The 72,089-nt window shown below is 37.2% G+C and overlaps 1 protein-coding gene across 1 annotated transcript; it reads right to left on the reverse strand.

Moving 5' to 3' along the window:
* Nucleotides 1–22,647: 22,647 nt before the first annotated feature.
* On the reverse strand, nucleotides 22,648–45,559 carry Rgs18 (regulator of G-protein signaling 18). The gene is made up of 5 exons (NM_001047084.2): nucleotides 45,258–45,559; nucleotides 44,718–44,819; nucleotides 43,974–44,035; nucleotides 25,830–25,996; nucleotides 22,648–24,007 (listed from the first exon to the last, which is right to left on the reverse strand). Exons 1-5 carry the CDS (start codon nucleotides 45,374–45,376, stop codon nucleotides 23,750–23,752), a joined length of 708 nt encoding a protein of 235 aa, NP_001040549.2. The 5' UTR covers nucleotides 45,377–45,559; the 3' UTR covers nucleotides 22,648–23,749.
* Between the last annotated feature and the right edge of the window lie 26,530 nt (nucleotides 45,560–72,089).

Below are 72,089 nucleotides of genomic sequence, written 5' to 3' on the forward strand. Positions count from 1 at the left end.
AGACTGACAATGAACATTATCAGTAAAAATGCCTATTTAAAATTGTCTGCTTCTCTCAATGAAATTTATACTCACAAGAAATTCAAGGATTTTGTGTGGAAAAAATACAAGTAAATAGAGTATTAGGATATTACAGTTATTATTAGCATTTTTTCATCCAGTATTTTTTAACAAACTTCTGTATTTCAAAGAGGTCAGTTGTTTAAATCCATTTAACCCTCTATGGCTCTTTGCCTCTCTATTCATGTCCTTCTAATGGGAGATGGAACCAAGTGGATGAAAAGAAAGATTAAATGACTAGGAAATTATGTACAAAGTTTAGAGAGCATGGGAATATATTTTTCCATGAATGGATTTTGCTTTTCAATGCATATTAAACTTAAAATAACTTGAATATACATTATACAGTGTCTAGAAGTTCAAGTCTTAGTGACATGCATACTGCTTATTAAATCTTCCTCAAATTACATCCTTTTAGATGTTTCTAGAAAAGACAATGCATTTCTGGATTAGATTCAATATACAGCACCAACCAGCACCAACAGCAGCTTTAAACTGACATTTCACTATTTGGCTTTGAGGCAAAGGCAGATGGCTGTGTATTCATGCGATGTGAAGAACTTACATGTTATCAATGTTCTTCATAAAAAAAAATCACTGTAAGGTAACATTGAGCTTTGGAAAAGATATTTTTATTCTATTTATTCTAGGGATTATTTTTCCACTCCTAACTGAAAGTCAATTCAAAGGTGTTTTGTTTTTTAACAATTGTGTGTGTGTGTGTGTGTGTGTGTGTGTGTGTGTGTGTGTGCGTGTGTGTGATTGGCATATAAATACACAACATATACATACATATAAAATATATAAATACACAACATATAAATACATATAAATACACAAACTACAGTGATCTTGTGGAAGTCAGAGAACAACTTGTGGACTGATTTCCTTCAACAAATCAAACTCAGATCATCATACTTTATAGCGAGTGTCTTTATGTACTGGACCATCTCCCCAAACTCAACCCAAGGATTTCATTTTTTAAATTTATCAGGTATAGCAAGAGTGAGTTGGAAGCAAGGGATTTATTATAGTAATTGTTCTTTTAAATGTCTGTAGGAAAGGAGAGTAATGTAATCATAGAGTGGTTAGGATAAAATGTATTCCAATCAGATATGTGTTTCTCCAAGTTTCGAATCTGACTGTTTAACACAGGACCTAATACCAAGTTACAGCTTAATGCATTATATCATTTCAATTTAGGAAAATTCAAATCAACTATGAGCATAACACGTTAAAATGACAGTTAACATAATATTTATAATATATCCCATTTTATCTAGTTTAATCACTAATCATTGCCTAAATAGTTTAAAAGATCATCTGATAAAGTACAGAAAATTGAATCTGTTTTTAATAAATAAGAAAGTAGGACAATGTATTTGGGAAAGGGTTATTCTGTAAGTTTACCTCTTTCATGATTCCTAAAATGCTTTTTAATTTTTTTTCACAGAAAGTATGTGAAAAATAAAACAAATCTTCCAAAAATGTTATTTCCAAAATAATTTTCTCTTTGGAAATAAATGACCTTGCATTAGTAATTAAGAATTCTATTGCTTCCTTTTCCAGCCTCAAAGTATAGAGTCATATCAATGGTCCCTTTGAATTTTACATAAGTCTAAAGTAACTTGATATACTTAAATAATTGTGGGTATAACATATTTCCAAAAAAAAAACTGTTGAGTATGATATGTCAGGTCATGGTCTCAATGTTTCTTTAACATAGTAAATAATGTGTGTGTGTGTGTGTGTGTGTATGTGTGTGTGTGTGTCTGTATGTGTGTGTGTGTGTTTAATAAAGGCTTAGTGCTTTAATAAATGTCAGGTGATGACTATACAAACATAAAAAGAAGAACATTAAGAGATTGTTTAGAGATTGTTTAGAGATTATGATGATTTGTATATGCTTGTTCCAAGCAGTAGGTTTGTGGAAGTAGGTGATTAAGAAGAGACCAGCATCGCTTCTGGAAAGTATTTTCTGAGATCCGAAAGAAGCTGTTTTCCAGAGATAGTCAAGGTTGTACCTTGTTCTGCAGCTGTACTTGGTAATGTGCAGGTGGTACTGGTTTTGAAGTCAGGAAGGGGTCATGAAAAGCAGCTGAGGCTCAGTACTGTGAGAGGCCATGGCAGGCCATTGGTGGAGGTACAGCTTCGATTGCAGTTGAAGGCCCGGGACTAAAGGGGCCATGCAAAGGAGTTGAGGTTTGGCACCATATAGGGTGCTTATGAGAGGCTATTGGTGAAGCTTGGTTGCAGTGAGAAACCCCAGCATGCCAGTACCATGAGGTGACAACCAGGAACAGCACCCATAGTGCAGTTGAGTTGATTAGAGTCCAGAGTACTAAAGAGGGCAGAGCTGAAGTGACTCAAGCCCTTGGGACGAAACCCAGAAGATCCTATGAGGATCTCATACATTGGAACAAGAAGCTGTGAGGGTGAAGTTGACTTGGAGACCCCAAGATGTAAAAGATGCTAGAGCCATGGAATACCTGTTGAGGGAAGCTAACAAAGAGTAAAACCATCCCAGGAGAAACACGTTTGTTACAGTCAGAAAAGATGAAAATGAAGTTGAGGATCTGAAGAATGCTTTGACATCAGACATAGAGATGCAGAGGTGGGAGATTGCCCAGCTGGTTTCTTGTCTCACTTTGGGTATCAAAGTTAAGTGATTGGATGAATCACAGAAGAGATCTTTACCTCTAGACTTTAATATTGTTTAGATTGCTAGAGACTATAGGGACTTTTGAAGTTGGATTAAATATACTTTGCATTATGCTGTGTTTAGGCTTGCCCCCCCCCCCCCCATAGACTCATGGGTTGAAGAAGCCTATGAGGGCCAGGGAGTGGAATGTGATGGTTTGCATATGCTTGACCCAGGGAGTGGCACTATTAGGAGGTGTAGGTTTGTTAGAATAGGCGTGCCACTGTGGACATGGGCTATAATTCCTTCATCCTAGCCTGGGTCCCAGTATTCTGTTAGCAGCCTTCCGATGAGATCAGCTGCTCCTGCACCATGTCCGGCTGGATTCTGACATGTTCCCTCCTTGATGAAACCTTTGAACCTGTAAGCCAGCCCCAATTGAATGTTGTCCTTATAAAAGTTCCCTTGCCTATGGTGTCTGTTCACAGCAGTAAAATCCTAAGTGAGAGATTTAAAGGAATTTATTGGGTTTTTGAAACACTGTTGTAAAATAAATTACTACAAACTTAGCAGTGAGTGTGGATTTTTGGCCAAGTGTGGGTATGTATACATTTCTGATTATGGTTTTACCATGAAGAAATCAAGAAAAACAAAAATCTTGTAACATAACTATATGAAGTAATATCCAAGTTTTCTTCTAGTGATCATTAGTAAACCTAGTGATTAACTTCAAAGTAAGCAAGGGCTGTCCATATATTATAGCCACACTTTAAAGTATACGGCCTGGAGATGACAACGTATTGTTGAATATAATTGAGAGTTCTCAGACATTCTTGCAGGGTATAACACACACACACACACAAACACACACACACACACACACACACACACACACACACACACACACACACACACACACACGGCAATGTAGGCAAAACATATCATAGCTGGTTTTCCAAGTCAGCAAAATAAGTCATAAGACATATGTCTGTCTTATGTCTGTGTTTTTATCACAGTTAATCAGTGGTAATATTAGCTCAGTATATGCTGAATGCTCAACATAATTCAATCTTGCTTATGATTTTTAAGAAGAGAAGTGCTATAGAAAAATATCACTCTTGGAACAACTCTAAGTCAGTATCCACATGAAATCACATTGCTAGAGAACAAATTGAAAGTAAGTTTTGTGTAGCAGCTGTTGTGGTCCCCATTTTCTCAAGTGTTTTGACAAAAACAAACACACAAAAACACTTAACAAAGAGAAGCAAATGCTACAATGATAATGAAAAATTATATCTGAATATTAAAGGTAGTGATTTCCATTGTATTCAAGGAAAGACATAGGAGCAGTCCAGCACGTATCAAGTGCATACAAATTTACTTCTAGCTGTAGGAAAGGAAATTAAATGCTCCCTGTCCTTTATGCACATGCCCTCTCATCTTGATTTTAGTTATTCTAACAGAAAGCTGGAACATTTCTTTCCTATTCCCTATGGACTGTTTGTAAGGTAGCAGCATACTCTTTCTTTTGTCTGACCCTATCACCTTGTCCTCTGCCTTCAAGCATTGACTGCTTTCTCAACACTGTATTTTTTTTTCATCTAGGCACATATTACAAAGTCAAAAAATATCTAGGAGTCACATTCTGTCGCTGTGCTGCTGTAGGGTAGAGGTGCTGTGAAGAGAGGCAACTGCAGTGGGGACAGAGGTGTGGGGAATTTAATACTTGAAAGATAGATGTTGTAGAAAGAAACCTGAAAGCTGGATACACCTTGAAAAGTAGGATTTTTGTTCCTTAACAAAAATGTTAACAGAGAAACAGGATCAAGTTCCTGAATTGAAATGAGGCAAAACCAATAATAACATTAGAAAAACATCTTTTGCATGTTCAATAAAGTATAAGAAAACAAGACTTTTTATTAAGAAATAGAGAGTTCTTAGTTATTGTTATTTGAAAGGAACATTATGGGAATAAGTTGAACAACCCCAGCAGAGATTGCAATTCTATAACACTTTTATTATAATAATTTGATTTTAAGAAGCAACCCATCAGCAGATTGCTACACTCTTGTGAATAAACTGCTGTTTCTATCCTGCATTAATAAGTAAATATTTGACATTTGAATACAGCCAATAAAGAAATATCTTGGTCACCATGGCTGAAAACACTAGTATAAATTTGGTGAGATCCTAAGAGATAATCATATGCACACAAAGTTGATTTAGAAATACTTGGTAAGTAGAGCTAAACAAGAAATATTTTATTTGTTAAATTTGCCTTTGATAAGTGTTTTCTAAAACCAATAAATGTGTGACTGAGGCACTAAAAGGATAGCTAATTATTTGTTTGTCACTAATTTACCGAACTCACTGTTCATGGAAAATCTCTCAGGAGGAGAGTATATTAGTTGATATCATCAAAGAAAAAGTTTGTTGTAATTGTTGAGCCATTGTGTACAATAATTGCTTTTTCAGCCCGGAGGCTAGGATTCAAAGCTTGAATTATGAATATTTTATATTATATTATTTTTATATTCGATAAGCATACTTTATGCAAATTAACTTTCTTAAAACCTCCCGCTGACCTTTACTTCATTGAAGGAAATTAAATTGTAAAATAACTCTGCTTTGGGAAATCATTTTGTAAAAATGTCTCCTCTTCTACATTGTTGAGTATGAGAAGAAGCTTGTAAGATCTCTAGCTATCAATTTTATTATTTATTGAAAAATAGATAACTAATTTACGAGGAGTTAATAGTAAACTACTTTTACTTAGGAAAAAATGAAATACTAGAATTCAAAGTATCACAGTACTGTAAAAGTTTGTGCTGTACTGAGGAAAGGGCTTCACAGCTTCAATGCTGGTTTACTTGCCATGTACTGTCCTCAGAGATAGTGAATCAGTGTGTAAGATTAGCAAGGCACATTAAGACAAATGTATTTTGAAATTTGAAAATCTGAAATACACTTTGTACTTTGAGATACTCACAGATTAAAAATTTAAATTCCTGGTTTATCAGAGAATTTTGAGAAGCACTTAAAGAAATGTTCAAATTCCTTAGTCATCAGAGAAATGCAAATCCAAACAACCCTGAGATTCTACCTTATACCAATCAGAATAGCTAAGAACAAAAACTAAGGTGACAACACATGTTGGTGAGGATGTGGAGAAAGCAAAACACTCCTTCAATGCTTGTGGGATTCCAGACTGATAAAACTACTTTGGAAATCAATCTAGAGGTTCGTCAGAAAATTGGAACTAGACCTACCTACCTGAAGACCCAGAAATACCACTTTTGGGCATATACCCAAAAGCTGTCCCACAATGACACAGGGACACATGTTCCACTATGTTCATAGCAGCTTTATTTGTGATAGCCAGGAGCCGGAAACAACCCAGATTCCCAGAACACCAGAATGGATACAGAAAAATGTGGTTCATTTACACAATGGAATGCAACTTAGCAATTAAGAACGAGGACATCATGAGTTTTTCAGGCAAATGAATGGAACTAGAAAAAATCATCCTGAGTGAGGTAACTCAGACCCAAAGGGAAATGTATGGTATCTACTTACTTATAAGAGGATATTAGCCAAAGAAGTACAGAAAACCCAGGATACAATCTACAGGACTCAAGAAAGTTAACAAGCCAAAGGGCCCAAGTGAGGATGCCTCAATCCCACTTACGAGGGAGAAGAAAGCAATCATAGGAGTCGGGGAGGCAGGAAAGGATGTGGGTGGGAAAGGGGACAGGGAGGGGAGGAGGGGAATGTGATCATGTATGGGGGCAGGAAGGGGGACAGGAGAGAAGCCCTGGGGGCAGGCAGAAAGAATGGAAACAGGCAGACCCCATGAGAGAGAGACCAAACCGCCTGGTCAGGTGGGCACTCCTGAGGCTGCAGAGCAGTAGAGACCACCAACACTGCTCACCCCTGCCCATATCCCTGGCCCAAGAAGAAACTGTATAAGGCCTCTGGGCTCCCGTGGGGGAGGGCCCAGGAGCGGCAGGACGCCTGCCTGAGACACCGCCTGAACCTGAAGGAAACAGACCAGATAAACAGTTCTCTGCACCCAAATCCCGTGGGAGGGAGAGCTAAACATTCAGAGAGGCAGACAAGCCTGGGAAACCAGAAGAGATTGCTCTCTGCACACACATCTCGGACGCCAGAGGAAAAAGCCAAAGACCATCTGGAACCCTGGTGAACTGAAGCTCCCGGAAGGGGCGGCACAGGTCTTCCTGGTTGCTGCCCCTGCAGAGAGCCCGTGGGCAGCACCCCACGAGCGAACTTGAGCCTTGGGACCACAGGTAAGACCAAATTTTCTGCTGCAAGAAAGCTGCCTGGTGAACTCAAGACACAGGCCCACAGGAAGACCTGTAGAGAGGAAAAACTACATGCCCGAAAGCAGAACACTCTGTCCCCATAACTGACTGAAAGAGAGGAAAACAGGTCTACAGCACACCTGACACACAGGCTTATAGGACAGTCTAGCCACTGTCAGAAATAGCAGAACAAAGTAACACTAGAGATAATCTGATGGCGAGAGGCAAGCGCAGGAACCCAAGCAACAGAAACCAAGACTACATGGCACCATCGGAGCCCAATTCTCCCATCAAAACAAACATGGAATATCCAAACACACCAGAAAACCAAGATCTAGTTTCAAAATCATTTTTGATCATGATGCTGGAGGACTTCAAGAAAGACATGAAGAACTCCCTTAGAGAACAAGTAGAAGCCTACACAGAGGAATCGCAAAAATGCCTGAAAGAATTCCAGGAAAACATAAATAAACAAGTAGAAGCCCATAGAGAGGAGACACAAAAATCCCTGAAAGAATTCCAGGAAAACATAAATAAACAAGTAGAAGCCCATAGAGAGGAGACACAAAAATCCCTGAAAGAATTCCAGGAAAACACAATCAAACAGTTGAAGGAATTAAAAATGGAAATAGAAGCAATCAAGAAAGAACACATGGAAACAACCCTGGATATAGAAAACCAAAAGAAGCTGTAGATACGAGCTTCACCAACAGAATACAAGAGATGGAAGAGAGAATCTCAGGAGCAGAAAATTCCATAGAAATCATTGACTCAACTGTCAAAGATAATGTAAAGCGGAAAAAGCTACTGGTCCAAAACATACAGGAAATCCAGGACTCAATGAGAAGATCAAACCTAAGGATAATAGGTATAGAAGAGAGTGAAGACTCCCAGCTCAAAGGACCAGTAAAAATCTTCAACAAAATCATAGAAGAAAACTTCCCTAACCTAAAAAAAGAGATACCCATAGGCATAAAAGAAGCCTACAGAACTCGAAATAGATTGGACCAGAAAAGAAACACCTCCCGTCACATAATTGTCAAAACACCAAACGCACAAAATAAAGAAAGAATATTAAAAGCAGTAAGGGAAAAAGGTCAAGTAACATATAAAGGCAGACCTATCAGAATCACACCAGACTTCTCGCCAGAAACTATGAAGGCCAGAAGATCCTTGACTGATGTCATACAGACCCTAAGAGAACACAAATGCCAGCCCAGGTTACTGTATCCAGCAAAACTCTCAATTAACATTGATGGAGAAACCAAGATATTCCATGACAAAACCAAATTTACATATATCTTTCTACAAATCCAGCACTACAAAGGATAATAAATGGTAAAGCCCAACATAAGGAGGCAAGCTATACCCTAGAAGAAGCAAGAAACTAATCGTCTTGGCAACAAAACAAAGAGAATGAAAGCACACAAACATAACCTCACATCCAAATATGAATATAACGGGAAGCAATAATCACTATTCCTTAATATCTCTCAATATCAATGGCCTCAACTCCCCAATAAAAAGACATAGATTAACAAACTGGATACGCAACGAGGACCCTGCATTCTGCTGCCTACAGGAAACACACCTCAGAGACAATGACAGACACTACCTCAGAGTGAAAGGCTGGAAAACAACTTTCCAAGCAAATGGTCAGAAGAAGCAAGCTGGAGTAGCCATTCTAATATCAAATAAAATCAATTTCCAACTAAAAGTCATCAAAAAATAAGGAAGGACACTTCATATTCATCAAAGGAAAAATCCACCAAGATGAACTCTCAATCCTAAATATCTATGCCCCAAATACAAGGGCACCTACATATGTAAAAGAAACCTTACTAAAGCTCAAAACACACATTGGACCTCACACAATAATAGTGGGAGATTTCAACACCCCACTCTCATCAATGGACAGATCATGGAAACAGAAATTAAACAGTGATGTCGACAGACTAAGAGAAGTCATGAGCCAAATGGACTTAACGGATATTTATAGAAAATTCTATCCTAAAGCAAAAGGATATACCTCCTTCTCAGCTCCTTATGGTACTTTCTCCAAAATTGACCATATAATTGGTCAAAAAACGGGCCTCAACAGGTACAGAAAGATAGAAATAATCCCATGCGTGCTATCGGACCACCACGGCCTAAAACTGGTCTTCAATAACAATAAGGGAAGAATGCCCACATATACGTGGAAATTGAAAAATGATCTACTCAATGATAACCTGGTCAAGGAAGAAATAAAGAAAGAAATTAAAAACTTTTTAGAATTTAATGAAAATGAAGGTACAACATACCCAAACTTATGGGACACAATGAAAGCTGTGCTAAGAGGAAAACTCATAGCGCTGAGTGCCTGCAGAAAGAAACAGGAAAGAGCATATGTCAGCAGCTTGACAGCACACCTAAAAGCTCTAGAACAAAAAGAAGCAAATACACCCAGGAGGAGTAGAAGGCAGGAAATAACCAAACTCAGAGCTGAAATCAACCAAGTAGAAACAAAAAGGACCATAGAAAGAATCAACAGAACCAAAAGTTGGTTCTTTGAGAAAATCAACAAGATAGATAAACCCTTAGCCAGACTAACGAGAGGACACAGAGTGCGTCCAAATTAACAAAATCAGACATGAAAAGGGAGACATAACTACAGATTTAGAGGAAATTCAAAAAATCATCAGATCTTACTATAAAAGCCTATATTCAACAAAACTTGAAAATCTTCAGGAAATGGACAATTTCCTAGACAGATACCAGGTATCGAAGTTAAATCAGGAACTGATAAACTAGTTAAACAACCCCATAACTCCTAAGGAAATAGAAGCAGTCATTAAAGGTCTCCCAACCAAAAAGAGCCCAGGTCCAGACAGGTTTAGTGCAGAATTCTATCAAACCTTCATAGAAGACCTCATACCAATATTATCCAAACTATTCCACAAAATTGAAACAGATGGATCACTACCGAATTCCTTCTACGAAGCCACAATTACTCTTATACCTAAACCACACAAAGACACAACAAAGAAAGAGAACTTCAGACCAATTTCCCTTATGAATATCGACGCAAAACTACTCAATAAAATTCTGGCAAACCGAATTCAAGAGCACATCAAAACAATCATCCACCATGATCAAGTAGGCTTCATCCCAGGCATGCAGGGATGGTTTAATATACGGAAAACCATCAACGTGATCCATTATATAAACAAACTGAAAGAACAGAACCACATGATCATTTCATTAGATGCTGAGAAAGCATTTGACAAAATTCAACACCCCTTCATGATAAAAGTCCTGGAAAGAATAGGAATCAAGGCCCATACCTAAACATAGTAAAAGCCATATACAGCAAACCAGTTGCTAACATTAAACTAAATGGAGAGAAACTTGAAGCAATCCCACTAAAATCAGGGACTAGATAAGGCTGCCCACTGTCTCCCTACTTATTCAATATAGTTCTTGAAGTTCTAGCCAGAGCAATCAGACAACAAAAGGAGATCAAGGGGATACAGATCAGAAAAGAAGAGGTCAAAATATCACTATTTGCAGATGACATGATAGTATATTTAAGTGATCCCAAAAGTTCCACCAGAGAACTACTAAAGCTGATAAACAACTTCAGCAAAGTGGCTGGGTATAAAATTAACTCAAATAAATCAGTTGCCTTCCTCTATACAAAAGAGAAACAAGTCGAGAAAGAAATTAGGGAAACGACACCCTTCATAATAGACCCAAATAATATAAAGTACCTCGGTGTGACTTTAACCAAGCAAGTAAAAGATCTGTACAATAAGAACTTCAAGACACTGAGGAAAGAAATTGAAGAAGACCTCAGAAGATGGAAAGATCTCCCATGCTCATGGATTGGCAGGATTAATATAGTAAAAATGGCCATTTTACCAAAAGCAATCTACAGATTCAATGCAATCCCCATCAAAATACCAATCCAATTCTTTAAAGAGTTAGACAGAACAATTTGCAAATTCATCTGGAATAACAAAAAACCCAGGATAGCTAAAGCTATCCTCAACAATAAAAGGACTTCAGGGGGAATCACTATCCCTGAACTCAAGCAGTATTACAGAGCAATAGTGATAAAAACTGCATGGTATTGTTACAGAGACAGACAGATAGACCAATGGAATAGAATTGAAGACCCAGAAATGAACCCACACACCTATGGTCACTTGATTTTTGACAAAGGAGCCAAAACAATCCAATGAAAAAAAGATAGCATTTTCAGCAAATGGTGCTGGTTCAACTGGAGGGCAACATGTAGAAGAATGCAGATCGATCCATGCTTATCACCCTGTACAAAGCTTAAGTCCAAGTGGATCAAGGACCTCCACATCAAACCAGACACACTGAAACTAATAGAAGAAAAACTAGGGAAGCATCTGGAACACATGGGCACTGGAAAAAATTTCCTGAACAAAACACCAATGGCTTATGCTCTAAGACCAAAAATCGACAAATGGGATCTCATAAAACTGCAAAGCTTCTGTAAGGCAAAGGACACTGTGGTTAGGACAAAACGGCAACCAACAGATTGGGAAAAGATCTTTACCAATCCTACAACAGATAGAGGCCTTATATCCAAAATATACAAAGAACTCAAGAAGTTAGACCGCAGGGAAACAAATAACCCTATTAAAAAATGGGGTTCAGAAATAAACAAAGAATTCACAGCTGAGGAATGCCGAATGGCTGAGAAACACCTAAAGAAATGTTCAACATCTTTAGTCATAAGGGAAATGCAAATCAAAACAACCCTGAGATTTCACCTCACACCAGTGAGAATGGCTAAGTTCAAAAACTCAGGTGACAGCAGATGCTGGCGAGGATGTGGAGAAAGAGGAACACTCCTCCATTGTTGGTGGGATTGCAGACTGGTACAACCATTCTGGAAATCAGTCTGGAGGTTCCTCAGAAAATTGGACATTGAACTGCCTGAAGATCCAGCTATACCTCTCTTGGGCATATACCCAAAAGATGCCTCAACATATAAAAGAGACACGTGCTCCACTATGTTCATCGCAGCCTTATTTATAATAGCCAGAAACTGGAAAGAACCCAGATGCCCTTCAACAGAGGAATGGATACAGAAAATGTGGTACATCTACACAATGGAATATTACTCAGCTATCAAAAACAACGAGTTTATGAAATTCGTAGGCAAATGGTTGGAACTGGAAAATATCATCCTGAGTGAGCTAACCCAATCACAGAAAGACATACATGGTATGCACTCATTGATAAGTGGCTATTAGCCCAAATGCTTGAATTACCCTAAATCCCTAGAACAAACGAAACTCAAGACGGATGATCAAAAGATGAATGCTTCACTCCTTCTTTAAATGAGGAAAAAGAATACCCTTGGCAGGGAAGGGAGAGGCAAAGATTAAAACAGAGACTGAAGGAACACCCATTCAGAGCCTGCCCCACATGTGGCCCATACATATAGAGCCACCCAATTAGAGAAGATGGATGAAGCAAAGAAGTGCAGACCGACAGGAGCCGGATGTAGATCGCTCCTGAGAGACACAGCCAGAATACAGCAAATACAGAGGCGAATGCCAGCAGCAAACCACTGAACTGAGAATACGTCCCCCGTTGAAGGAATCAGAGAAAGAACTGGAAGAGCTTGAAGGGGCTCGAGACCCCAAAAGTACAACAATGTCAAGCAACCAGAGCTTCCAGGGACTAAGCCACTACCTAAATACTATACATGGACTGACCCTGGACTCTGACCCCATAGGTAGCAATGAATATCCTAGTAAGAGCACCAGTGGAAGGGGAAGCCCTGGGTCCTGCTAAGACTGAACCCCCAGTGAACTAGTCTATGGGGGGAGGGCGGCAATGGGGGGAGGGTTGGGAGGGGAACACCCATAAGGAAGGGGAGGGGGAGGGGGATGTTTGCCCGGAAACCGGGAAAGGGAATAACACTTGAAATGTATATAAGAAATACTCAAGTTAATAAAAAAAAAAAGAAATGTACTGCTTGTCAAACTCAGCTTTCTAGAAATAAAGATAATTTCTTTTCTCAGAGCAGTGTCATGTTTTGAATAGTAAATTTCAAATCACGAAAACCATTCTTTTTTACTATAGTATACTCAACAATCTAACTTATTTGAAGAAAGAAAGAAAGAGAGAGAGATAGAGAGAGAGAGAGAGAGAGAGAGAGAGAGAGAGAGAGAGAGAGAGAGATAGAGAGAGATATTTAGACGCTGTTTCCATGACTGTGTTTGGGATTTCTTTGTTCTTCCTCATAATTGCATTTAGCACTTTGTAATTAAACATTTCTTTTATAGTGTGTGTGCAGTTTGCCTTAAATACATGATCACATTTAAGGATCATGTATTTTATTCATAATTCAAGATTTCTAGTTCATAGTGAGAGCATAAGTTTGTATTTTATAAACTGAAAAAATACATTTCAGACAGTATCTCATTTTAAAATAGTATTGTTTGTAATTCACAGAATTCACTAATAAAATTTAATCCCTAATATTTAATCAATTATTTAATTGTTGAAACTGTAAAGTTTATTTTTTATTACTTTTATTTTTTTACAGTCCAGTTGTTACCCCACCACACCTCTGGGTTTGCTCTCCCACAGCTCCTCATCCCACTCCTCCTCCATCAGTCTCCAAAGGATGTCCCTACTCCCCTTACCACCCCTACCATGCCAGGCCTTCCTACTCCCTCGGGGCTCAAGTCTTTCCAGGGTTAGGCATATCTTCTCCCACTAAGGCTAGACCAAGCAGTTCTCTGCTGTGTATGTGTCCAGGGCTTCAGACCAGCGAATGTATCCTGCCGGGTTGGTGGCTCAGAGTCTGAGAGATCTCAGGGGTCCAGGTTAGTTGAGACTGTTGGTCTTCCTATAGGGTCATCCTCCTCCTCAGCTTCTTTCAGCCTTTTCCTAATTCAACCACAGGGGTCCCTGACTTCAGTCCATTGATTGTGTGTAAGTATCTGCATCTGTCTCAGTCAGCTACTTGTTGTCAGAGGACAGCCATACTAGGCTCCTGTCTGTAAGCACACCTTAACATCAAAAATAATGTCAAGTCTTGGAGCCTCACCTTGAGATGGATCTCAAGTTGGGCCTGTCAGTGGACTGCTTTTCCCTCAGTCTCTTCTCCATTTTTGCCACCAAGGTTCTTTTAGACAGGAACAATTCTGGGTCAGAATTTTTGACTGTGGGATGGCAACCCCATCCTTCTACTTGATGTCCTGTCTTTCTACTGGAGATGAACACTACAAATTCCCTCACTCCACTGTTAGCATTTCACCTAAGGTCTCTCCCTTGGTACTGACACTCTCTCACCTCTCAGGTCTCTGGTACTTTCTACAGAGTTCTCCAACCTCCAACCCCCAGATTGCATATTTCCAATCATTCTGTGTTCACCTTTCCCCCTCTCCCCCTCCCACGCAGGTCCCTCCCTCCCTGTCTTCCTGTGATTGCTTTCTTCTCTCTACCAAATTAGATTTGGAGCATCCTCAGTTGGGCCTTTCTGCTTGTTAACCTTCTTGAGTACTATGGATTGTATCATAGGTATTCTGTACTTTTTAGCTAATATCGACTTATTAATGAGTATATATCATGCATGTTCTTTTGGGTCTGAGTTACCTCACTCAGGATGATGTTTTCTAGTTCCATCCATTGCCTGCAAAACTCATGTCCTCATGTTCTTAATAGCTGAATAATATCCCATTATGAAAATGAATCACATTTTCTGTATCCATTCTTCTGGCGTGGGACATCTGGGTTGTTTCCAGCTTCTGGCTATCACAGATGAGGCCACTATGAACATAGTGGAGCATGTGCTCCTGTGGTATGGTGTTCTATTTTTAATAGAGACAAAGGAACTATGTTTGTGTTATGATCATTCGTTTCTGAGTTGGAGATAACAAATATTCTTTCAAAAATGAGTATTGTTCAGACATGTTCTACTGTAAGTGACTGTACAGTTAGTCTGGCTTTCTCTTTCATTCTTCCCCACTTAATATGTGATATTAGAGATTGTAAAATTCTTAATTTTTATTACAAATATTATTTTGACTATATGTTTTTTCATTTATAATATATGCAATATTGAGATTAAGGAATTTATCTCTACATGCCCTGGTTGTTGTGTTCAAGATGATTTAGATATGTCAATTACAGGCTAAATTATTTTTGAAATACTGTGTATGCTGTAGTAATTATTATGTTCTGTCTTTTGAGCCGTATGTTTTTATTCCACAGTGTATGAAAGGGTTATTTCTTAGTTTTTTTCCATTTCTTATTGGAAATTTTATTTATCTACATTTCAAATAGTATACCCCTTCCCAGTTTCCCCTCTGGAAACCCTGTATCCTATCCACCCACCCCTGCCTCCATGAGGGTGCTCTCCCACCCACCCATCCAATACCCTGGCATTACCCTACACTGGGGCATCAAGTCTTCACAGGACCAAGTGCCTCTCCTACCATTGATGCCAGACAAGGTCATCTTCTACTACATATGTAGCTAGAGCCATGGGTCCCTCTGTGTGTACTCTTTGGTGGGTGGTTTAGTCCCTGTGAGCTCTGGGGTATCTGGTTGGTGGATATTTTTGTTCTTCCTATGGGGTTGCAAACCCCCTCAGCTACCTCAATTCTTTCTCTAACTCCTCCACTGAGGACCCTTTTCTCAGTTCAGTGGTTGGCTTCTAGCATTGACCTCTGTATTTGTCAGGCTCTTGCAGAGCCTCTCAGGAGACAGCTATATCAGGATCCTGTCAGCATGCACATCTTTGCATCCCCAATAGTGACTGGGTTTGATGGTAAATTTCTTTTTCTTTATTTTATTTTAGTTAGTTAATGTGAATGTGTGTTTTTCCTGCACACATATCTGTGCACGCTATGCATGCTTGGTCCCCTTAGAGGACAGAAGAGGACATCAGAGCCCCTGTGATTGGAAATATAGATAGCTTGGAGTCACCATGTGTATGACAGGGAGTGACCAGGCCTTCTGGAAGAGCATCTAGGGCTTTTAACTGCTGAGTGTTGTTTTTTCCAGCTCCCAGTTACTTCTAAGTTTTTAAGGACTTTAGTGTTCTGTATAAAACAGTAAATACATGTAGATTAAACAGTTTGGTTCCTCTGTTAGATACTGACATTTCTTGAAATCGACATAATCAATAATATTAGGAATATGGGAAATTAATATAATTAATCATTTCACATATTTTTAAAGCTTGGCAAATGTTTTTGCAGTCATTAATTACTATTCATTAGAATGTGTGGCATTTCCCATTTCGATCTCAATTTTCTAATAAAATCTTCAGGAAAGTATATGCATTAATATGTCAATCTAAATGTTTTCCTAATGGATTCTGTTCCAGTGTGACATCAGGAAAAATAATACTACTCTGTGGATGAAAGAATAATTATAATTTCTATTTTGCTCCAAAAATTTAAGCTATGTGGGTGTATGACAACTTGAAACTTTTCTCACTAGTGAATTCTTGTTAAATATCTACCAGAAGAATATGAAAGTAACAGAAAATGGAAAAAGACAAAACAAAATCTAGAGTGATCATCAAAAAGATTCTTAGGAAAAAATGCACTCATTGATTTCTCTGTGTTCATGTTTCCATCTATTTGCTTATTCATTTGTTTTGAAAAACTTTTTTTAACTGCATGTGTCCCTATATAAATGTTTATTGTTAAAGTCAATGAATATAACTTTAAGGAATCTTACTTTTTTAATAAATTTACTTCATAATTTTATTATTATGTATCTTGGTGTTTTGAATAACTATTGTTTATCATCATATTTTAACCTTCTGATTTTGACCTTTATATCCAAATAATACTTCTTCAGTTTGTCAATGTAAACTTCTTTAAATGCATTCCAAATTATAGACATTCCTAGTCGAAGGGATTGTGTGATAGTTATGTGATATGATGAGCGATTCCATGACCTCAGCAAAGGTCTCCACACAATGATTTTGTTTAAATTCTTTTCTATGTGAGTTACTCTCTATTTGCAGTCCAAGCTAACCACAAATTTAGTCTTGTGCTTCTGTAGACGCTCAGGTCAGTACTTACAGAAGGTACTAGGACAAATTGTGAAGTAGGAGAGAGAAATGGGATTCGGTGCTTTACTTTATTGTGGGGAGTTGCTTTTTCTAAGTTTTAGACAAAAGTAAAGCAATATACTTGCAAATGTTCAGCATGTATTATCAAAATAATAGTCATAGATGTCTGTTCCTGTAAGAGCAGCAGTAGGCAACCTGTCCTGTATGATGGGTGGTGTTGTTTTATTCACCTTTGCAGTTTTGCTAGTCCATACTTACTGAAACAGAGATGAATTCTGACAAATACTGTGTAAGTTTGCCTGATTCCTTGTACCTAAATAAAAATAAATTAGAAAAAAGTGTTTCTTTTATAAAATTTTTCCTTTTATAAACTATTTGATTCAAATTTTTAAATATATTCTCATTTAATTCAAATATCAATATTTACTTTTCTATACAGTGTAAATGTTTTTGATGTTAGGAAGAGCTATTTCTATATTTTATTGAAGAATAACCCATTATCCGTAAAGAATCATTGTTCATGGGTGATTAAGACATTAGGAAATAATGGCCCAAATTTCTTCTACATATCAAAGTCTATTATTTTCCTCTGCCTGGTGCTTTACAATATTTTAAATGTTAACCATAGTGAGAATACTTAAAAAGTTTTGTTTTAGTATTACACAGGAGAATAATGCATTTTTCTATATTAAAATAGTTTGCTTACTGTTGTACCTTTCAAAGAAATGACCCAGCCAGAGTATAATTTAAATGCTGCATTTAGAAATCCTTATTCTTTGCAGAAACACTGTCTGTTTTCTATGCCAAGCTTCTTTTATTTTATTTAACTATACAGTAATTGACTCCTTATATCCACAATTATTAGGCTCAGTATAACTTTTGTTTGTGGGCTTCAAGAATTGAAATTAAACAGAATTTTATACATGTGCAAACATAAAGAAATTATTCATTTCACTTGTCATGAACTTTAGGCTATATTTTCTGTGGTTTCCTCTATTCCAAATATTCCTAAATTAATCTTTCTTTCATTTGCTCATTCGATCTTCTCAATTTTCCTATTTCCCTCAGGGCCCCAGCAGGGAATTCTTCACTCTAATTCAGCAGGAAGTATGGGGTGGATGGTTCTGGTTATTTTATGAATTATAGGTATGTTGTCATTTTAAGGGATACTTTACAAATGTGGCTTTGGACAGGGAGGGAACTAGACAGCTTAAACTCAGGGATTTCTACCTTTCCTTTCCTCTTCTCTATCCTTCCTTTTTAGGGAAAGGGAAAGGTGATGGAAGAGAAAGGAGGATGCAGTAATATCGAAGTTAGAGATATAGACAAATAGGGATAGGTGATCAAATTTACTCTTAAACAAAACATTACATAGCTATATATTCTCTTAAATTAATACAGAATTTATTTGATACAACTTTAAGGTTTTCATTGGTATGAATAGCTTATTGGTATAAATTGGGATTAGTATTCTTACTCTCATATAGATATTATGCCTATACAACACACAAAAGACTTAAGCCCAGTCCTTCTATAACTACCGTTATAAACTGTTTTTAGATGATTAAACAATATGAGTTAAGAGCCAGACAACAAACAGATGGTTCTGAGTTAATTTAAAGGGTGTTTTTTGATATATTTCAATTAAAAACGGCTGAGAGTAGTCAAGGCTTAACAGTTCAGAAATGCCTTGTGTATATAGTCTTCCAAAGTGTCAGAGGTCCACAGAATATGGCATTTATGGTCATTTGTTTATTAAAGATCATTTGCCTAGAGACATACCTGCTCCCGACAGCACCCCTTTCTTGACTCCAAGAAGAAATTGAGCATCAATAGAGCTGTTACAGTTGTGGCGAGACAGCCACTAGGCAAGAATTGCTTAGACTGATCTACAGGCAAAGTACTGTCCAGAAAAAGGACATACTGGGGAATAGTCAACTGATACTCTCTGACAATACAGGGTAATAATCAGTCCTTCAAAATTCTGCATTAAAAAGGTCTGTCAGGTGATTCTGGGCCAGAAAGCTAAAAACTGATGCTCCAACATTTTGAAGAATGAGGGACTGTCCGTGTGATCAGCTGTCTATAAATGGGCTAAGTTGTGGAAGCTATGCTTTAATGATTTTCATATTTTCAGGTAATATTAGTCACTCTTGGAATTTTGACAGGGTTGAAGACTGGTTGTGGTCTCAGAGCCAATCCAAGCTGTTTAGCATTGAGAAAGTTGATATAGATTTGACAGAATGCTTTTCAAATGGCATACAATCTAAAACCTGGATGTAAGTCAGGTGTAGAATTGTGTTTTAAGTTAGGATAGAGAGCAGGGTGCTTTGTTTAATAGACAAGATTGATGGACTGGTGTTAAGTGTATCTTGTACTTTATAAATTGCACAATAGTAATAGTTGTACTCAACTTATATCTGAGAGAAAAGAGAATTGTAATTGGACAAAAAAGAGAGGAAATATGGATTGCCCTGGTGCTGTTTTTATTTCGATGCTAATTCTGTTTCCCCAGGAGGGGCTGCCTGGGAGAAGGAATGGATCATGTACTCTGGTGACTTCAGGTGAATCTTCTCCCCATTTTAATTTAAAATAAAGACAAAAGCCAGTGATTTGGCAGTGGAAGAGAGGTGGAGCTATAAAGTTTTGGGGAGAGAAGGAGAGGGAGCCAGAGAAGAATGAGGCAAAGAAGGACAGAGAGGAAGACTGAGGAGAAGGAGGTGGAAGGAAAATGGAGCAGAACTGAAGAAACTGCAAGTTATAAGGAATCTCATAGCTGGGGAATATAGTAGTGTAGTGGTGGATCTGCCCAATCTAAGCATGCAGCCTGTATTCATATTGAGTTGTGTCTTTTTTTATGGGCTTTTTGGGATGGAGATATACTGCAACATGACATTGCTAATAATTGGTTCAAAGAACTTGATTTAATGAAACAATTTTTAAGATTTGTTTTTTTTAATTTATTTTATTTCTATTGAAAGTAAAGCTTAGTATATAGTATTTTCTAACCATAATTTTCTCTTCCTCACCTCCTCCCAGAACATCCTCACTTTCCCACCCATTCTATTCTCAGCCTTCTTTTTCTCTTTTTAGGAAATATAAAGCAAACAACCAAAACCAAACCAAACCAAATTTAAACAACAACAGAAAACAAAACAAAACAAAAAAACAAAAACAAAGAGAAAGCATATTCTCTCTGTCTCTGACTATGACTTTGTCTCTCTCTGTCTCTGTCTCTCTGTCTCTGTTTGTCTCTGTCTGTCTCTGTCCCTCTGTCTCTCTCTCTGTGTCTCTCTCTGTCTCTGTCTCTCTCTGTCTCTCTCTGTCTCTCTCTCTCTATCTCTCTCTGTCTCTCTGTCTCTCTCTCTCTCTCTCACACACACACACACACACACACACACACACATATACACACACACCATAAAACTACATTATCAGAATCTGTAATATACAAGCTAAGGACCAGAAGAAGATTAAATAACTCTTGAAACAATGCAAGTTTAATGAAATTATTAAAAATCTAAAAAAAACTACTGAGTTTTTTTGTACCAGTTAGTTTGATATAGATTGTTTGTCCTGTAAGCCTCCATTGGAGAAAACTATTTTTTCCTTTGCAAGGGGCTATCAGTTAGAGATATCGTCTTGATTTGAGATGGGAGCTCTAGGCCACTTCTTTCCCTCTGGTCTGGAACCCTGTCTGACTTGAACCTATGCAGGCTCTAGACATGCTGCCACAGTCTCTATGAGACTGTGTGTCATTGTTTCCTTAAAGTCCCAAAGCAGAAATAACGAGAAGTCCCAAGCCCTTGCCTATAAAATTTCAGAAGTTTTGTACATGTTGCTTGAGTTTCTAGGGAATCAGAAAGTCATTTAGACACTGCAGACTGGAACTTCTGTGGTCTGTCCCATGTCAGTTTTTGCTCATTGCCATTAACTCATCCAGAGCTCAATGCTGGCTATAATGTTTTCTTCCATTTGTCTAAGCATTGCTTTATTTATTTTTCTGTATTGTATCCATTGAGATTGCAAAGCCTTTGAAACCCAGACATACTGGATTTCAACACAGGTCATGAAATGTTTTATAATTTAACTTAAAATGCTATTGTTTGAATATGAAGTGTTCTTCACACAGTCATGACTGCTTAGTCCCCAGCTGCTGATGCTTTTTGGGGAGAGGAGTTATTGTGGAAAAAAAGGGCCACTAGAGGCATGGCTTTAAGATCAATTGGTCTCCTTTCTTGCTCTCTGACTCCAGTCCAACATTTTGGTCATAGACTCTGTCCCATGCTCCAATCACCATGGAGGTTAAATGGTTTTGCCTCATAACAGGCTTGAGGTCCATGGAGTAAAGGACTATGGACTGAAGCCATGAGCCAAACAAAATATTTCCTATAGTTACATTGTGTCTGTTGGGTATTTTGCACAGTGAACTTAATATTTAACACAAACATTGTCTTATTTTTTTTAAATGTAGCACATTTTTATAGTTGCTTTTCATGTCAATTTGCCACAGGTTAGCATTACCTAAGTAGGGAGCCTTACAGAAGACTTTTCCTCTTAACAAGGAGGACTACCCCATTGTGAGGAGCACCATTTTGTTTGACTCTAGAGTTTTAAGAAGTGTTTTGTAGAAAGTTTTTCCTGTTGCTTTTTGGTCACTCCACTCTTGCCAGCAAGTTGCTTTGTTGTTACTTCTATAGCTAATTTCTTCATTGACAGTAGAAACAGTGTTTCTAAACTTTCATCCTACAAAAGGGACCAGCACTTTTCCAGAAACTTTTCAGGCCCAGGAGCAAGAATGAGTATACTGAGGCGTCCTGCCTTGTACTTTGAATAATCACCAGTCTGTGGCCCCCTAATAGTAACAGCTGTTCAAGAACTACTCTAGATGCTGCAACTCCCAGCCTAGAGGTCAGATTACTAGATGCTCAGGAGCTAAACTGACGCTGTGATTGTCACTTGGTAAATTCTGATTGTGTGTGTGTGTGTGTGTGTGTGTGTGTTAAATAATACTAGTAAAATCAGACCAAAAATTCCATAAGCAGATTAGAAAGCATGTATCATCTTAATTCAGTATATAAAACAATTGTATTCTATGGAAAATACATGTTCCAATAAGAAATATAAATAAACCTGAGAAAAATTCCGTTTTGCAATTGGTTCCCATATTTTAAAAAGCATAAATTATTAACTGCAATACCAATGACAGAATAGATAAATAAGATGTTATATCTCAATGTCATTCTAAGATAAGAATCGGAGCTATTAGGTAGCAATGCATATCCTAGTAAGAGCACCAGTGGAAGGGGAAGCCCTGGGTCCTGCTAAGACTGAACCCCCAATGAACTAGACTGGTGGGGGGAGGGCGGCAATGGGGGGAGGGTTGGGAGGGGAACACCCATAAGGAAGGGGAGGGGGGAGGGGGATGTTTGCCCGGATACCGGGAAAGGGAATAACACTTGAAATGTATATAAGAAATACTCAAGTTAATAAAAAAAATATAAAAAAAAAGAATCGGAGCTATTGAGAGATACCTTATGAAATAAACTTAATTGTTAAGTTTTAACACTTTATTATGATAGATGTTAAATTTGTTATACACTTCTATGAAGACAAGAGCATTTATTAATTTGAAAGCATTTCATCTTTAATACAAACATTTATAGACTGCATAACACATTGCAATTAAACATTTTTGTAAAATAGAGTTTATTTATTAGTATAACCTTACTGTATAATATAGTATTAGGCAAGAATTGAAAGAACGTAATGAGAGAACAGGGTTGGATGATGTCAATGTTGTCAAATTTGTGGATTTTACTTTTCACTATCTCTCTGTTTGGACTTCTACACCAACTTTAAAATTCCAAATGTGAGACATAAATGCTTGTGTGGAAGTATGCCATCGTCATCATCATTCAAGCACTGATTGGTGTTATTTTAATGTGGCTCAGTCACTTATTGAGATAGAAGGTGGCCCACTCTGCAGATATTGGAGATCATTAGCATGAGCATGCGGGTGTGAACAGGAGTGTTGCTCTCTCTAATGGGGAATTGTTCCTCAGGGTACATCTGACTGCAGAGTGAAGTCTCAGATACATACCTGGGTTAAGACAGTCCCATTTAATATGTAGAGAGAAATACATCTTTATAACACATCTTTTGGCTTGCTTAAAAATGGAAGTGACCAACAGCTAATCTGGAGTCAGAATGAGTATGCAACAATAAATATCCATCCTTCCCTGTTATAAAAGAGATGGGTCGTCTCTGTATGCCCCAATCCTTCATGATGTCAAATATCATCTGTATTTATATACTTATCTAAATACATTGTTTTTGCTTAGAAATATAATCCAAACTAGACGTGACATTACTGCAGAGTTTTCATTTTACTTTAACAATTTACAAAGCTTCTTCTTACTGACATCTATTGTAGAAATAAAGATTTTTATTATGAATAATATAGAAGATATGATTTTCATCAAATATATGGGAAAATAGACGATGAATTATTTTAGTATAATATAAAGGTTCTTACATTTAAAATACTTCTGCCTGGTGTATTTTAAAAGTGAAATCATTTCGTACTATACACATGCTATATTTTTAGAAGCAGATGTACACATGTATTATCAAAAGAAAAAAAATGACTTTTACTCATAACCAAATGGCAACATCTGATTTTACGTCTTGGAACTCATTGTAGGTAAAGGATCGCGATCGCCTCCTAAGATTTGTTGGTCTCTGAGGTCTTCCCTCTATCAAATGTAAGTAGATCTCGGATTTCAGAAAGCGTTTATAACTGTCGTGTTCCATGAGCTGACACACTCTGCTTTGTGCTGCATCAAAACTGTGGAGAGTGGGCTGGGCGATGCTCTTAGTAATTACTTCTTTAGTATGAAAATCAAGGTTAACCTGCATAAACCAGAAAAAGGAATAATTATAGGATATTTACTACAACACCTTTGAGAACTATCTCAGACTCTTTAAATGTTGGAAGGGGGAAAGTGTGGACTGCTTGGTATTTCCTCCTAGCGCTCAGTGATCCAACATTGTATCTAGGCTGGTATTTCCCTGACTCCTCTCTCTCTTTGTTAGTAGTGTACTTATTCTAACTCAGTACCACTGAATAATGCATCTCATATGATCATTAATCAACTCACTCATTTTCACAGTGGGAAACTAACATCTCAGAACTTAAAGTGTTTAAGTTATAGAGAATGAGATGCTTGGGGCGTCATCGTGACATCAATAAGAGCTTTCTGTTCAGGCTCCTGATTTCTTCATCATGTTATTTTTTTCTACAATCAAAACTGTGCCAACATATGATTCTGTCTTAAACACAACAATACCTATAATTTTGTTCTCATGCCCCAACTGATGTATCTGGTACTAATATTATATTTTTGGGTATATATCCTGTTTTCTACATCTGAGTGGCCATGTAATCTGTTATAGTTTTACATAACTAAACTAAACTTTCTTAGAGCACCATAGCCACATAGAGAACATTGCATTACAGACTATATAGTAGCTTCCGCTTTAAAGATTTCATAGAAAGTCACACAATCGAGGTTTAGTTGCCGCCCTGTGGGTCTATTGGATCGTGATGGAATCTTTGAACATAGTGCAAAGAGCATAGGTTACTGAATTGCTACACTGAGTGGATTCTGGGATTCTGATCTCTCTCCCTCTGTTTCCATATCCTTTCTTTCCATGTTTTCCTATCTCTACTACCAGGCATAAAAAAAGAGCAAGTTCTTCTGCCATGCCTCTCTGCCTTTACAAATACGTTTGCTACAGTACCCCAAGCAACAGGACCCAATGTCCTCTAATAGGTGAGAAAAAACATTTTCTTTTTGTTTTTCAAATTGAATACGCTTAGTTACTGAAGGAAAGCTAGTACAATAGTATTAATTTGTAGTTAACTAGTGAGATAGCATCTTTTCTACCCTAGAAATGGAATTTATTGGGTACAGAACAGAAATATCAAACCATTTAATATTTTATGACAGTCTAGCAATAGCTAAACTCCTAGTCCATTTACCAAGTGTACCACGAGATCAACCCGTTTAGTTTGTAATCAAAGGAAAGAACAATTGAAGCATTGTCAAATTAGAGTAACATCTTTTATCTATTTATTTTCTCCTTTTAGCCTATCCCAGACTGATGAAATAATTTCTTTGGACAAACAAAACCCTTACATGGCTGTATACGATAATCTTATTTTAAAATCGTATTTGCTATTTTGGGGACATAGTGTGAGGATCAGAGAAGAACTTTGGGGAGATGGTTCCTTTTCCAACATGTTAAGACTAGGCATCGAACTTAAGTTCTTAGGTTTGGAGATAAGCACTTTTAACCAACTAAGCCATGCAGCTGGCTCACTTTAACCTTATAAAGCATGGCAGGATTTTTGCTTTATGCTTGTTTGTTTTAACAGTTTCAGGGATATTTAGATTCTAATAAGTAGTTGTTTCTGCTAATACAGTTAATACAGATTAGAGAAAGAATCAAAATGCTGCAGCACTGATCACTCTTCATCTGTCTCTGATAGCGACTATATACTTTAATCCATAATCATACTCCGTTAATAGTAGGACCCTGCAATTAAACAGTTTTGCTTTAAATGTGAAGTCTTGAGCTCCCCGATGGAATGAATGAAGAGTCCACTTTGGTCAAAGCAGACCCTATGAAGGTGTCAAGGTGTTCTATGTATTTCCATTTGTCACAGTACCTCTTTAGGGGCATCATTTTTAATGAATTTCTCATATATTGATTTTGCTTTTAGGATGAGTTGTTGAGGTTCCGTGCATTTCTTGAAGTCTTCACAGGCAACCCAAAATTCAATGTTTTCTTCACTGAATTCAGTTTTAAGAAATCTGGTAAATGCATCTACTCCATCTACCAAAAATAGATAATATTAAGTTAGTATGAAACAATCACGCTGGGAAGATGCCATACTTGATATTAAAGCATATAAAAATAGTAACGCCGAAGCTAAAATCTTCTAATTCAACAAGGCTCCACACATTTACACAGTAAATGTGGGCACTTTATATAAAGTAACTTTTTCAGCGAAGAAAGGAGGATATAATTTCTATAAAATAAGGCTATATCACACTTAGATCTAAATCTTTAACACTAAATGTAAAAAGGGCCATACTGCCTACTTTAATTTACATCTCTTCTATTCATGTCTCTCTAAGAGCACGAGGAATTTTAGTATAGACTTGTGAAACATTTCTTTTGTATTCCATTTTGCCCATTACCAAAATCATGTCTCTTGTACTAGAAACCCTCAAATTCTCTTTCCATCGTCTCTACAATTCATAGTTCTACATGGCCTTCTTTTCCTATCTATCCACCAAAGAAACACTTCCAGTTCTAACTATGGACAGCCCTAAATGGTAGGATCTAAATGGGATGTCATCATCAAATCTGTCTACCCAGGGAGTAAGAGAACCTAGTTGCGGGGAATTAAAAAGGGTCCAAGAGCAAAAGGGGATGGAGGACACCAAAAAAGTAAGACCCTCTAAACCAACGGAATTGTTGCGCATAGTATCTGACAGAGGCAGCATACAATGAACCTATATGGTTTTTATTTAGATCGGGTCTAGAGCTAAATGGAGAAGTAGGTACACGTCCCCATTCTTAACCCAGAAGATACCCCCAATGAATAACTATTTGCAAATGGATATTTAATTTCTCCAAGGAAGTCTCTCTGGGAAAACAAGCCACTATTTGTTCTTCGTTTGCGTTTTTTCCCCCTTTTTTTCATGAGAGAGAGAGAGAGAGAGAGAGAGAGAGAGAGAGAGAGAGAGAGAGTGTGTTATTTTTATTTTGTTTGTTTCATTTTTCTGAGACAGTTTCTCTGTGTAGCCCTGGATGTCCTAAAACTTGGTCTATACAGGAGGCTGGCATTGATAGGCATGTACTCCCACCACCACCACATTGCTAAAGTAATCCACTTTTAAGGATAGGCTACATGCCCAGCAGAAGACAAACAACAAAAACAGACTCAATGGTGTCCATGGAAGTCCCTTGTTTCATGATAATATCACAGATTTTTTTCTTTTTAAGTTGTATTTTTTATTTTAATTTTTTCTTTTTACCTTCTAGGTCTTTTTGTATAAGTTTTATTTCTTTTATCTTTATTTCTTTTCTTGTTACCTTCTAGGTATTTTGTATATGTATTATGGCTTCTTGTTTTATGGATTTTATGAGTGTGTATATGACTAAGTCTCTGCCTCTGATATTTCTTGGGTCTTTTCTTGAGCCATTTTACTTCTATTTGTTTGTTTTTATCCAACATCTATGTGTTTGCTTTATTTTTATTTTATTTCATTATTAACCTTTAGAAGCCTATTTTTTTGTTTTTGTTTTTGTTTTTTTATAAAAGACAGAAAAGCTGTGAAAGGGGCAGGACTGAGAGAAATAGAGGGAGGAGAAACAATAACATTTGAGAACAAAAAATACTTTCAGTTTAAGAGAAAATTGATATGTACTTTTCTATGATAAAAGAAGAGAAAACTATCACAGAATTAAAATGAATAGTACAGTTAGCTCCACATCATCATTTATGATTTCTGTATCTTTCTGTCTCTTTTCTGTCCTACCTTATTACCCAATATAACATTTTCATGGTCACCTTTTTAGTAAGTAGGATATCTGAATCAGGTGGAGTTAAGAGGATCACATGGTTGAATACTTAGATTTTAAAACTTATATAAGCCATCTGTAGATGTTATGGGTGCTTAGCTTGGGGTATGTTTTGAACTCCTAACTATTAGTGTAAGGGTAGTTCTAACATTTTTGCCTTGTTTGGGGGCCTTTTTTATTCTACCAGGTTGCCTCATTCAGCCTTGGTCTAAGGGTTTGTATTCTGTATTAAGTTGATATCTCTGGGAAGCCAGGGGGCAATGAAGACAATTCTAAAAGGAAGCTTATAGCTCTAAGTATGTAGATTTAAAAATATGAATGCGATATTATATAAACAACCAGATGCTAAATTTTCAGGCATCAAAACAAAAAGCAAACAAGCAAAAAACAAGAACAAACTAATTACAAAAGTAATGCATAACGAAAAATAATAAATGTTGCAGCAAAATTATTTCATTTGAATTAAAGCTAATAAAAATCAATAAAACCAAGAGTTGGCTTTTTTTTTAAAGATAAGTAAAATTGAAAATTCTTACTCAAATTACTAAAAGACAGAGAAAATGATCCACAGGAAAATAATACCAGAGATGCTAAGAAAACATGGGGAATCATGCAAACATATTAAAAACACATTTCAATAAATTGTAAAATCTAAAGAAATGGATAAACTTCTAAAGGCATGTTTCATAGCAAAATTTTAAAAAAATGTGAATTATTTAAACACATCATTGGCCATCAATGAGATAGAAGTAGCTATTACTTCCAAACTAAAGAAAGCCTAGACAAGGTAGGTTCAACCCAAAATTCTTTAGGTAACTAACACCAATATCACTCAAACTATTCTATAAAATACAGGAGGAAGGAGTACTTCCAAATTCCTTTTATGAATCAAATACTACTTAGATATAAAGAAACCATATAAAGAAAGAGGCATATGAACCAAGAAAAAGTCAGATTGATGGGAACCCACATAAAGACAGATCCATTTGAAAACCAAGAAAACATGGAGCATAGATATAAAAAATGAGCTTAATGAACATAGATGTGAAAATTGTTAAGAAAGTAAGTGAAAACTAAGTTTAAGGACTAAGCCAAGCATTCACACACCATGATTGTTTTCTTCATCCAATGAGGCAGCTGATAAAGACTTTTATCAAAATCATAGATGATATATTTGCCCTAACCAAATCCCTCCGATATGACTAAGGTAAACATAATAAAAAACATTTCACAGAATCAATTTCATTCACAGTAGCCTGAGCACATGTTGGAATAAACCCAACAAAGAAAATAAAAGACCTATGCAATCAAAACTTCAATATTCCAAGCAAATAAATTGAAGAAGAAGGAGATATTTATGGATTGATATGATTTATATTGTGAAAACAGCCACAATTCTCAGAGCAATCTATAACTCAATGCAATTTCCATCAAAATCCCAGTACAATTCTTCAGAGGATTTAAAATAAAAACAATCTTAAAATTAATATGGGAACCACAAAATGACCCTGGATAAGCAAAAGAACCCTGAACAATGAAAGAATGGATGGATGCATCACCAGGCATGATTTAAATTATACCAGTAGGCTATACTAATATGAAAAGCATTGACCAATTGAATAGGATGGAGGACAGGTGCAAATAAGTGAGTCAATAATTACCTGAATTCTGAAAAAAAATTATAAAATTGTGTACAGAAGAAAAGAGAGCACCTTTATCAAATGGTGCTGAGAAATTGGATATCTTCATATAAGAAGAATGAAAGTTAAACCCTTTCTAAAGATGACAAAATATCAATTAAAGTCGTCAAATCTCTCACTGTTAGACATGGAAATTCCAGAGGAAAGAGTAGGGTGTATACTTTAGGATTTAGGCTCAGGTAAGAATTTTGTGATGAGATTTAAGTCACCAGGGAAATAGGACCAGTAGAATTGGAGAGAACATGGCATGAAAACTGTTGGCTGAATTAAGAGTTGGGAAATCTTGCCATCCATACATCTGACAAGGGTTTGTTGTAAGCATACACAGAGAACACACACACACACACACACACACACACACACACACACACACACAAACCTAAGCAAGGAGACAAACATCTGAGTTAATAGTGAGCTATTCACCAACACTGACCATGAGAAAAATACAAAATAAAACTGGGTCTAGATTGTGTATTACCCCAGTCAAAATGCCTATGATTTATAAGTCATAAGATAGCAAATATTGGCAAGGATATAATGAAAAGGAATATTTATTTGCTGTTGGTGAGAATACAAATTGCATTGCTACTATGGAAATCAGTTTTGGCCAAAACCCTGAATGCATTTATCATATGACACAGCTTTATATTCCTCATCACATATCCAAATGACTTTTCCAATTATAAAAACAAATGTTCATCCCTGTTTATAGTTTCCCTATCTGCAATAGTTAGTACATGGAAACCGTATATCTATAAGCATAATTACAAAGAGATAAAAATATGATATCAGTTCAAAATGGAATTATTTAGCTATAACAAAAAACTCAAATTATGAACATTTCAATAAATGAATGGAATCTGAAAACACTTCACTGAGTGAGGTAACCAAGACCTAGAAAGACAAACACTTCATATTCACAATCTTATGTAGATCTTAGTGTCAACTAGTGCCCATCGGTAGTAAAGGAAAGAACAACATTAAGGGCATAGAAATGGTAGTAAATACAGAGGAAATGAAGGGGAAAAACAAATGTAGGTCTCTGTGGGCAGGAGAGAGAGAGAGAGAGAGAGAGAGAGAGAGAGAGAGAGAGAGTCATGCACACTAAGGAGAGAGAATGTATTCCTCTCTCCCTCCCTCCTTCCCTCCCTCCCTCCCTCCCTCTCTCCTTCCCTCTCTCCCTCCTTTCCTCCCTCCCTCTTACTCAGAGAAGACAGTCATAAATAGCACTACCCAATTGTGAACATTGTGAAATGGAGCAATGACTGACATGGCAAGGTATGCCATGGATTCAAGAGTGGCATGCATACCATGGAGGTAAACACTTCGATAACATTGGATGTAAAGCACACAGTACAGAAAAATATGCATGGTATTCTTTTCAAGAATGGATGGCAGCAGAGCTCACAGTCTCCAAGAATTACTTCTGTTATTTTCCTAAATGCACATAAGATCAGACTACTCTGTTCTTAACTTTATGTTCCTAAATAGGCACAACCATTAGACATCATCAGAGAAATTTCCTTTTGCAGTGGATGTCAGTTAATGTAGAAACTAACACTGGTCAAAATGCAGATAATTAGTGTATTGGGTAGTTCTCAGACACAAAGATCCTATGTAAGCTGCTCAGATCAAAGTGTCTGTATGCATATATGAAGTTTTCCCAAAATTAACATAGATATTGCACTAAAACTAAAGACAATTTCAGTTACAGATAATATTTTTTTTTTTCGGAGCTGGGGACCGAACCCAGGGCCTTGTGCTTGCTAGGCAAGCGCTCTACCACTGAGCTAAATCCCCAACCCCATGATAATATTTTTAATAAAATATTAGACCTATTACATTTTATAAGATACTGAAAAGGCTGGATATATGGTGCAGAAGAGTATGCACTGTTCTTGAAATGTACCTGGGTGTGATTTCTAGTACTCATATTACATGGCTTACCATAACCTATAACTAGTGGTCTGATGCCTCCAGTCTCCTCAGATACCTTTACACACATACACATACACACACACACACACACACACACACACACACACACACACACACACATACAGAGGCAGAGCTGGAGGAGGAAGAAAGACTTTTTAAATTTACTTATTTACATTTTGAAATTAAAATAAACTACTTTATGTCTCCTTTTTCTTCCTTTCAAACTCTTATATGTATATTCCATTTATCTCTCTAGGTTTTATGGACTCTTTTACTTCAGCTGTTGACATATATGCCTCAATATACAAATACAACCTAACCTGTTCAATCAGTATAATGCTACTTGTATGTCTTTGATTTTAGCACTGACCACTGGTATTATTGAGCCATGAAGAGAATCTTCCTTGGAAAAACTATTTCTTGTACTCTCAATAGTTCTTAATTGCCTATAGTTCTTTCTCGAAGGTTGGGACTCCATAAGATAGTATCCTTTTATGTTTATATCTTTATTAGTGTTCATGTTTGAATGTGAAATTAAGAAATAGTTTCTCGAGACATCTTGAGACCTCAGGACAGCTTGCCACCTCTGCACACCTCGACCCATATCCCTGGTCCAAGGGGAAACTGCACAGTGCCTCTGGACACAGGGATATAGGAACAGCCGCTAGTACCTATGGTTCTGGTCTGTGCCCAGGACCGAACTGAACCAGCCAAACAGCTCCCTGCACCCAAATCCTGTGGGGGAGAGAGCTGGACCCTCAGAAGTGTGAATACTCCTGAGAAGTCAGAGAAACACACAAACCGAATCCAAGAACACATCAAAATGATCATCCATGATGATCAAGTAGGCTTCATCCCAGGGATGCAGAGATGGTTTAATATATGAAAATCCATCAATGTAATCCACTATATAAACAAACTCCAAAATAAGAACCACATGATCAAGAAAGCATTTGAAAAAATTCAACACCCCTTCATGATATAAGTCCTGGAAAGATCAGGAATTCAAGGCCCATACCTAAACATAGTAAAAGCAATATACAGGAAACTAGTAGCTAACATCAAACTAAATGGAGAGAAACTTGAAGCAATTCCACTAAAATCAGGGAATAGACAAGGCTGCCCACTCCCTCCCTACTCATTCAATATAGTACTCAAATTCTTAGCCAGAGCAATCAGACAGTGAAAGGAGATCAAAGGAATACAAATTGGAATGGAAGAAATCAAAATATCACTATTTGCAGGTATATATTTAAGTGATCTTAACCTGATAAACAACTTCAGCAAAGTGTTGGGATATAAAATTAACTCAAAGAAATCAGTAGCTTTCCTCTACTCAAAGGATAAGAAGGCTGAGAAATAAATTAAGGAAATGACACCATTCACAATAGTCCCAAATAATATAAAATATCTTGGTGTGACTGTAACCAAGCAAGTGAGAGATCTCTATGACAAAAACTTCAAGTCTCTGAAGAAAGAAATCGAGGAAGATCTCAGAAGATGGAAAGATCTTCCATGCTCATGAATTGGCAGGATTAATATAGTAAAGATGGCCATTTTGCCAAAGGCAATCTATAGATTCAGTGCAATACCCATCAAAATTCCTACTCAATTCTTTATAGATATAGAAAGAGCAATTTGCAAATTCATTTGGAATAACAAAAAACCTCAGATAGCCAAAGCTATACTCAACAATAAAAGAACTTCTGGGGGAATCACCATCCCTGACTTCAAGCAGTATTACAGAACAATAGTGATAAAAACTGCATGGTATTGGTACAAGGAGAGGCAGATAGATCAGTGCAACAGAATTGAAGACCCAGAAATGAACCCACACACCTATGGTCACTTGATTTTTGACAAAGTAGCTAAAACCATCCAATGGAAGAAAGATAGCATTTTTAGCAAATGGTGTTGGTTCAACTGGAGGTCAGCATGTAGAAGAATGCAGATCGATCCATTCTTATCACCCTGTACAAAGCTTAAGTCCAAGTGGATCAAGGACCTCCACATCAAACCAGATACACTCAAACTAATAGAAGAAAAAGTGGAGAATAGTCTCGAACACATGGGCACTGGGGAGAATTTCCTGAACAAAACACCAATGGCTCATGCTCTAAAATCAAGAATCGACAAATTCTTCAAGGACCTCATAAAACTGCAAAGTTTCTGTAAGGCGAAGGACACTGTGGTTAGGACAAAACAGCAACCAACAGGTTGGGAAAAGATCTTTACCAGTTCTACATCTGATAGAGGGCTAATATCCAAAATATATAAAGAACTGAAGAAGTTAGACTCCAGGGAGCCAAATAACCCTACTAAAAATGGGGTACAGAGCTAAACAAACATTCTTACCTGAGGATTGTCGAATGGCCAAAAAGCACATAAAGAAATGTTGAACATCCTTAGTCATCAGGGAAATGCAAATCAAAACAACCCTGAGTTTTCACCTCACACCAGTCAGAATGACTAAAATAAAAACTCAGGTGAAAGCAAATGCTGGCAAGGATGTGGAGAAAGAGGAACACTCCTCCACCGTTGATGGGATTGCAAACTGGTACAACCACTCTGGAAATCAGTCTGGAGGTTCCTCAGAAAATTGGACATTCCACTACCTGAGGACCCAGCTATACCTCTCTTGGGCATATACCCAAAATATGCTCTAACATAAAACAAAGACACATGCTCCACTATATTCATAGCAGCCTTATTCATAATAGCCAGAAGCTGGAAAGAACCCAGATGCCCTTCAAAAAATATGGTACATCTACACAATGGAGTACTACTCAGCTATCAGAAACAATGACTTCATGAAATTCATAGGCAAATGGAATGATCTAGATAATAGCATCCTGAATGAGGTTAGTCAGTCACAGAAAAACACACTTGGTATGCAGTCATTGATAAATTGATATTAGCCAAAAAGCTCAAATTACCCAAGATTCAATCCACAGATTACAGGAAGCTCAAGAAGAAGGATAACCAAAATGTGGATGTTCCCACTCCTTAAAAGGGAATAAATATCCATAGGAGGGGATATGGAAGCCAAGTTTAGAGCAGCTACTCAAGGAATGGCCATTCAGAGCCTGACCCACATGTGGCCCATATATATATACAGCCACCAAAACTAGATAAGATTGATGAAGCTAAAAAATGCATGCTGAAAGGGACCAGATATAGATCTCTCCTGACAGACACATCCAGAGCATGTCCAATACAGAGGTCAATGCTAGCGGCAAACCACTGAACTGAGAACAGGACCCCCTTGGGGGTAATTAGAGGAAGTATTGAAAGAGTTGAAGGAGCTTGCAAACCATGAGAACAACAATGCCAACCAACCAGAGCTTCCAGGGACTAAACCGCCACTGAAAGAGTATACATGGACTGACCCAGGGCTCCAAATGCATATGTAGCAGAGAATAGGCTTTTTGGGGCCCCAGGGAATGGGGAAACCCTTGGTCCTGCCAAGGTTGGACCCCCCAGTACATGGGAATATCTGGGGGTCAATAATGGGGATATATAAAGGGAATAGCCTAATGGGGTAGAGGGAGGGGAGGAAATGGGGGTTTATGGACAGGAAACCATGAAGGGGAATAACGTTTGAAATTGTAAAGAAACATGTCTAACAAAAAATTAAAATAAATGAATAAATATAAAAAAGAAATAGTTTCTCTAAAACACATGAGATTGATAAAACCAAAGCTAAACAGAATATAAAAGGCAAAAGATAATTGTTTGGAATTACAAAATAGTCAAGTAAACCCCCAAATTATGCTTTATGTACTGTCATTTATCAGTCCATCACACAGAATTTGTCTGTATTCGTATGGAATATTATGACATTAGATTAGAGTGTTATCAATCTTTCTAATATATAGGAAGCATCCAGTCATAAAATGTCCTGGGAAACATCCACATCATTAAATATTAGAGCAATGATAACACAATGGAGGAGGAGTTAGAGGGAGGACTGAAGGAGCTGAAGGGTTTTGCAACCCCGTAAGTATGACAATATCAACCAAGCAGACCTCCCAGAGCTCTCAGGGACTAAACTATCATACGAAGAGTACACAGTGATAGACCTATGGCTCCAGCCACACATGTAGCAGAGGATGCCCTTGGTGGACATTAATGGGAGGAGAGGCCCTTGGTCCTGTGAAGGCTAGATGCCCCGGTCTAGGGCAATGTCAGCGTGGGGAAGTGGGAGGGTGGGAATGGGTGGGTGAGGGAGTACCCTCATGGAACCAGGGGGAAAGGTATGGTATAGCGGGTTTCTGGGAAAGGGAATACCAATTAAAATGTAAATTTAAAAACATCCAATAAAAGAAAAGAAAAAATGTAGCCTAAGTTCCTTCCACTGTGCTTTCCACGGAGATTTCACTGGGCAGGCGAGGTTCTGCTTTTTTTGTAGCAAAGAGACCCTAAATACCACATCTTGGTAATTGCATATTAATAAAGAAAGAAATAAAAGGGTAGGCTAAAATACCTTGTGATAACACTTGAGACTTCAACCAACTTGTACATGAATACAGAAGGCATATATATGTGTTCCTTACAGGTTTTGAGACTTTTCAGCTTAAACACAACTCCCATTACAGGCCGAGAAGTCAGGGTTTTCTGGATGGATCCCTAAGCTAACCACAGAGAAGCAGCCAACAGGGTCCAATGAGTGGCACTTAGTTGCTCCCTTTCCTTTGCTAGATCAGTCAATATATTGTTTTACACCTTCATTTCTCACCCTGAGCAATGTTCTGTTGGCAAAAAAAAAATAAATGGACTCAGTTTTAGACAAATTTTTATGAATGGTGAATTATGTCTAAGTATAGGAAAATATACAAGTTTCCATAGCAAAATTGATGGATATCTGGCCGTAATATTTTTAAGCCCTAGTCGCTGTCAAAATGAAGTAACAGAACCAGCCATCAAACAGCCCTGCTTTTCCTGCAGTTGGCTGCAATGTTGGACCCACTGCCATGAGTGTTCTTCATGCAGTCTCGCTTTCATTCTTTTCTTCTCTGAATGTTAGGTTTCCTGTTACTACTATGATGCAAAAAAGATTTCTTCCTTTAATAAGTAGAAAGAAAAATGCAACCTTTTCTCAATACACCCAATGCTAGAGAATAGCAAGGTGATAACTTTAAAAATAGTTTAAATAGACTTTGGTCAGCAACAGAGGGAAAAATTCTTCTTTTTGTATTTGTATGACAAAAACCACAGCCTTCTGGCCTAGTCTCTGGCTGCACTTTGCATGGTCTTTATCTTCTGTTGTAAACTTGAAAGAAAATAAGATGGCAAAATGTTATAACTTCTTAGTTAAAACTGAATTCAAGATGTACGGCATATCTCTGCCTACAAAAGGGAAAACACTATGAAATTTATGGCCCAAGAATTAAAAAGCTAGAATGAGCTGTGGGCCTTTACCCCCAACCTCTGCTCAGAATTAAAAGAAAACCAGTGAAGCAGCAAACCAACAAATGAATGAAGAAAACATCTTTATAGCCTGGTAACTAATGTTTGGTACAACGGAAAGTAGTTGATTTTACGCCATATTTCCTTCCATTTTTCTTAGACATGATTCTTAGAGTAGTGGTCATATATATTTGTCTCTAATGAGTATTGCCAGATCATTCAGGGTCTTTTGTATTTTTCTCACAAAATTCTTATTTTCTATTGAAACTTTTCAAATATGTATTAGAAAATAATTAGAGTCAAGCCCAAATAGATTTTTTGAGAACATTTCCAGATAATTTTTATTTATAAAACCTATAGAAAAGTCATAAGGAATTGTACTCTCTATAGTGATTAAAAAGTGGGCTTATTCTGTTTATTTCACATTTCTTATCTGTTTCTTTATGTACTAAACAAGTGTTTATTTCTTGTCCTTCCTTATTCTTCTCATAATTTAAATACAAGTGGAAGCAAAGTTGGTAAAAATCAAGAACCTATTATATTGAACTAATAAAATTTTCTATTGTAGTCTTATGTAATTTGGAAATAAGGGAAAGAAACCCAAATGTTTGTCAGTCTGTTTTTCAAGTAGTTATTCTAACTTCAGTAAATGGGTAATGTTTTTTCCAATCACTTTTTCATTTGTCATGTAGAAACATAGAGTGCATACTTAAAGCACGGACAATATTAGTTAATCAGTAACTGTCTTCATTTCACAACAGAGCCATTACCTTTCATATTAGTAGTTCTAATTGCAACGACAATTTTTAAATTATAGCTAAAGGGAAGCATTCTTAGGTAATATATCCAAAATTGTTATTCAATGAAAAAATCTTGGATCTGTCTTGAGAGTCACATAGTATGAACTTGAGGTCTGTGCTAGACACTCAAATTCAGTAATATTATTTATAACAGAAGTTCTAAGGACTTGATTGCAAAGAATCACTAAGGACTTGAAGCACTGTTACTCCTTTTGCTGTTATATATATTCTGTAAAAATCATACAAGATTAAACCCTATATATTTATAAAGTGGGTGTTAGACACTTGACTTCCTCTTTTTAAAAAAAGAGAGCATGGGAGACTGAGCTCAGGCTTATTTTATATATTATTAAATGACTTTCATCAGTAGTGACCATAAAGACAAAGATTAATAGTTGATAAATAGATCAGCTGACAGAATAGACATATGTCTACCAAGGAATTAAAAAAAGATAACCCAAGAGTTACTTTGTTCTGTTTTGAGTAGCGTGAGGAGTCAGCTTGCACTATCTTTAAGCAGAAGTTTTCTAGAAAAAAGGTAACCATTTTCACATACAGTCATTCCCAAGAGCACAAAGAAAGAAGTTCTGTTCTGTTAGCTGCTGCTCTTCTCTGTTACAATGCACAGAACTCTATCCCAGTGATTAGTCCCGAGCTGGTAGAAATACTCAAAATTGATAGAGAATATCAAAGAAAGTGCTGCCTGGTGTGCTATGAGAGCTCATGACGTGGTCATTCAAGTGAATGACTTTGGGTGGCATAATATACGAGTGACAAATAAATCGTAACCCAGGAGAAGAAGTGAAGAAAGCGAGGGAAGCACCGATTCGTTTGAAATTTAAGATGCATTTAAAAACTGTATGCAGGCAAAGTTGGGAACCTTGAGCATCTTGTTCCTCTTACTCTGGATGGCTCTGTTAGGTTAGACCACAAGGGGACCACTTCTCGCTGAGAGGCAGAAGGGTCTCAGGGAGCCCGCCACAAGTGGAAGTGGTGAGGATAGCAAGAGGGAACCTGAAACCAGAATTCACACTGGAAGACGCAGGCTCCATGTGTCATACAAACATGAAATGCTTATAATTCTGTTTCTAAATTCAACATCAAATGTTACATCTGTTGTAACATTTTTCAGATGCCAAGAAACCATATAAAACAAGTCAAGGAACCCAGAAGCAGGAAACTTAGGCGTACTATAAAATCCTAAGGATCAGAACGAATCCTTTCTCCTCCAACATGTGAGTTAATAGGTCTGAGCTGCAGTAGAATGAACAATTTTCTTTACAATAACGATTTAAGAGTGTCCCGCATTTTAAATTGAAGCTGAATTTTTAAAAATTCTATCATTTAGATAGATTATGAAACTACTGATTAATGGTCATCTTGAGTAGAAAGTTAACTTTCTGGAACGCTAGAGCCCCCTATACTACAAAAAAAAAATGGTAGAAGTAGAATGTCAAAGAATGATGTGAAAAACTATAAGAAGTAATACTTATTTCTTTCCCTTAAAGTGGAGCATCAGTTTCCTTGCTGCTGCTACTACTCAAAGTCTGAAACTAACATTTTATACATTTTCTTCAGTTCATCTTTTAAATCCAAGGAGGGACACTCGATCTGGTTTTATCTTTCCAAATTACAAATAGTCTTCAGCAAAACAACCATAGGTATGGATGTGTCCAATAAACTAATCATTATGAAAAGAATTAAGCATATTGTGGGTATCTGCAGTGGCTAGGAAAAGGCTGCATATTAAAATAAGCAGTGAAGTATTTTATACTTGACGGACTCCTCTCGCAGACACTCCTCTGTCAGTTTGCACATGGTCACTTACACAGTCTAGATATGGGACTATGAAACTCTGTAAAACTTCTCAGAAGGCTTTACTTCCACTAGTCTCTAACCTGTTACGTTATCTTCTAATTAATACAGAGAAAACCCAGATACTGTTGGCTTGTCCTTCTCTGCTTCACCTTCCCACCCTACCTTATACATCCACAATCACTATCTCAGCAAGATCACCAAATTCCTTCCCACATCATTCTACACTCAGGATATAATTTTTATTTGAAAGATTCTTACGGGCAGTCAATTGTTGAGTTTCTATCTTTCTGGTCAGTTACCATCAGAGGTAACTTTCCAACAAAATATTCTCCCAAAGTTTGCCTTCAAATTGAATTTTCCGTGTTTTGTTCACTGTTATCTGAAAATTTTGCACTTTGTATTGTATAAAATTATTGGCTTTCTCTAAAATTATGTATGCATAATATAGATGCATAATATCTAACTTGTATGATTTCATATACAATATTCATATTCATACTAGTAAGTTTCACTTCTATAAAGATTGTTAAAGTAATTTGAAATTAATGACTGTGAATGTCAGCTGCACTGACATAGAATTTTTTGATATGTGAAGACATTTTGATTTACTAAAAAGCATTTGTAAGTTACTAAATACATTAGCTTAAAATATAGTTTTCTGTGATTCACTTTTAAATGTCAGAGAAATTTCCAATATACAAAGATTTAGAATAAATATATCTGAATATTATTATAGAAAAAATAAGGGACAAAAATATTTGTTGGATTCTGTTGCGTTAAAATTTACAATTTAATAATGAGCTCATTTAAATCGAAATTTATTTTAGAGCACATTTGTATTTTTGGAAGGTTTTTATGCTCACACACTGTGTTTTTGCTTTTTGTATTTAATATTTTGTACAAATAACGCTTTACAATAATATGAGTAGTAAAATTAAACTATTTTGATATATTAATTAAAAATCCTTATAATATGCACATTTCATTGGATTTAACTTCTCTATGGATTTCAGTTTTTAAGATTACACTATGAAAAAGGAAGTCATGAAGGCTGATCTGTAGGCTTGGCTCAACAGTTCAGAAAAATGGCAGCTCTTGCACAGGACCCAGGTTCATTTCCCAGCACCCACATGGAGGCTCCCCATCATCTTTACCTCCAGTCCCAGGGAACAGGAAGCTCTGTTCTTACACATATGGTATACACATTTGCATCCAGGCAAAACACTCATATGCATAAATAATACAATAAACAAATATAGAGAATGTTTTTAAAGACACTTATCTAAACACCTTTTATACAGGGTGAATACAGAAAAATCCGGGGACTTTTCTGTTTTAGTGAGTCTTAACTGTCATTTTTTATTTACTCTCCCCATTTTAGGTACCATGTTTCTGTAAAGAAATACATTATTTTAAATTCTCCCAATCAGTCAGGCAATGTAAAGTCTTAAGCCTAGACTTCCTGCCTGCTTGGATCTTCACTTTAATTTTGTCCAGCATTGAATTTTCATTTATCCTCTGTAACTACAAAGCTGCCGATCCTCTGATTCTATTGGTAAGGCTAATACTTCTAGATAGTCTAGGTGGGTTTTCAGAATAGCTCATTTTATGAAACCCTGCATTCAGATTGCCACTGCACCTTGTTTGATATGTAACTTAGTTTCCTGTTTGACTAAATTTAATATTTCAATACACTAGTAATAGTTGAGCAATCAACCCATTTAATCCAAGAGAAATTATATAAAATTTGAAGGATGAGGGTCTTTCTTGAAATGTATGGGCACATGTATTTTTTCCTAGCATTATTATGAGAAATTAACTCATTCTGATACTGTAACCTATAATATTTTAGGTAATTATTTGAAGCTTCACAGTCTTACAGTTATCTTTGCAATGGAAAATAATTGAATAAATAAAGTAATATCAGTAGCATAATTTGTGAATTTATTATAATTAATTAGGATTTTGATCATAAGAGCTGATTTTAATATTCCGGTATATGAATGATGACTTTTTAAAATTCACACTACTTTTTTGAACTTGTGGATAGTTTGCATCTTGTTAATATTTCCACCACTAGGGGAAAAACCCAACAGTGTCTGACTTAACACATTTGGTTTTCGGTACTTGTAAGTAGGAATTACAGACCGAATTACAGAATTACAGAATGAGGACTAATCCTTGTCCTTAGAATTTTTGCACTTTGAATGATGAGAATATGATGAAATTGTTAAATTACAACTTGTGATTTAGAATAATAAATCCAATTTAAACGTCATTTTTAACCGAAATCCTATTCCTCTTTGTTGTCTAATTTATTTTATTAATTTATTTGTTGTCTACTGAAAACAAAGAAGATTGTTTAAATGTTATAATTGCCTTAATTTATTTTAGAAGTCATTTCTATTTGTATAATTGGCACTATTTATTATTTTTTAATTCATCATGCCATTTAATACATTTTGAACCTATTGATTGGAGAAATGGAAAAATAATACGTTTACAGTTATAGTAGCTGGAAGCCAATGCAGTTGAGGAGCATAATGGAGGAAAGATTTCATAAGTTGGAATTATGAAGAAAATTTTAATATGCGTCAGGTAAAGTATTGACAGTAAACACACACACACACACACACACACACACACACACAATGCTTAAGGTATAAAATTAACTCAGGTATCCATCAACAGATGAATGGGTAAGAAAATGTGATATTCATTTTATAATGGAATATCCCCACAAATAGGATGAATCCATAGCAATATAGGTTAAATGGGAAGATGTTGAAAAATTCAAGTATAAAAACAGAGGCTTCGCATGGATTAGAAACAAGTTTATCTCATAGAGGTAGAAGACAAGAGTTGTGGTAACTATACACTAATAGAAATTGAGAGTAGAATATACAAGATGAACACAGACAAAACATTACAGGTTAGTGCTTGAGTATAAATTTATATTGTATTGTTATATTGTATTATTTTATTATATTATTATATTGTAAATTTATATTTGTATGTTCTATACATATAACAGGGTGATGCTTAATAATACGTTTTATATATGTATATGTATATATGCATATATATGTATCATTGCATATTAAAACTTAAAAATATCATTAAAAATATCATTATTTTTAATAATTTGGATCAGGGTATTATGTGACCCAGACTGACTGTAAACAATACAGATCTTAAATTTGAGCCTCCTGCTCTCAAATCCATAGTACTTGGATTATAGGGGTCTGATATTGTGTCTGGCACAGAAGAAGGCATTTTAAATCTTCTCAATAAACAAGGAAATTGTTTGGCATCATGCTTATACCAGAAAATGAGGAAATACAAGGGAAATTGCTTCTTTCTGCTGGAGAAAGTTGCAGAATTCCTGGTATTCCATTTTAAACTCCCTAGTTATGAAATGTATTTCAACTAGTATACACCCCAGGGTGGTAAGGCCACTGGGTTTTGCCATGGTTAGGTGTAAGGTGGTTACCTGGCATGTTCTTAGAATGTTCTTTGGAGAAGCCCTGAAGACATAGTATTAATGAGTGAACAAAAAAAAAAGCTGTGATGAGGACTCCTGAGTATATATCTGGCCGTGATAAAATTTTACTTTCACAGCTGAAATAATTAAGTAAAAATGCAAATAAATAAAGTGTGTTTTGCTACCAAATATAAAGTAGAAATTATTGAGTTTGAAACTTAAAGTAAATAATGAACTGATTTCATAAACAAACAAACAAACAAACAAAAAAGAAAACAAAGTTTATCTGCTTGGTACTGGAAATAGACAAGAAAGCACAAAACCTGGTTGCTTGCCCCTGACCCCTTTACTTGCTGAAGAAGCCAGTCTGTTCTGATGCTGCTTTATCCCCCCACTAACACACAAGGCTCTCCATTAATACAGTCCTGATTCAACCTCTCTAAGATTCTGCCTTAGAAATAGTTCTATATGTATGCATATAACAAAAACTAATAAAAAATAGGGTATGAAATTGAAAAAAGGAGGAATGAAGGCTGCCTATGTACATGGAAGTGTTTGTAGGGACAAAATTGATGGAAGAAATACTATAATTTAGTAATAATATCAATAAGTGAAAGAAATAATTTTCAAAATCAATCTTACTTAGAACAAGTGTAGGAATTCATAGGAATTTTCTTACCAAGCTTTCTTTGTGAAGCTTCCCTAAAATGTCTGCCAAAGTTTTTCTTTAATTATTAAGTATAAAATAATGTAGATGATATATTTAAAACTAATTTAATAAACCTAATTCTCATAAAATGTCACGAAGCTCAAAATGAAAAATAAAATTTAAATGATATAGTTTGTAACTAGAACATTAAGATAGGAATAATTTGTAATTCCGAACAAGTAAGAAAATTAAAAACACATTTTAGTCACCTAGCTGTTCCTCAGTTATCCCTGTTGACTAGAATCCATATTACTGCCAATTCCTAGGCTATACAAATCTGATGATTATTTGCATTTTACTGATGCAGGTATCTGCTTCTTATTTTATAAAGGAGTGAGGGTTTGAGGAAAGTCCCACTGACCTCTATGAGAAAGCAGTTTGTCAAATGATTCAGCCCATTTCAGTGCTTCTTCAGAGGAGACTCTGCACAGAAAAGAAAATGTTTGATGATCGATGATCAAAAAGTTTGTCTCTGATCCGGCTGCTGTGACTGCAGTCTGTGCTTTTCACTGACAGGGCCTAAACACGCCCAAGTCAAACAGAGGAATCTCCATTAGTGCTCAAAGCTTCTTTTGCATTTTCCCCATTAAACAATGAAATATTTTAGGGTTCACCAAAATGTCAAAATTGTTTGAGCTTTTAAATAAAAGTAATCGTGTATTAAGTTAAAAGTCCAAAAATAAGAGAAAGAGAAAAACCAGGTTGAGAGAGAAAGAGCATATATATCAAATAAGAAACTATAAACAGTATCTTTCAAAGTGCTTTATTTAAAAAAAGAAACTTCCTTGAATTTGTAACCACAATGTGCTGTTTTTTCCTTCTTTCTTTCTTCTTCTCTAATGCATAATTTTTAGTGAGTCTTAAAAGGAGCATGAAAAGATATATTTTGAGACATTGATAAAGAAGAGAATAAAATGTTTTTATAACTTTAACTCAACATATTAAAACTGAGAGCAGTTGTAAGCTAAATACATAAGGCTACTGTTTTAAGTTAAGGAAATGCTAAACTATTTTCATGTTACTATGCAATTTCCGGTAGCATATTGATTCTTATTTTTTTCCCTTCATCAAGAGAATAAAACAACTACCCTGGCAAGTTCCTCACCTTGTTTCTTTGGCCAACAGGGCAGATCTACTGGTGTGAGTCTCTCCATGGAAGTCAGGCCTCTGTAGGAGAAGACTTAGTCTATTCCTTTTTTCTTTAGCTCTGTAAAAGCAATAATACATTCAGGACAATTCTGATGTCCCAGAAGCCTTATTTAACCTGCGAAATAAATTTGGAGTTGATAATCACACGCACGCCACTCAGGAATACGTCTCCTTTACTTATATCTTGGTTACATAGTAAATAGAGAACTTAGCACAGAGTGCACCACAGACGATTTTCTTTACTTCAACAACAGATATGTATCTGAGATTATATTTCATTATTACTTTAACGCTTAGTGTGGTTAAAATTGCTCACATTCCAAAACATGAAATGACATTAGAATAATTTTAAAATAAAAATAAAAAAGTTTCCCCTGTCATTTTCAGCACTCCATTCAATATATTTTCAAAGAAGTATTTAAAAAGTAACAGCTCACAGATATTCATCAATCATGCTTCTTAAAGACAAGGTTGACATAAACATCTTCAGTTTTACCTGATTTTGGCCTCGATGTTTGTTTCTTCTTTTCCTGACCCGTGCATTAGTTTGAAAAAAGTTTTCTCTTTGGATTCACACATATTTAAGTGAGAGAAGAAAACCAGTGACATTTCCATATTCTGTCCCAGTGATCAAGAGATGTCGGATTTTCTCAGTCCTTCTCTTTCCCATGGATGAATGCTATTTCACTGGAAAACATGCTGAATAAAGCGCTATCCTGAATCTTTCCACAGAGCTTACAAAAGGGAGAAAAGACCAGGAAAGAAAGTGAAGAGCTGCGTTTCTGCCTCTGCAAGTCTCAAAATGAGGAACTCAAGATTGATCTTGTACTGAATTGTGAAGGAAATGATACCACACATTTGCAAAACCGCTTCTGGCCTTCAAGATAAAACCTGGTATTACCACAGTGCAACTTCCCTTTCAAGCTTGCAGAGAAAGAAGCTTCCTTCAGTAGTGTGAATGGTGCTGTCATTTACCAAAGGACATAAAATGTCTTGTAGCAAGGCATTATCAAACATTAGCAGCTCAGTTTTGCTTTCTTTAAACTATAATTTCATTTAGTTTTAGTAAATTGACTTAAATTGCATTAGTTCACAACATACTGCTGTGTTGATTAATTACATCTGCTTAATATATTGCATAAACATAAGACAAGGGGCCATTTGTGAATGAAAGGTAGAATATAACTCACATAATTTAATGTGTTTAAAACATCAGTCCATAATGATCTAAAACAAATTGGAATTATTTGGATTAGTATATGAAATGAAATGAGAAAAATAATGTGGAAAATTTTACAATATATTCTCATTTTTGCACTATAAAGTATTAATACCCTTGGAATTTGGTACCTTGACTTTTATTGTTAAAATGCTCTTAATGAAATGTTTCAAATACTAATGGCACTTCCTATGTTGTTGTTTTCTTAATATCATTAGTCCAAAGGAAATGTGACAACTCTAACTGATTCCAAATTGACAACTCTAATTGAGTTTGAAATTTTTTTCACTTTTGCATGAATCTAAAAATTTGACAGATATTTATCTATTTGTGGACTCATGTTTTTTAGAAAAAGAAATCAAGACTCAAAGCCCTAGAGAAGTGAGTGAAAGACAAGAATTATTCATGTTTGATCAACAGCATGTATATAATTTTTCAAACATCTTTTGACCATATATATATACATGTATATATATAAATGCAAAAAAACGTACTTTAATTTGAATCTTTGATTTAACAATATATTTCATACAGATACTAGCTTTAAGTTCAACATACTTGTACTTAATGCTACAGAACATTTGGTGTATATTTAAAAATGAAGCATCAAAATCTATGACTTTTTACTTCAAGTAAATTTTTAAGTTATTTATTTATTCACTTTACAACCCAATGTCAGCCCTTCTCCTCCCAGTATACCCTCATGCAAGTCCTCCCCCCATTTCACCTTCTCCTCTTTCGAAGGATAGCCCTTGCTCCAGATGTTGGCAGGGGAGCTGATGAAGACCAACCTGCTCATCTTCTACATATCTGTAGGTGGCCTTGATCCAGTCCATGCTTACTCTTTGGGTGGTGATTCAGTCTCTGGGAGCACCCAGGAGTCCAGGAGAGTTGAATCTGTTGGTATTGCTGTGGAGTCCCTGTCATCCTCTGGTCCCTCAATCCCAAATCTTCTGAATACACCCTGAGCTCCATCTAATGTTTGGGTGTGAATCTCTGCATTTCTCTCCATGGTCTGCTGGGTGGAGCCAGGACAGTTATGCTAGGTTCTTCTCTGCAAGCATAACAGAGTATCATTAATAGCGTCAGGTATTGGTTCTTGCCTATGGGATGAGTCTCAACGTGGGCTAGTCATTGGTTGACCAATTCCTCTGTCTCTGCTCTATCTTTGCCCCTGCACATCTTGTAGGCAGGGCACATATGGGGTTGAAGATTTTGTGGGTGGGTTGCTGTCGTTATCCCTCCTCTTGGAACCCTGCTGGTGTACAGGAAGTGGCCACTTCAGGATCCCATATCCCTACTTCCAGGAATTTTAGCGAGTATTGCTCTCATAGACCTTCCGAGGCCTCCCCTATCCCATGTCTCTCACATTTCCTAGAGATTGCCTCCCCCACTCCCCCAACCTCCCTTCTCTATCCCCTGCTCTCCCTTCTTTTGGTCCCCCTGTCCAGCCCTGCTCCCCTTCAAATACATTATGAAACCTTTTCACGTTGGCACAAAATTCTTGCTAACAATGTTGTACACAACATAATTTTATGGAAACTGGAAGCTCAGGATGTTTGTATTTTCCACACTGATATCTCCTGGCTCCTGTGAGTATCCACTATAGTCACATGAAGCTAAGTTTTGTAGAAAATGAATTAAGATGAGGATGAAAAAGCAGAAAGGACATTACCTCACGATCAAGCCGCATTTACACTACAAACTTCAAAATGTTAGAAATAAATTTAAATATGAATCTGTCTCTCTCTGTCTCTGTCTCTGTGTGTGTGTGTGTGTGTGTGTGTGTGTGTGTGTGTGAGTGTACCTGTGATAGATGTAAATTTCATGGAAAATAAGCTCTACGACATCTGGTAGAACCCTGAAAGAAAAAATATTGTAATTTTAGGGGCGAGTTCATTACTTCAAAAGCAGGTGCATGTTACTGTGTGTGTGAATACATAGAGCCGGAGCTGGTGGGAAAGAAAAGGATGTGTTCTTTGTTGACTGCACATAGTCCTCGCCCTTTTATACATGGTCAGTTGTCTTCTAAATGGATGTTAGAAGAAGTAAAGTCCAGCCATCTTTTCTTTGTGCTCATGTTTCATTTTCCTGCTTTCTTTATTCCTTCATGTAGATAAGAGTTTTCAGCTGGTGTGAACTTCTAAAGGCCCTTTTCGAACATTTTCCTTACATAATGTCTAGTGTTAGCTCATTTTCTCAGATTCAGAATTCCCAGAGCTCTTTGTACATCTATATTTTGGGGTGGCTAAATTGAGCTGTTTAGCATATGCATTACCACACAGGCATAATTTTCTTACAGGAGGTAAAGGTATGTAAAAATCTATTTGCTAATTTCTTACATATAAGTTTTGTGAAAAGAAATGGTAGTTTTATCTTATATTCATTTATGGAGGGGATACTGTCTCAGGATAGAGGAACAGAATGACATTTTTTTATTTTTTAGTACTATTAAACACGTTACATGTCTGTCATTTATGTAATTTGTATAATGATTTATGCTCCAAATGTAATATTTTAGATTTCTTTCAAAGTTTTTCTTTATATTTGCTTCTTTAAAAACCATTGAAAACATGTATACATGCATATAATTAATATTGCAAACTGAGACTCTCTCTCTCTCTCTCTCTATATATATATATATATATATCATACATTTTGAAAGAGAACAAAGATAAGTAGATGGAAGAGGTTTGGAAGGAAGAATGAGAGGGAGTAAATGATATAAATATATTTTAGTTTGGAAAATTATAGAAAATAAAAAAGAAATGTGCAAATTGAGCTCACAAATATTGTCATATACAATAGTGTGTAAGTGATGAGTAGTGATAATATCAAATTAAAATTGTACAAGTTAATTTTGTGAATCTTTTATTAACCAAATGAATTCATTAGTGCATCAGTACATTAAATAAGTATAATATATTAAATAGATCAAGCATTTATATTCATAAATACAGTAAATTATCAAAAGAGAATTGTTCATTAGATTGGATTACATATAAATATATTTTCAAGAAAGTTGTTTAATGCTCAGGGAAATTACTCTGTTCTCTAGTAGCTCACTCTATCATTGTTGAAAATATAGAAGTCAGAAAGAAATGTGCTCATACAAGTGTCCTTAAATACAAATGGATATGAACATATAGTATTAAATACTTCATGATTTTTAATTAAAATCCAATTATTTTCTAATGTTATTAAGATGTCTTAACTGCTAAAATAACTGAGAAATATTTAGACATTATGGTATTTCTGTAACCACAACATTTACTCCCTATGGTTTGCTAAAGAAACAAGATTTGATTCAGATCAATGTTCTGGACCTATTCATCACTTGCCAGAAGCCAAGTAGGATACTCCAGAATGTTGAGCTGAAGGATGAATAAACAATTTCTAAGATCCAGACTGTTGGGGAAACATTTGTTCAGTCATCCATTCCTTCATCAAGAATGGGTGGGAAATTCATGAAGACATTATTTTTAATAGCTAAGTAGTACTCCATTGTATAAATGTACATTTTCTGTATCCATTACTATATTGAGGGACTTCTGGGTTCTTTCCGGCTTCTGGATATTATAAATAAGGCTGCTATGAACATAATGTAGCATGTGTCATTGTAATATGTTGAAGCATCTTTTGGGTATATGCCCAAGAGTGGTGTAGCTGTGTCCTTAGGTAGTACTATGTCCAATTTTCTGAGGAACCTCCAGACTGATTTCCAGAGTGGTTGTACCAACTTGTAATCCTACCAAAAATGAGAGAGTGTTCTTTCTCCACATACTTGCCAGCATCTGTTGTCATCTGAGTCTTTTAGCCATTCTGACTGGTGTGAGGTGGAATCTCAGGATTGTTTTAATTTGCATTTTTCTGATGACTATGGCTGTTGAACACTTCTTTAAGTGTTTCTCAGCCATTCGATATTCCTTAGCTGACAATTCTTTGTTTAGCTCTGTATCCCATTTTTTATAGGGATATTTGATTTTCTGGTATCTAACTTCTTGAATTCTTTGTTTATCCTGGATATAAGTCCTATATTGGATGTAGGATTGGTAAAGTTTTTGGGTTTTTTTTTGTTTTGTTTTTGTTTTTTGGGTTTTTGTTTTGTTTTGTTTTTTTTGATTTAATATAATTTTCCAGTTTTATTAGTTTTCACCTCCCAAAATATCACGATGTTTTCCTTATGATTAACAAAATTTTCTGGGTATACATACCATATTTTGTTCATCCATTTATCCTTTGATAGATATCTTGGTTGGTTCTATGTCTTAAGCTTTAGGACTAGTACAACAATGACACTAACAAGCAATTACTGTCACCAAACCAAAGCAAACCAACTCAGCATGAGTAAATGTCTCTGTGGTATGTTGGCTAGCCCAGGAGTCATACGCTGTTTCATATCATTCTGGTCATACCACTTTGAGAAACCTCCACCATACCAATTTCCATTCCTGGAAGTGGTGTATAAGGCTTCACTCTTGTGACTTCCCAATCAGCATTTGTTACCACCTGTTGATAGCCAGTTTTCTGAGATGGGATAGAATCTCAAACCAGTTTTAATTCACTTTTCCCTGCTAGCTGTGGATGGGGAACATCCAATTAAATATTTATTGGCCATTTGTGTTTCTTTGGGAACTGTCTAATCAGTGCATTTATTCTTTGGATGGCTTGGTGTTTTGGCATTTAACATTTGGAGTTCTTTATGTGTTCTAGATATTAATCCTTTGTTTGATGTATAACTGTCAAGAGTTTTCTCTCTGTAGGTTCTCTTTCACTCTGTAGTGCTTTTTCTTGCTGCTGCAGAAGATTTTGTTTTTTTTTAAATTTATTTAATACTTAATAATAATTCTTTGGTTTCCGGGCAAACAAAATTTATTTAATACTTAATAATAATTCTTTGGTTTCCGGGCAAACATCCCCCTCCCCCCTCCCCTTCCTTATGGGTGTTCCCCTCCCAACCCTCCCCCCATTGCCGCCCTCCCCCCAACAGTCTAGTTCACTGGGGGTTCAGTCTTAGCAGGACCCAGGGCTTCCCTTCCACTGGTGTTCTTACTAGGATATTCATTGCTACCTATGAGGTCAGAGTCCAGGGTCAGTCCATGTATAGTCTTTAGGTAGTGGCTTAGTCCCTGGAAGCTCTGGTTGCTTGGCATTGTTGTACATATGGGGTCTCAAGCCCCTTCAAGCTCTTCTAGTTCTTTCTCTGATTCCTTCAACGGGGGTCCTATTCTCAGTTCAGTGGTTTGCTGCTGGCATTCACCTCTGTATTTGCTGTATTCTGGCTGTGTCTCTCAGGAGCGATCTACATCCGGCTCCTGTCGGTCTCCACTTCTTTGCTTCATCCATCTTGTCTAATTGGGTGGCTGTATATGTATGGGCCACATGTGGGACAGGCTCTGAATGGGAGTTCCTTCAGTCTCTGTTTTAATCTTTGCCTCTCTCTTCCCTGCCAAGGGTATTCTTGTTCCCCTTTTAAAGAAGGAGTGAAGCATTCACATTTTGATCATCCGTCTTGAGTTTCATTTGTTCTAGGCATCTAGGGTAATTCAAGCATTTGGGCTAATAGCCACTTATCAGTGAGTGCATACCATGTATGTCTTTCTGTGATTGGGTTAGCTCACTCAGGATGATATTTTCCAGTTCCAACCATTTGCCTACGAATTTCATAAAGCCGTTGTTTTTGATAGCTGAGTAATATTCCATTGTGTAGATGTACCACATTTTCTGTATCCATTCCTCTGTTGAAGGGCATCTGGGTTCTTTCCAGCTTCTAGCTATTATAAATAAGGCTGCGATGAACATAGTGGAGCACGTGTCTTTTTTATATGTTGGGGCATCTTTTGGGTATATGCCCAAGAGAGGTATAGCTGGATCCTCAGGCAGTTCAATGTCCCATCTTCTGAGGAACCTCCAGACTGATTTCCAGAATGGTTGTACCAGTCTGCAATCCCACCAACAATGGAGGAGTGTTCCTCTTTCTCCACATCCTCACCAGCATTTGCTGTCCCCTGAGTTTTTGATCTTAGCCATTCTCACTGGTGTGAGGTGAAATCTCAGTGTTGTTTTGATTTGCATTTCCCTTATGACTAAAGATGTTGAACATTTCTTTAGGTGTTTCTCAGCCATTCAGCATTCCTCAGCTGTGAATTCTTTGTTTAGCTCTGAACCCCATTTTTTAATAGGGTTATTTGTCTCCCTGCGGTCTAACTTCTTGAGTTCTTTGTATATTTTGGATATAAGGCCTCTATCTGTTGTAGGATTGGTAAAGATCTTTTCCCAATCTGTTGGTTGCCGTTTTGTCCTAACCACAGTGTCCTTTGCCTTACAGAAGCTTTGCAGTATTATGAGATCCCATTTGTCGAGGCTTGATCTTACAGCGTAAGCCATTGGTGTTTTGTTCAGGAAATTTTTTCCACTGCCCATGTGTTCCAGATGCTTCCCTAGTTTTTCTTCTATTAGTTTGAGTGTGTCTGGTTTGATGTGGAGGTCCTTGATCCACTTGGACTTAAGCTTTGTACAGGGTGATAAGCATGGATCAATCTGCATTCTTCTACATGTTGCCCTCCAGTTGAACCAGCACCATTTGCTGAAAATGCTATCTTTTTTCATTTGATGGTTTTTGGCTCCTTTGTCAAAAATCAAGTGACTATAGGTGTGTGGGTTCATTTCTGGGTCTTCAATTCTATTCCATTGGTCTATCTGTCTGTCTCTGTACCAATACCATGCAGTTTTTATCACTATTGCTCTGTAATACTGCTTGAGTTCAGGGATAGTGATTCCCCCTGAAGTCCTTTTATTGTGGAGGATAGTTTTAGCTACCCTGGGTTTTTTGTTATTCCAGATGAATTTGCAAATTGTTCTGTCTAACTCTTTGAAGAATTGGATTGGTATTTTGATGGGGATTGCATTGAATCTGTAGATTGCTTTTGGTAAAATGGCCATTTTTACTATATTAATCCTGCCAATCCATGAGCATGGGAGATCTTTCCATCTTCTGAGGTCTTCTTCAATTTCTTTCTTCAGTGTCTTGAAGTTCTTATTGTACAGATCTTTTACTTGCTTGGTTAAAGTCACACCGAGGTACTTTATATTATTTGGGTCTATTATGAAGGGTGTCATTTCCCTAATTTCTTTCTCGGCTTGTTTCTCTTTTGTGTAGAGGAAGGCTATTGATTTATTTAAGTTAATTTTATACCCAGCCACTTTGCTGAAGTTGTTTATCAGCTTTAGTAGTTCTCTGGTGGAACTTTTGGGATCACTTAAATAAACTATCATATCATCTGCAAATAGTGATATTTTGACTTCTTCTTTTCCGATCTGTATCCCCTTGACCTCCTTTTGTTGTCTGATTGCTCTGGCTAGAACTTCAAGAACTATATTGAATAAGTAGGGAGAGAGTGGGCAGCCTTGTCTAGTCCCTGATTTTAGTGGGATTGCTTCAAGTTTCTCTCCATTTAGTTAATGTTAGCAACCGGTTTGCTGTATATGACTTTTACTATGTTTACGTATGGGCCTTGAATACCTATTCTTTCCAGGACTTTTATCATGAAGGGGTGTTGAATTTTGTCAAATGCTTTCTCAGCATCTAATGAAATGATCATGTGGTTCTGTTCTTTCAGTTTGTTTATATAATGGATCCCGTTGATGGTTTTCCGTATATTAAACCATCCCTGCATGCCTGGGATGAAGCCTACTTGATCATGGTGGATGATTGTTTTGATGTGCTCTTGAATTCGGTTTGCCAGAATATTATTGAGTATTTTTGCATCGATATTCATAAGGGAAATTGGTCTGAAGTTCTCTTTCTTTGTTGTTTCTTTGTGTGGTTTAGGTATAAGAGTAATTGTGGCTTCGTAGAAGGAATTTGGTAGGGCGCCATCTGTTTCAATTTTGTGGAATAGTTTGGATAATATTGGTATGAGGTCTTCTATGAAGGTCTGATAGAATTCTGCACTAAACCCGTCTGGACCTGGGCTCTTTTTGGTTGGGAGACCTTTAATGACTGCTTCTATTTCCTTAGGAGTTATGGGGTTGTTTATCTGGTTTATCAGTTCCTGATTTAACTTCGATACCTGGTATCTGTCTAGGAAATTGTCCATTTCCTGTAGATTTTCAAGTTTTGTTGAATATAGGCTTTTATAGTAAGATCTGATGATTTTTTGAATTTCCTCTGAATCTGTAGTTATGTCTCCCTTTTCATTTCTGATTTTGTTAATTTGGACACACTCTCTGGGTCCTCTCGTTAGTCTGGCTAAGGGTTTATCTATCTTGTTGATTTTCTCAAAGAACCAACTTTTGGTTCTGTTGATTCTTTCTATGGTCCTTTTTGTTTCTACTTGGTTGATTTTAGCTCTGAGTTTATTTCCTGCCTTCTACTCCTCCTGGGTGTATTTGCTTCTTTTTGCTCTAGAGCTTTTAGGTGTGCTGTCAAGCTGCTGACATATGCTCTTCCTGTTTCTTTCTGCAGGCACACAGCGCTATGTGTTTTCCTCTTAGCACAGCTTTCATTGTGTCCCATAAGTTTGGGTATGTTGTACCTTCATTTTCATTAAATTCTAAAAAGTTTTTAATTTCTTTCTTTATTTTTTCCTTGACTAGGTTATCATTGAGTAGAGCATTGTTTAATTTCCACGTATATGTGGGCATTCTTCCCTTATTGTTATTGAAGACCAGTTTTAGGCCGTGGTGGTCTGATAGCATGCATGGGATTATTTCTATCTTTCTGTACAAGTTGAGGCCCGTTTTTGACCAATTATATAGACAATTTTGGAGAAAGTACCCTGAGGAGCTGAGAAGAAGGTATATCCTTTTGCTTTAGGATAGAATGTTCTATAAATATCTGTTAAGTCCATTTGGCTCATGACTTCTCTTAGTCTGTCTATGTCTCTGTTTAATTTCTGTTTCCATGATCTGTCCATTGATGAGAGTGGGGTGTTGAAATCTCCCACTATTATTGTGTGAGGTGCAATGTGTGTTTTGAGCTTTAGTAAGGTTTCTTTACGTATGTAGGTGCCCTTGTATTTGGGGCATATATATTTAGGATTGAGAGTTCATCTTGGTGGATTTTTCCTTTGATGAATATGAAGTGTCCTTCCTTATCTTTTTTGATGACTTTTAGTTGAAAATTGATTTTATGTGATATTAGAATGGCTACTCCAGCTTGCTTCTTCTGACCATTTGCTTGGAAAGTTGTTTTCCAGCCTTTCACTCTGAGGTAGTGTCTGTCTTTGTCTCTGAAGTGTGTTTCCTGTAGGCAGCAGAATGCAGGATCCTCGTTGCATATCCAGTTTGTTAATCTATGTCTTTTTATTGGGGAGTTGAGGCCATTGATGTTGAGAGATATTAAGGAATGGTGATTATTGCTTCCTGTTATATTCATATTTGGATGTGAGGTTATGTTTGTGTGCTTTCATTCTCTTTGTTTTGTTGCCAAGACGATTAGTTTCTTGCTTCTTCTAGGGTATAGCTTGCCTCCTTATGTTGGGCTTTACCTTTTATTATCCTTTGTAGTGCTGGATTTGTAGAAAGATATTGTGTAAATTTGGTTTTGTCATGGAATATCTTGGTTTCTCCATCTATGTTAATTGAGAGTTTTGCAGGATACAGTAACCTGGGCTGGCATTTGTGTTTTCTTAGGGTCTGTATGACATCTGTCCAGGATCTTCTGGCCTTCATAGTTTCTGGCGAAAAGTCTGGTGTGATTCTGATAGGTCTGCGTTTATATATTACTTGACCTTTTTCCCTTACTGCTTTTAATATTCTTTCTTTATTTTGTTCGTTTGGTGTTTTGACTATTATGTGATGGGAGGTTTTTCTTTTCTGGTCCAATCTATTTGGAGTTCTGTAGGCTTCCTGTATGCCTATGGGTATCTCTTTTTTTAGGTTAGGGAAGTTTTCTTCTATGATTTTGTTGAAGATATTTACTGGTCCTTTGACCTGGGAGTCTTCACTCTCTTCTTTTTTTTTTTTTTTTTTTTTTTTTTTTTTTTTTTTTTTATTAACTTGAGTATTTCTTATATACATTTCGAGTGTTATTCCCTTTCCCGGTTTCCGGGCAAACATCCCCCTCCCCCCTCCCCTTCCTTATGGGTGTTCCCCTCCCAACCCTCCCCCCATTGCCGCCCTCCCCCCATAGACTAGTTCACTGTGGGTTCAGTCTTAGCAGGACCCAGGGCTTCCCCTTCCACTGGTGCTCTTACTAGGATATTCATTGCTACCTATGGGGTCAGAGTCCAGGGTCAGTCCATGTATAGTCTTTAGGTAGTGGCTTAGTCCCTGGAAGCTCTGGTTGCTTGGCATTGTTGTACTTTTGGGGTCTCGAGCCCCTTCAAGCTCTTCCAGTTCTTTCTCTGATTCCTTCAATAGGGGACCTATTCTCAGTTCAGTGGTTTGCTGCTGGCATTCGCCTCTATATTTGCTGTATTCTGGCTGTGTCTCTCAGGAGCGATCTACATCCGGCTCCTGTCGGTCTCCACTTCTTTGCTTCATCCATCTTGTCTAGTTGGGTGGCTGTATATGTATGGGCCACATGTGGGGCAGGCTCTGAATGGGTGTTCCTTCAGTCTCTGTTTTAATCTTTGCCTCTCCCTTCCCTGCCAAGGGTATACTTTTTCCTCATTTAAAGAAGGAGTGAAGCATTCACATTTTGATCATCCGTCTTGAGTTTCGTTTGTTCTAGGGATCTAGGGTAATTCAAGCATTTGGGCTAATAGCCACTTATCAATGAGTGCATACCATGTATGTCTTTCTGTGATTGGGTTAGCTCACTCAGGATGATATTTTCCAGTTCCAACCATTTGCCTACGAATTTCATAAACTCGTTGTTTTTGATAGCTGAGTAATATTCCATTGTGTAGATGTACCACATTTTCTGTATCCATTCCTCTGTTGAAGGGCATCTGGGTTCTTTCCAGCTTCTGGCTATTATAAATAAGGCTGCGATGAACATAGTGGAGCACGTGTCTCTTTTATATGTTGAGGCATCTTTTGGGTATATGCCCAAGAGAGGTATAGCTGGATCCTCAGGCAGTTCAATGTCCAATTTTCTGAGGAACCTCCAGACTGATTTCCAGAATGGTTTTACCAGACTGCAATCCCACCAACAGTGGAGGAGTGTTCCTCTTTCTCCACATCCTCGCCAGCATCTGCTGTCACCTGAGTTTTTGATCTTAGCCAATCGCACTGGTGTGAGGTGAAATCTCAGGGTTGTTTTGATTTGCATTTCCCTTATGACTAAAGATGTTGAACATTTCTTTAGGTGTTTCTCAGCCATTCGGCATTCCTCAGCTGTGAATTCTTTGTTTAGCTCTGAACCCCATTTTTTAATAGGGTTATTTGTTTCCCTGCGGTCTAACTTCTTGAGTTCTTTGTATATTTTGGAAATAAGGCCTCTATCTGTTGTAGGATTGGTAAAGATCTTTTCCCAATCTGTTGGTTGCCGTTTTGTCCTAACCACAGTGTCCTTTGCCTTACAGAAGCTTTGCAGTTTTATGAGATCCCATTTGTCGATTCTTGATCTTAGAGCATAAGCCATTGGTGTTTTGTTCAGGAAATTTTTTACAGTGCCCATGTGTTCCAGATGCTTCCCTAGTTTTTCTTCTATTAGTTTGAGTGTGTCTGGTTTGATGTGGAGGTCCTTGATCCACTTGGACTTAAGCTTTGTACAGGGTGATAAGGATGGATCGATCTGCATTCTTCTACATGTTGCCCTCCAGTTGAACCAGCACCATTTGCTGAAAATACTATCTTTTTTCCATTGGATGGTTTTGGCTCCTTTGTCAAAAATCAAGTGACCATAGGTGTGTGGGTTCATTTCTGGGTCTTCAATTCTATTCCATTGGTCTATCTGTCTGTCTCTGTACCAATACCATGCAGTTTTTATCACTATTGCTCTGTAATACTGCTTGAGTTCAGGGATAGTGATTCCCCCTGAAGTCCTTTTATTGTTGAGGATAGCTTTAGCTATCCTGGGTTTTTTGTTATTCCAGATGAATTTGCAAATTGTTCTGTCTAACTCTTTGAAGAATTGGATTGGTATTTTGATGGGGATTGCATTGAATCTGTAGATTGCTTTTGGTAAAATGGCCATTTTTACCATATTAATCCTGCCAATCCATGAGCATGGGAGATCTTTCCATCTTCTGAGGTCTTCTTCAATTTCTTTCCTCAGTGTCTTGAAGTTCTTATTGTACAGATCTTTTACTTGCTTGGTTAAAGTCACACCGAGGTACTTTATATGATTTGGGTCTATTATGAAGGGTGTCGTTTCCCTAATTTCTTTCTCGGCTTGTTTCTCTTTTGTATACAGGAAGGCAACTGATTTATTTGAGTTAATTTTATACCCAGCCACTTTGCTGAAGTTGTTTATCAGCTTTAGTAGTTCTCTGGTGGAACTTTTGGGATCACTTAAATATACTATCATATCATCTGCAAATAGTGATATTTTGACCTCTTCTTTTCCGATCTGTATCCCTTTGATCTCCTTTTGTTGTCTGATTGCTCTGGCTAGAACTTCAAGAACTATATTGAATAAGTAGGGAGAGAGTGGGCAGCCTTGTCTAGTCCCTGATTTTAGTGGGATTGCTTCAAGTTTCTCTCCATTTAGTTTAATGTTAGCAACTGGTTTGCTGTATATGGCTTTTACTATGTTTAGGTATGGGCCTTGAATTCCTATTCTTTCCAGGACTTTTATCATGAAGGGGTGTTGAATTTTGTCAAATGCTTTCTCAGCATCTAATGAAATGATCATGTGGTTCTGTTCTTTCAGTTTGTTTATATAATGGATCACGTTGATGGTTTTCCGTATATTAAACCATCCCTGCATGCCTGGGATGAAGCCTACTTGATCATGGTGGATGATTGTTTTGATGTGCTCTTGAATTCGGTTTGCCAGAATTTTATTGAGTATTTTTGCGTCGATATTCATAAGGGAAATTGGTCTGAAGTTCTCTTTCTTTGTTGTGTCTTTGTGTGGTTTAGGTATAAGAGTAATTGTGGCTTCGTAGAAGGAATTCGGTAGGGCGCCATATGTTTCAATTTTGTGGAATAGTTTGGATAATATTGGTATGAGGTCTTCTATGAAGGTCTGATAGAATTCTGCACTAAACCCGTCTGGACCTGGGCTCTTTTTGGTTGGGAGACCTTTAATGACTGCTTCTATTTCCTTAGGAGTTATGGGGTTGTTTAACTGGTTTATCTGTTCCTGATTTAACTTCGATACCTGGTATCTGTCTAGGAAATTGTCCATTTCCTGAAGATTTTCAAATTTTGTTGAATATAGGTTTTTATAGTAAGATCTGATGATTTTTTGAATTTCCTCCGAATCTGTAGTTATGTCTCCCTTTTCATTTCTGATTTTGTTAATTTGGACACACTCTCTGTGTCCTCTCGTTAGTCTGGCTAAGGGTTTATCTATCTTGTTGATTTTCTCAAAGAACCAACTTTTGGTTCTGTTGATTCTTTCTATGGTCCTTTTTGTTTCTACTTGGTTGATTTCAGCTCTGAGTTTGATTATTTTCTGCCTTCTACTCCTCCTGGGTGTATTTGCTTCTTTTTGTTCTAGAGCTTTTAGGTGTGCTGTCAAGCTGCTGACATATGCTCTTTCCTGTTTCTTTCTGCAGGCACTCAGCACTATGAGTTTTCCTCTTAGCACAGCTTTCATTGTGTCCCATAAGTTTGAGTATGTTGTATCTTCATTTTCATTAAATTCTAAAAAGTTTTTAATTTCTTTCTTTATTTCTTCCTTGACTAGGTTATCATTGAGTAGAGCATTGTTCAATTTCCACGTATATGTGGGCATTCTTCCCTTATTGTTATTGAAGACCAGTTTTAGGCCGTGGTGGTCCGATAGCACGCATGGGATTATTTCTATCTTTCTGTACCTGTTGAGGCCCGTTTTTTGACCAATTATATGGTCAATTTTGGAGAAAGTACCATGAGGAGCTGAGAAGAAGGTATATCCTTTTGCTTTAGGATAGAATGTTCTATAAATATCCGTTAAGTCCATTTGGCTCATGACTTCTCTTAGTCTGTCTACATCACTGTTTAATTTCTGTTTCCATGATCTGTCCATTGATGAGAGTGGGGTGTTGAAATCTCCCACTATTATTGTGTGAGGTGCAATGTGTGTTTTGAGCTTTAGTAAGGTTTCTTTTACATATGTAGGTGCCCTTGTATTTGGGGCATAGATATTTAGGATTGAGAGTTCATCTTGGTTGATTTTTCCTTTGATGAATATGAAGTGTCCTTCCTTATCTTTTTTGATGACTTTTAGTTGGAAATTGATTTTATTTGATATTAGAATGGCTACTCCAGCTTGCTTCTTCTGACCATTTGCTTGGAAAGTTGTTTTCCAGCCTTTCACTCTGAGGTAGTGTCTGTCTTTGTCTCTGAGGTGTGTTTCCTGTAGGCAGCAGAATGCAGGGTCCTCGTTGCGTATCCAGTTTGTTAATCTATGTCTTTTTATTGGGGAGTTGAGGCCATTGATATTGAGAGATATTAAGGAATAGTGATTATTGCTTCCCGTTATATTCATATTTGATGTGAGGTTATGTTTGTGTGCTTTCATTCTCTTTGTTTTTTTGCCAAGACGATTAGTTTCTTGCTTCTTCTAGGGTATAGCTTGCCTCCTTATGTTGGGCTTTACCATTTATTATCCTTTGTAGTGCTGGATTTGTAGAAAGATATTGTGTAAATTTGGTTTTGTCATGGAATATCTTGGTTTCTCCATCTATGTTAATTGAGAGTTTTGCTGGATACAGTAATCTGGGCTGGCATTTGTGTTCTCTTAGGGTCTGTATAACATCAGTCCAGGATCTTCTGGCCTTCATAGTTTCTGGCGAGAAGTCTGGTGTGATTCTGATAGGTCTCCCTTTATATGTTCCTGACCTTTTTCCCTTACTGCTTTTAATATTCTTTCTTTATTTTGTGCGTTTGGTGTTTTGACAATTATGTGACGGGAGGTGTTTCTTTTCTGGTCCAATCTATTTGGAGTTCTGTAGGCTTCCTGTATGTCTATGGGTATCTCTTTTTTTAGGTTAGGGAAGTTTTCTTCTATGATTTTGTTGAAGATATTTACTGGTCCTTTGAGCTGGGAGCCCTTCACTCTCTTCTATACCTATTATCCATAGGTTTGATCTTCTCATTGAGTCCTGGATTTCCTGTATGTTTTGGACCAGTAGCTTTTTCTGCTTTACATTATCTTTGACAGTTGAGTCAATGATTTCTATGGAATCTTCTGCTCCAGAGATTCTCCCTTCCATCTCTTGTATTCTGTTGGTGAAGCTTGTATCTACAGCTCCTTGTCTCTTCTTTTGATTTTCTATATCCAGGGTTGTTTCCATGTGTTCTTTCTTGATTGCTTCTATTTCCATTTTTAATTCCTTCAACTGTTTGATTGTGTTTTCCTGGAATTCTTTCAGGGATTTTTGTGTCTCCTCTCTATGGGTTTCTACTTGTTTATTTATGTTTTCCTGGAATTCTTTCAGGGATTTTTGCGATTCCTCTCTGTAGGCTTCTACTTGTTCTCTAAGGGAGTTCTTCACGTCTTTCTTGAAGTCCTCCAGCATCATGATCAAATATGATTTTGAAACTAGATCTTGCTTTTCTGGTGTGTTTGGACAGTCCATGTTTATTTTGGTGGGAGAATTGGGCTCCGATGATGCCATGTAGTCTTGGTTTCTGTTGCTTGGGTTCCTGCACTTGCCTCTCGCCATCAGATTATCTCTAGTGTTACTTTGTTCTGCTATTTCTGACAGTGGCTAGACTGTCCTATAAGCCTGTGTGTCAGGAGTGCTGCAGACCTGTTTTCCTGTTTTCTTTCAGCCAGTTATGGGGACAGAGTGTTCTGCTTTTGGGCGTGTAGTTTTTCCTCTCTGCAGGTCTTCAGCTGTTCCTGTGGGCCTGTGTCTTGAGTTCACCAGGCAGGTCACTTGCAGCAGAAAAGTTGGTCTTACCTGTGGTCCCGAGGCTCAAGTTCGCTCGCGGGGTGCTGCCCACGAGCTCTCTGTGGCGGCAGCAACCAGGAAGATATGTGCCGCCCTTTCCCGGAGCTTCCGTGCAGTAGTGTTCCAGATGGCGTTTGTTGTTTTCCTCTGGCGCCTGAGATGTGTGTGCAGAGTGCAGTCTCTTCTGATTTCCCAGGCGTGTCTGCCTCTCTGTAGGTTTAGTTCTCCCTCCCACGGGATTTTGGTGCAGAGAACTGTTTATCCACTCTGTTTCCTTCAGGGTCTGGCGGTGTCTCAGGCAGGGGTCCTGCCGCTCCTGGGCCCTCCCCCACGGGAACCCAGAGGCCTTATACAGTTTCCTCTTGAGCCAGGGATGTGGGCAGGGGTGGGCAGTGTTGGTGGTCTCCTCCGCTCTGCAGCCTCAGGAGTGCCCACCTGACCAGGCGGTGAGGTCTCTCTCCCTCGGGGTTTGGGAACAGAGAGCTGCTGTGGGGCGGGATCCCCAGGTGTGGGACCTGTTTTGTTTTTTTGTTTTTTTGTTTTTTTTTTTTTTTGCCATTTTGTTCTAATGACAGTGTCGTTTGTCTTTATAAACTTTGCAAGTTTACAAAGCCACATTTGTCGATTCTTGATCTTAGAGCATAAGACATTGGTATTCTGTTCAGGAAATTTTACCTAGTGCCCATGTGTTCAAGGCTCTTTTATAATTTTTCTCCTATTAGTTTGACTGTATCTGTTTTTTTGTGGAGGTCCTTGATCCACTTGGACTTGAGCTTTGTACAGGGCAATAAGAATGGATTGAGTTGCATTCTTCTACATAATGACCACCAGTTTAACTAGCACCATCTGGGGAAAAATGCTATCTTTTTTTTTCCATCTGATGGTTTTAGCTCCTTTTCCAAAGATCAAGTGATCATGGTGAGTGATCATGGTGTGTGGGTTCTTTTCTGGGTCTCAATTCTATTCCATTGATCTGCCTGCCTGTCTCTGTACCAGTGTCATACAGTTTTTTTTATCACTATTGCTGTGTAATACAGCTTGAAATCAGGGAGGTTGAGGGCAGTTTTTGCTATCCTGGGTTATTTGCTATTCCACATGAATTTGCAAATTGCTCTTTCTAACTCTATGAAGAATTGAGTTGGGATTTTGATGAGGATTGCACTGACTCTGTATATTGCTTTTGGCAAGATGGACATTTTTACAATATTAGTCCTGCCGATCCATGAGCATGGGAGGTCTTTCCGTCTTCATGAAATTCAGAGGCAGATGGATGGAACAAGAAAACATCATCCTGAGTGAGATAACCCATCACACAAAAAAACAAAAAACAAAACAAAAACAAAAACAAAAAAACCAATAAAAACAACAACAACCACCACCACAACAACAACAAACAACAGCCCACACATGGTTTATACTCGCTGATAAGTGGATTTTAGCCCAAAAGCTCATATTACCAAAGATACAATCCAAGACCACAAGCTCAAGAAGAAGGAAAGCCAAAGTGCAGATGATTCAGTCCTTCTTAGAACAGGAAACAAAAATAATCATAGGAGGAAATATGGAGACAAGGTTTGGAGCACAGACTGAAGGAAAGGCCATCCAGATTCTACCCTACCTGGGCATCCAGCCCATATACATAAAGCCACTAAACCCAGACAATATTGCTGATGCCAAGAAGTGCATGTTTATAGGAGCCTGAGAGGCTCTGCCAGAGTATGACAAATACAGAGATGGATGCTCGCAGCCAACCTTTGTTCTGAAAACAGGGTTCCCATTGGAGGAGTTAGAGAAAGGATCGAAGGAGCTAAAGGATTCTGCAACCCCATAAGAGCAACAATACCAACCAATCAGATCTCTCAGGGACTAAACCCTCATTCAAAGAGTACACATGGACAGACTCATGGCTCCAGCTGCATATGTAGCAGAGGATGGCCTTGTTGTGCAGCAATGGGAGGAGAAGACCTTGGTTCTGCCAAGGCTGCCCCTCTCCACCCAGTGTAGGGGAATGTCAGGGCAGGGAGGTAGGAAGGGGTGGGTTAATGGGTGGGGGAACACCCTCATAGAAGAAGGGGGAGGGAGTATGGGATAGAGGGTATATGGATGGGAAACAGGGAAAGGGGATAATATTTGGAATGTAAATAAATAAACATCCAAAAAAAGAAAAAAAGAAAAAAGAATGGGTGAGAAAGAAAGATAATCGAAATAAGCACAACTCCTGCTTACCACTGTGGATTTAATGAAAGCTATGTCAGTAATCCAAATTTCTCTTTGCAAATGAAGAGTGAAATATTGCCTAGTAGATTTTTCCTGAAAGTGTGAAGGTCTATATTTTTCTATGAAATCTATCTTCTGGTATAAAACAATTACTTAAGTTTTGCACAATATTTTACTATTTACTTTAAGAGTTGATTCTGTCAAGAGCATTAAGAAACAAAATGTGAAAGGAACCTACCTACTAAAAGATAATCAAGTTTCTTTTTCAACAATTATTTCAACACTATTTTCATTCATAATAATTTGGTGACTTTTCTGCCCTTAAATGACAGTTCAAATAATTACTACACTTGACCTTCTATAATGGTCTACCCCTAAGTAATAAATAAATTTGTGAAATTTTCTGAACTATAATTCTGATTTAAAAAAAATCAATGTATACTTGTACTAGTACAAATAATTGAAGAACTCAAACATAAAGAAAATTATTGACACTACTACCAACACGAAAATAATTTGTAACATTGTATAGTGAACATGTTAAGTTGTAGTTTACTCAGAAACTTCAAAGACATAGAAACAGAAAAGAACATAACATCAGGTACAGATATATGTCTTCGGGATTCAATAGAGACCTCTCTCCTTCAGATTTAATGTAAATATATACTAAGAACCGAAGAATCTACTTAACAATGGGAGTTCCTTGGTTGAAGAATTCCATTATTAAAAAATAAATAACCTTCAAGGATGACTACATCCTTTTGCAGAGCTAACTCAACTTTTTTTGCAATGTCTGAAGGAGCAGTGAAAATGACCATTGTGTTCAGTCAGATGCGTTGTTGTTTATTCCCTAATGCCAAACAAAGCCAAATTCATTTTGATGAGGCAGTACCTACAGATCTGTTTAACTTTGTTTTGTCTCGTCTATCCCAAGAGCTCTACCAACACATTATTCTTTACATGTTTATTTTGCAATGCACAGGCTTTATTCTGTCAGAAAAGGTTTTTGAAGTCTTTGACAAGAGAATATTATTACTGAGTGTTCTGTCTAATGCATCTGTTATAACCATTTCACTATTTCACAGCTTTTTGGTTATTAGATAATTCTATAAATTATTAAACATTTACAAGTTTGTTTACATAAATGCAAATTAGTCTAATGAGAATGTATTTGATTTCTGTCTTAGGGATACTTGACACATTTTGTGACATTAATAGATCCATTTTTCCAAATTCTAATGACTAAATGACTACTGAGATTTTCTTTGTAATCTCACACAGAATCTTACTTATTATCTCAGCAATTGGTTATTTAAAATTATAACTATGTATTTTACTTACATGTTAGAGAAGTTATGTTGCTACCTTCTCAAATGTCAAATATTAATAACTAAAATGATCATTCTGTTCTGTTCATTATGTTGTTCATTTGGAGAAAATGATTAATCCTCAAGCTCCAGTTTAGATGTAGATATATCTCGGTTCCGAAGCTATTAACTTTTTTGCTAGCCAAAACCAAATGAATGACCTGTCTTGGATTTATTCCCTGTTGCTCTAATAAAAAAATCTCCGAGAAAAACAACTTAAGGGAGAATGTGAATAGTTCTAGATTACAGTCCATCAATTCAAGGAATAGGATGGGAACTTGAGAGCAGATAGTCACATTTATATCCAGTACAGGGAGAGTAAATACACACACACACACACACACACACACACACACACACACACACACACACACACACAATTCACTTTTTTCTTTCTTTAAACATTCCAGCGTTCAAATCAAGGGAATGATGTTGTCTCCATTTAACCTGGGTCTTGCCACATTAAATGTACAATAAAGACAATAGCCAACAGATATCTACTGCAACTTGAGCTAGACAAACAATTATGGAGACTCTCTTCCCAGGTGACTGTATGCCAAGTTAAAAATTCTAAGTACTGCAGAATGTCTTCATGTTGCAGAGGTATATGTATTTCAGTTATTGAGAGCTCAGAAGCAAGTGTGGAAGGGTAGAATAGAATATTACCATATTTGGAAATGAGTATGCTAAACGTGCATTATTTGATGCAATATTGCTTTATAGATGCTGGAATAAGTTGTTTCCTTTCTATTTCCATAATACAATATGATTACATCTTTCTTCCTTCACTTTCTGTCCTCCAAATCATGTATACTCTTTCTTGCTTTCTTTTATAATATTTTTTAAAAATGTGTATTTATATGTATATTCATACATATCCCAAAATATAACCAGCTCAGTCTGAATAGTGTTATACATATATATGTTTTCAGAAAAGAATACAAAATATTGGCTAACCAGGTGATATGCTCATCTCTGGAGACTATTTACCCTACTTTCAGCATTAATTAGTCTTGTGGGCAGGGTTTAGGCTTACTATGCTTTACACCATCCAGTTTGGCATGTCTGTTGTTGCCCTCTTCAGCTCATGTTCTGCCAGCCATGTTGGTGAGCTTTTACAGGTATATCTTTTGACCTTATTAGAAGACCATCTCACAGCAAAATCCCTGCCCTTCTCTCACAGTCTTTCTGCCCTGTCTTCCAAGTCTCTGCTGAGTCTTGAGTGTGATAGTGTTTTGTTGATATACCTACTGGGATTGGATTTCACAAGTGTGTATTTTTATTGTAATTGTCTGCAGCAAACAGAAGTGTTGTTGATGAGGGGCGAACACTGTCCTAAGCTTAGTGTAGAATAATAAATGTTTTGAAATATTATTCAGTTTATATTTTCAGCTAAATATGAATTTAATTCTCTCCTAATAGGCTATTATCCCTGTTATTTTTCTTAGAACAAAACTTTTGTGCTTTATGGAGTACTTAAATGTGTTCTGATGCTTCTGATTGGTATAAACCTAGCAAATCATTCAGTGATTAAAGAAATTCCTAACAATAGTCATAAAATTAAAAACTTAGGTTGTAGTTATTTAACAAATTGCTTCCGTTGAAATTCAGTGATTTGCCAAAATAAGGATTTAAAACATATCTAATAACCCCCAAATATTATTTCCTTTAAATATTGTAGTATGTTTTCATTTTTCACTGAAGTTTTAAATTCTATCATTTTCAAAGACAATTATAGGGTTACCTTTGTAAAGAATATAGAATTAAGAATGAATAAACTGGAACCCAGCTATACCTCTCTTGGGCATATACCCAAAAGATGCTCCAACATATAACAAAGACACATGCTCCACTATGTTCATAGCAGCCTTATTTATAATAGCCAGAAGCTGGAAAGAACCCAGATACCCTTCAACAGAGGAATGGATACAGAAAATGTGGTACATCTATACAGTGGATTACTATTCAGCTATCAAAAACAATGACTTTATGAAATCCATAGGCAAATGGATGGAACTGGAAAATATCATCCTGAGTGAGGTAACCCAATCACAGAAGAACGCACATGGTATGCACTCATTGGTTAGTGGATATTAGTCCAAATGCTCAAATTATCCTAGATGCACAGAACACATGAAACTCAAGGATGCTTCACTCCTTCTTTAAAAGGGGAACAAGAATACCCTTGGGAGGGAATAGGGAGGTAAAGTTTAGAACAGAGACTGAAGGAACGCCCACTAAGAGCCAGACCCACATGTGGCCCATACATATACAGCCACCAAACTAGATAAGATGGATGAAGCAAAGAAGTGCAGGCTGACAGGAACCGGATGTAGATATCTCCTGAGAGACACAGGCAGAATATGGCAAATACATAGGCGAATGCCAGCAGCAAATCACTGAACTAAGAACGGGACCCCCGTTGAAGGAATCAGAGAAAGGACTGAAAGAGCTGAAGGGGCTTGAGACCCCATAGGGACAACAATGCCAGCCAACTAGAGCTTCCAGGGACTAAGCCACTACCCAAAGACTATATATGAACTGACCCTGGGCTCCAACCTCATAGGTCGCAATAAATAGCCTAGTAGGAGCACCAGTGGAAGGGGAAGCCCTTGGTCCTGCCAAGGCTGGACCCACAGTGAACATGATTGTTGGGGGGAAGGGCGGTAATGGGGGAGGCTAAGAAGGGGAACACCCATAAAGAAGGGGAGGGGGAAGGGTTAAGGGGATGTTGGCCTGGAAATTGGGAAAGGGAATAACATTTGAAATGTAAATAAGAAATACCCAATTTAATAAAGATGGAAAAAAATAAAAGAATGAATAAACTGAAACTCACAGTTGAAAGGGCTCAGTATGAGACAAGTTAATGACTTGCTCATGGTCTACATAAGTACTAGAAGAATTAAATATTCCAGTGCCTACCATTTTGTCTGAGAAAATGTGCTCATGTCTGAGTTATAGTATCTTTCACTTTGCTTGAAATAGTGATTGAACTACCTTTATGACATCTTACCCTAGTTATCATGGAAAGGTTAACAAAGGTCTGACAGGGAATTTTGGCAAGGTTGTGGTAAAAGACAGATTCTCATTCATGGTTGGAACGAATGTCAACTGGTGGTGCCTCTTTTAAATTCAGTATAAAAAATAGAGTACTACTCAGATGTACAAATAATGAAACCATGAACCTAGAAAACAATATTGTGTGAGGTAATAGATACCCTGAAAGACAAAATGCATTGTTTCAACATGTGGTTTCTGGCTCCAATTCCTCTGATGTGAGTGTATAACATGAAGTAACTGCAGAGACTAGAAAATTAAAATGAGATTATATTTGAGAGGAGAATTGGAAGGGAAATAGCAGGATACAGATGGTATGAAGTAGTAAATGAAATAACAGTGTGGGGTACTCCAAGAAGGAGAAGTAAAGGAAGTCAACTCAGAAAGTGACAGGAAGATGAGTTACAAATCACACCAAGGTTTTTATTAAAGCCTTAATGATAGCTGATATTTACTTTAAATTATAAAGACACACATATAATTATATATATATACATATATATATATATATATATATATATATATATATATATATATATATATATATACACACACACACACACTTCCCAGAAGTATCTTAGCAAAACAAAAACCTTAGTACTGGACATGAGAAACCTCCTTTCTAGTTGTTTGTCAGAGTAGTTCAAGTGAATCCCCAAACAATATATATTGCTGACAAAGCTCTTAGTAGGCTTTTAGGATACCAGACTCAGATGGTTCAAGCTAGGTCTGATGTGAATTTCTATCTCCTGTTGTCTAGCTTCCTTGGTTCTATAAACTACTGTGGGAACCATCAAGTGAAGAATATTATTAAATAATCTTACCCCGCTGCAGCACCAATGAGCCATGACAATTATCAGCATGACAGGTTATGAATAAAGGTAAAACAGTAGCACTCAAAAATCGAAGCCAGAAATAAATGTGTGATTAGACTTACAGCCCAGTCCACAGGAGAGAAATCACATTTGCATGTAACTGGAAATTGGCGCAGCTTTAGGAGCGGGCAAGGTCAGGGATCTTTAAAATATGAATAAGTAGAAGAATGTAGCACTTTGCTAAACCAGTGTAAGTGCGTTATAAATCTTATCTCTGTATTCACAGATAAATTCAGCTAGGACACCTCATCAAACAATCTTCTGTTTCAGAAAATGAAGAGCATTACAGAAAACAAAACTGGATACATTGCAGAGATAAAGACGATTGTGGGAGCCCAGCTGAGCAAATACATCTGTATCAAAAATTCTGACTCTATGGCTCAAAGACCATTGCAGAAGATGGAATAGAAAGATTGCAAGAGACAAAATCCCAGGGAGTACACTACGAGCTAGCCTCTCCCAAAACTGGCTACGTACACCACACTGTAAGACAATAGCAATGTCGGTAAAAATGTTAAAATTAAAGGGAGGGAACTTTAAGGGTCCCAACAGTAGGCAATGATCTGTAGACGACCACTGTTTATAGAAGTCTGTAGACAACTTAATGCTGAAAAAAAAAAACAAATTAGCCTCTCCCAGGGAAGAGTCCCTATATTGGTTATACAGTAAACAGTGGTAAACTTTCAACTATTCAAACAACTGACAAAAAACCGACTCAGCAAGTTATGTTTATGCGTATTGGTGTATACATATATATATATATATATGCATACATACATACATACATACATACATACATACATACATACAGGGCTGTAGACTATGAGAGGAAACCTGGTAACGTCTCCCTAAAGGCTAGATGCCCTAGACCCAGAAGGATGGTAAGTAATTTGCCTGCTCTTACCATCAGACCCCTGTCACATAGCTGCAGCCCCATATTGAGAGATTTTTGGCCATCATATAGGGGCAATGCCCCCAAGCCCTTCTACATGTAGATAAGGCAGGTGTCCCTAATACCCCAGACCAAGACAATAGGATAAGAGTTGTGACCACAGTCATATAGGCCCCAAACAGAGTTCTCCATGCTAATGAAGTACCTAGAAACCTGGAGGGCTTAGCCAATAAGCTTCCCTTTCCAAATCCTCCCTGCAAAAGGTATTTAATCTCAGGCTCACCCTGAGAAGTGGGGAATGGTTTTAAGCATCCATTTCCTGAAATGACAATACACTGTTTGGAGCCATGAACTGTCTGTTTTCATCCAGATGCACCAGGGGGAACCACAGAGAAGGCTTTCACCTACAGAGCTGCTGCCTAATCTCTTGTAGAAGGCCTCTCTGTGCTCCCAACCACAGCTGCCATCAAGCCTTCCTCTGCCAAGTTAAGGACAATCATCTCCGCTTGGACAATCCCCAGCCTGAGTGCCCTGACTCTTCTTTGCTCTTCTGTGACTTCCAGCAGTGCCTGGATGTTCAAGAGTCTGAGAACCCCATGCCCTGACCACATTGCAGGTCCGGGACCCCTAACCAGCTCCAACACCTAAGACTGTACTTTACTTGTACAGTCCCTTGGGCTGTAAACAGGTCACCATCCGCCCCGGTGGTGTGCGACAAGCACAGTCATATTCTCCTCATTCTGCCTCCCCAAGTGGCTGTGCCCAGTGACTGAGCGGACACATGCCTACAACCCTACACATACGTACGTGTATATAGCAATAAGTGCATCTGAGGTGACTCAGGGAAGGTAATTAGGGCTCGGACAGAGAAGGAATGTTAGGAAAAGTGATGTAGTTCTATTTCAATAAAAGCCCAATAAAATCAAAATTTTATAAAATGTTTGAAAGACATCCCTCTCATCTTAACCAGAATGGCACTAATTCATGGTGTCTTAGTCCCATTAAAGAAGTGAAGTCAAAAGACAAGTACCTTTGTAAATACACGGAGGTGAATACAAAAGAAGAGAGAGAGAGAGAGAGAGAGAGAGAGAGAGAGAGAGAGAGAGAGAGAGAGAGAGAGAGAGATACCAATGGTCTTACACAGGCAAAAAAAAAGTTTTGGGAGAGCTAAGTTGGAAAAGGCATAATATGTCATAATTTTAATGAATTTCTGGATACTGAATTGACAATAGTGAGTGGATGGAAAGTTCCTAGAGAAACTTTTACAAATTAGTACCTTCCCTTCTAAGATCAGCATTTTTATTTTAATGGAGTAGGTGCAAAAAAGATCTCCTTTGGGACGTGGCTAAAACGGAAAAGAAGGAAGCTTATGGACTGTAAGGGAGCCTTCAACCTAACAAAGGCTGCTTTCTGTGGGATGCCCAAGGGCTGAAACTGAATTGTAGGTAAGGGACCTCCTTTGTCCTGCTTTCCCCCTATTGTATAAAAACAAAGATATCTGGAAGAGCTTGAAGGGGCTCGAGACCCCATATGTACAACAATGCCAAGCAACCAGAGCTTCCAGGGACTAAGCCACTACCTAAAGACTATACATGGACTGACACTGGACTCTAACCTCATAGGTAGCAATGAATATCCTAGTAAGAGCACCAGTGGAAGGGGAAGCCCTGGGTCCTGCTAAGACTGAACCCCCAGTGAACTAGACTGTTGGGGGGAGGGGGACAATGGGGGGAGGGTGGGGAGGGGAACACCGATAA

The sequence above is a fragment of the Rattus norvegicus genome, chromosome 13, assembly GCF_036323735.1.
Source record: "Rattus norvegicus strain BN/NHsdMcwi chromosome 13, GRCr8, whole genome shotgun sequence".
Taxonomy (NCBI): Eukaryota; Metazoa; Chordata; class Mammalia; order Rodentia; family Muridae; genus Rattus; species Rattus norvegicus.

Coding starts and splice junctions, on each gene's coding strand:
- Rgs18 (NM_001047084.2), bottom strand. CDS start 45,376: ATGGAAATGTCACTGGTTTTCTTCTCTCACTTAAATATGTGTGAATCC. Junction 44,036..44,717: donor CTGTTGGCCAAAGAAACAAG/GTGAGGAACTTG, acceptor TTTTCTGTGCAG/AGTCTCCTCTGAAGAAGCAC. Junction 25,997..43,973: donor CAAACTGCTTTCTCATAGAG/GTCAGTGGGACT, acceptor TATTTTTGGTAG/ATGGAGTAGATGCATTTACC.